The 55,198-nt window shown below is 41.9% G+C and overlaps 1 protein-coding gene across 2 annotated transcripts; it reads left to right on the top strand.

Annotated features, from left to right (window-relative positions):
• The first annotated feature begins 8,723 nt into the window (after positions 1-8,723).
• Positions 8,724-53,290, top strand: LOC127418881 (NACHT, LRR and PYD domains-containing protein 12-like). Of its 2 annotated transcripts, XM_051659760.1 has the most exons (15): positions 8,724-9,000; positions 11,265-11,306; positions 11,391-11,492; positions 12,015-12,128; positions 12,275-12,335; positions 19,690-19,891; positions 41,797-43,540; positions 43,824-43,997; positions 45,063-45,236; positions 47,239-47,409; positions 48,689-48,862; positions 49,076-49,249; positions 49,505-49,678; positions 49,772-49,836; positions 50,072-53,289. In XM_051659760.1, exons 3-14 carry the CDS (start codon positions 11,410-11,412, stop codon positions 49,791-49,793), a joined length of 3,267 nt encoding a protein of 1,088 aa, XP_051515720.1. In that variant the 5' UTR covers positions 8,724-9,000; positions 11,265-11,306; positions 11,391-11,409; the 3' UTR covers positions 49,794-49,836; positions 50,072-53,289. The 2 variants fall into 2 exon arrangements, with proteins under 2 accessions (XP_051515720.1, XP_051515721.1); XM_051659761.1 differs by lacking the exon at positions 48,689-48,862 and having other exon boundaries at positions 50,072-53,290.
• The last annotated feature ends 1,908 nt before the right edge of the window (positions 53,291-55,198 follow it).

Genomic DNA, 55,198 nt, shown 5'->3' with positions numbered 1-55,198 from the left:
TTGGTTCGCCGTTCAGTGAACTTGCTGCTAATTTGATTATGGATGGTAATTCTTAAACGCCCTAGCTGATTTTAAGAGTCCATCTTAGGTATCATCCCTGGAGTCGCGAGTTTGAATCCAGGGCGTGCTGAGTGACTCCAGCCAGGTCTCCTAAGCAACCAAATTGGCCCGGTTGCTAGGGAGGGTAGAGCCACATGGAGTAACCTCCTTGTGGTCGCGATTAGGGGTTCTCGCTCTCAATGTGGTGCGTGGTAAGTTGTGTGTGGATCGCGGAGAGTAGCATGAGCCTCTTGTGCTGTGAATCTCCGCGCCACCATGAGGACTTACTAAGTAGTGGGAATTGGGCATTCCATATTGGGAGTAAAAAAAAATAAAAAACAGTCCATCTTAGGGAGCGAGTAGGGTGCTCCGAACAAGTTGACTGGTGCATGCATTAAAATCTACTTGGTGTGAAATGAGGCTTATAGATTATATATTTAGAAATAAGGCTTGCATTATAAAACCTCCATGCCTCTGATGCAGAAAAGCGGCACCCCCGTGACAGAAAATAGAAAGCGTTCGTAATGTGTCTGATGAACTTGAGCATGAACAGCAGGTAAAAGTCAAAGTGCGAACTGTCAATTAATGCTCGTTGGGCTCGCTACATTTGAATCCAGAATTGCAGCCTGCCTTTTTGATTTTGTACCCTGATGTAATTAACATTAAGCCTTACTTCTTTTATTTATCATCACAAAAAAAACATTCGGGCTATTAACAAAAGATCCGAGGCTTCAGCCCTATCAGCCAGGGTCTAGCTACGCCGCTGTCAGATATACAGCAAATTTATACCACCAACCGAGTTTCAGCTCCTGAGGCTTCCTAAGCAGCGCATTCCTGAGGCGGGCATTATGCAAATGTGTTACATAGTGACATAACTAAGTAATGGCTGGACTGCAAACCAGGCATTTCAGGCAGTTCAGAAGCAGTGTTGTCTGTGGGAGAGAGTAACTCCCTTTGGCATGAACTTTGTGCTTTGTAACTTTCCAGACCTTTTACATGCACAAACAGCTATATTACACACTAAAGGAAAGGTAAAATCCCAAAAAGCATAATAGGGCCTCTTTAAATATGATTGTAAATTGTGTATAATAATAAATAATTAAACAATAATTGTATTTAGAACCTCTGTGAGCAAGCCGAAGGCGACTGTGGCAAGGAACACAAAACTCCATAAGATGTTGGTTAATGGAGAAAAATAACCTTGGAAGAAAACCAGGCTCACTGTGGGTGCCAGTTCCCCTCTGGCTAACATGAATATAATGCCAATATTAGTTATTTATGTGCAGTGCAAGTCATGGATTAAAATTATTAAACTAAGTAAGTGTTAAGGGCCAGTGTTTAAACAAAATTTTATATGAACTGTAAAATTAATTACTAATGTGTATAAAGTTCAACATCAATATACAACAATAAAGAAGTCAACTTTAGCAGTGTTGCTAGTTTAAAAAAAAAAAAAGGTTTTTCATTTTGGATGAGGGGATGAGTTTTCTGATATTTACGATGACGTTGATGACACACATTGCATGCTGGTAATTTGCTAGAGTTTCCCAGTCATGGTGGGAATGTTGCTCCAACCGAGAGTCACATATGGAATTGATGAAGAGTTGATAAATACATGCAACACCAGCCAACAAGCAAACACACGCACGCACGCACACACACACACACACTTACCATGTTTTTATACCATTGTGGGGACTCTCCATAGACTTCCATGCATTTTATGGATTTTATACAGATCTAACGATAATTTCTATCCCCTAACCATAACCCTACCCCTAAACCTAACCCTCACAGAATCTTTTTTTTTTTTTTTTTTTTTGCATTTTTACATTTTCAAAAAAACATAATTTAGAATGTTTAATAAGCCATTTCCCTCGTGGGGACCGCTGGCTGGTCCCCACAAGATAGGTTTTCTCTGGTTTTACTATCCTTGTGGGGACATTTGGTCCCCACAATGTAGTATAAACATGGTTACACATACACACACACACACACAAATGACAATGTACATGTCAGCATGCACTGATGCATGCATATCTATGTAGACACACTTTTAAACATAAATAAATGTATACACACATGTATTAGTAGTGTGTCTGATGACAACATGTTTATATGGGCAGTAAATAATTGCTCAGATGACAGCGATAGCTGGTGATCTGTCACCTCTTGAAACTAGTTTTCCCTTCTGTCTGCACTCAGGAGTTGGCAACAAGTTTTTTTCTGAACAACTGCATATATTTATTTCTCTCATTAAAAAGGAAAAGGAAAAATGCTTCCCACAAATTCCTAGTTTCTCATGCTACACACCCATTTTAGGTGTCAGCCACAGACATCTGCTTTATTCAGCATAATTATTTTGTTTGGGATTTTAACAAGCTTAAATAATGTTTCGGTATGCTGGCAGAGAGACAAGAAGCAAAGCTATCAGAGGTTAGACAGCTTTTAAATTGTTGATGGTATTTACACACATGTTTGAGCACTCAAAGAGAAGGTCAGTTTACAAAGAATAATAAAACATCTCATGAACACAAGGTGAGCACTGTTCCTGCAAGCTTCAAGAAAATTGTCACTTTAACTATTATTCACTCACAGGGTGCATCTCACCTCTCTCCCTAGCTCCCTATTTCATGAATCATTTTATCGTGAACACGAATTCAGGCTGTTCATTCACTGAACACTGGGACACTTCCGACTTAATGACCTGCGACACGATTACGAGGTTGCAGATTTAAGCGCAGCTGGTTTTAAATATACAGCATCACTGTATAAATGACACCATCGTGCATTTTCGTTGTAAATATTAAAACATACAGTGTTATTTTGAAAAATAAATTGCATAAATGAAGAAAAGTATTAAAAAAATATTTTTTCTAACAGCTCAATATTTAAAAGATTGTTTACCTTTCATGAACATTATGGTTAAAAGATAATTCTTTTTTAAAGAAAGAATAAGGCTTTAACATCATATTATCACACCTGTGCTTATCCTCAAATGACAGAAAAGATTTCAGAAGACCTGACGACATTTCCGTTAAGGGTACATCGAGAGCAACGATTCTTCTTGGTTTTTACAATGCATTCTTTGAATTTTTTGGGAGCGAACTTAGAATAATTTTGCGAATAGGACAGCAATAGAAATGGTCGACTCACTGGCCAGTGCCCTGACTACTGAACATGGGAGCAGACTGAGATGCACCCTTGGAGGGATTTGAACAAACCCCAAATCCTAAGTATTAAACTTACTTTAAAGGGAAAGTTCACTCAAAAACGTACACCCTAGCAACCACTTTAAAGCCCTGGCATACTCAAAGAGAAGTTCTTCTTTGTTCTTCGATCAAAGCCAAAAAGAAGTTTGAAACAGCTGAGCAATGACATACTGTTTGTAAACGTTCAGACACCTGCCAAACCACTGGGGGAGGCATTTAGAGGAGCATTTAAATATGTGGACGCTCAAGACTACACGTAAAACATCAACTAATATGACATTAAAATGTGTTATCAATGACTTCATGCCTCATTCTATGAGTAGAATTCACACAAGGTCAGTAAAAGAAGCTGTTTTAACCACTCGATGATTGATTGAAAGTAATTGTGATAAGGAGGAGGGCGGGGCTGGGCCGTGACTACACACGCCCGGCCCCCAATTAGGCTAATCAGCCGAGGAGAGGGATAAAGGCAGCCGGATGAGAGAGACAGAGAGAGCCACACGCAGCTGCCGCGTGTGTATTTGTGTCTTTATGTTTATGCATTAAAGTAATATTTAATTGATGAAAACTAAAACATAAAGACACAAACACGCACACATGGCAGCTACGGGAAGCAGCATATCAAACAACAAAGTGAATGGGCACTTGAGAGCATTTGAGTAGATTTTGTTACTTTTGTAACTAATTTAAAAAAAAAAAAAAAAAAAAAAGCGCATGAACATTCATACAGATGTAGGTAAATTTGCACCAGCTCGCTAATAACTCAACATGCCAGTGTTCATGTTGACTGATCTTAACCTACTGAACGAGAATTTGCTGTTGACCTCAGAGTAGGTGGAGCTTCAGGTCACACCTTCCGATGGTATGGACCAATGGCAGTAAGAAGGTGTTCAGAAGCCAGTAAGAAGTTTTCCTAAAAGTTTGCCCTGGCGAGCTGATACGAACCACCGAAATGATTAATTTCGAGATAAGTAACGAGTTTGATTACTCCATTAATTCCAGTGAAGACAAATCATAATGCAACTCAATACAATAGCATTGTGTGCTTTCAACTTTGTGGTAACATTTTGGGGAGCCCTTTTCCCCTGTGCACAAAGTGAGGTCCATAAAGATATCATTCAGTGAGGCTGGTGTGGATGAACTTGACTGGCATGCACAAAGCCCAGACTTTAACTCCAATGAACATCTATGTTGGTTGCATTCGGTGTTCAAACTCATCCCAAAGTTGTTCAATGGGCATTCTTCACTTGGTGCACAGGGGCATTGTCATGCTGGAACAGAAAAGGACCTCACCAAACTGTTGCATTAAATTGAATGAACACAATTCTACAAAATGTCACTATATGCTTTCGCTTTCGAGATTTGTCATCACAGAAATGAATGACTAGAATAGCCAAACCTATTAATCAGAAGCAGTGAAGAAGTGTCTACATACTAGGAGTGTAAGTTTATAGTCTTACCTTTCAATAACGCTGTGATTTCTGTGAATCACATACCATTTGACATATTCTTCCACAACTGTACGTTTTTCCTCAATGCTCTTCACATGTCGAAAGCACTCAGCAGTTTGAAGCATGGTGCTGTTCTGCATTATTAGTTCTTGTAGTGACTCCAAAGTAACTGCAGACTGAATCTGAACAAATAATCACAAGAAATTAGTCAGTTTACACGGTTTTGTTCCTTGCTATACAAGTTTTCCATCCTGAAAATGAACTAATTAAACGAATTCATTCAAAACTTAACATGGCTTTGTCAAGCACTTTGTACTGACAATAATTCTGAAATGCTGGGGTAATTTATATCCGAGTAACCTTTCCACAAATCACCTCAAGGATGTCTATTATCCTACCTCCAGTAGAACTTTCCCTACACCCTCATCTGTGATATCGTGTAAAGTGCCACTGAAACGGGGCTGGCCAACAATGTGGTTTACCAGGTCTTTTGAAAGAAAATGGGGCCCTGGTCCTCCATGCACTATTGACACAGCAATAATTTTCCCTGCCAAGAAATATTCATCCTCCCTGAGAGCTGTCACAATGACAGTGACACTGCATATATAACCCAAATTCAGAAAAAGTTGGGACAGTATGAAAAATGCTAATAAAAACAAAAAAAGAGTGATTTGTAAATTATATTCACCCTTTGCTATATTGAAAGCACTACAACTGCACATTATATGATGTTTTACCCTGTGAATTTCATTTTTTTTTTTTTTACTTAGTTATTTCAAATCAGATGATTGCAACATGCTCCAAAAAAGTTGGGACAGTCAAGTGTTTACCACAGTGAAACATCACCATTTCTTCTAATAACACTTAAGCATTTGAGCACTGAAGACACAAGTTTGTTAAGTTTAGAAAGTAGAAGTTTTCCCCATTCATCCATTATGTAGGTCTTTAGCTGCACAATTGTATGGGGTATTCATTGCCGGATGGTGTGCTTAATAATGCACCACACGATCTCAACTGGAGATGGTCAGGACTGCAATCTAGCACCCGCACACTCTGCTTACACAACCATGCACTTGAAATCCGGGCAGTATTGAAGTTGTCCTGCTGGAAAATGCCGGGACATCCCTGGAAAAGACGGTGCTGGTTGGCAGTATATGTTGCTACAAAATTTGTACATATCTGTATGCATTAATGGTGTCCTCACAGATGTGCGAGTTACCCATGCCATGAGCACAGACACACCCCTGGCCCATATAGACACTGGCTTTAGGACCTGATGCTGCTAACAGCTTGGATGGCCCTTTTCCTCTTTGGCCCGGAGAACACAACAGCTGTGTTTTTCAAAAACTATTTGAAATGTGGACTCATCTGACCAAAAAATACAGGTCCACTGTTCTACTTTCCATCTAAGATGAGACCGAGCCCAGAGAAGTTGGGAGCGCTTCTGGACAGTGTTGATGTATGGCTTCTGCTTTACATAGCAAAGTCTTAACTTGCATCTGTGGATGCAGCGGCGAATGGTGTTGACTAACAAAGGTTTACTAAAGTAATACCAAGCTCATGTTCATGATATCCATTACAGATGAATGATGTTTTTTAAGACAGTGATGTCTGAGGGATCAGAGATCTCATGCATTCAGAAGTGGTTTTCATCTTGGCCTTTACGCATCGAGATTTAACCAGATTCCTTGAATCTTTTAAATATATTGAGCACTGTAGAGGGTGAAATGCCCAAAATCCTTCCAATTTGTCTTTGGGGAACATTGTTCTCAAAGTGCTGGATTATTTGCTGAAGCATCTGTTGGCAAATTGACAAGTCTCGAATGATCCTTTCTCTTGAAGAACTAGGCTGTTTTTGGAGGCTCCTTATATACTATAACACGATTGCCTCACCTGTTTAGCATCTCCTGTTTCACATCGCCTTGTTATTTCAACTCATCAAATTGTTATTAGTCTTAAATTGCCCCTGTCTCAACCTTTTTGGAATGTGTTGCAATCATCTGATTTGAAATTACTGTACTTTAAAAAAATAAAACATCATATTCATATATCATATAATATTTAGTTGTGGTGCTTTCAATAAAGCAAATGGTGAATATAATTTACAAATCACTCCTTTCTGTTTTTATTAGCATTTTTCATTCTGTCCCAACTTTTTTGGAATTGGGGTTGTATTTGTTACACTGACATTAAAATTCTGCCTAAACAATTACAAACATTTAACATGGAATGCATACCAGATGAATTGTACACCAGGTAGCAGCTCTCCAGGTCATCAGCAGAGTGAGAAGTTACCGTGCTGGTCCACCAGTATCAATACCCTCTTCCAATGTGCCAGCATCGTCAGTGAACTTCACTAACATGTCTTTGTATTCTGAGTATGAGACACGTTTAAATCCTCTGATAGCTACATCCCATACATTGGATCTGGTTATGTTGAACCTGCTTACACTTTTTCTATCAATAGCAAGGGCCAGATTTGAAATGATCTCAGGAGCTGTTAAACTGCTTTGTTCCGTAAGAAAAAAAAACTAAAACAAAAAACAAAGCAAGTTGGCAACAGTGACTAACCAGATTGGACACATTTAAATTTGTTTCTCATGATCTTAAAAAATGTTTGATTTACATGCTTATGCTTCAGTGCATGAAATACATTTAGGAAAAAAAATATTAAGCATGCCTACATATGAATTTCTTTATTAACATTATTTTTTAAAACATTTTTTTAAAGGGATGAGTTGGCTTAAAAAGTGATGCAGCCAACAAGGGCACGGCATACATGGAAACTTCTTCAGTACTGTATATAATGTATCGCAGGTGGAAAACTTATGAAGTTGGTTGAGAGAATGAAAGATTGCAAAGCTGTTATCAAGGCAAAGAGTGGCTACTTTGAAGAATTTAAAGTGTAATATAGTTTTGACTTGTAAAAAAAATAAAAAATAAAAAATAAAAAAAAAAGGTCCCTACATAATTCTCATAGTTTTGAATCTTTTACTACAAAGGTTTATTGACTTTTATTTTTCTAAAGGTAAATAATAGTAATAATTATAAATGAGTAGGTGTGTCCAATTTTTTGAATGCAGGTTTTGGGTGGTCAAGACACTGTGCTATAGCTGAAAACTCATCCTCTTCTAGAATCGCAGGTGCATACAGGTCTACATATTCTCTAAAAAGTAGGATACAAATACTGTTGACAAATACACACTCCCAACAAATAAAGAACATATTAACCAAACAAACCTGTAACAAATGTTCTCTGTTGAAACTGCCTGATATACCTGGATTGTCATCCTCTGAATCTGAGAGTACTATCTATAAACAGAATTCAGTCTTGATCAACTGTATTTTATTTTTTATTTTTTTAGAAAGGTCTATCAACAGTCATTTTTTGAAGCAGCAATGACGAATCCTTAACATAGATTTTAGACTAATAACAATTTGACGAGTTGAAATAAGGCAGTGTGAAACAGCAGATGTGAAACAGGTGAGGCAATCGTACCATAGTTTATAAGGAGCCTCCATCAACAGCCTAGCCCACCGTAAAAGTTGAATCTAATCTCATCTAAACATGGAGCTTCTGAAGCTCATCAGAGCCCCCTGCAGGCCTGAGTGAGGATAGCCTATGGCTGTGTCTCGTTTTTAAACAAGTCTCGTTTAAACGGAAACGGAACGTAACATGGTTGCTATGACAGCACGCCACTCTTTAACAAGCGCGAGCGCTTTGAGTGAGAAGGGAACAAAGTCTCTTTAGAAGGGAATGTATGAGGTACATTTTAGGACAGTTATAATGATGTAAAGCGAAAAGAAAATAGATTTTACAGTTGTACTTTTAGTCTAATACTTTATTTTAATTATATATTAATATAATTATACATATTATATACTCTGCACCCATCTACTGAGGTACTTCAACTTGGGAATTAATATTCCTTGCGTTTGAACATCATATTTACGGCAAAATTGGCGTCATTTTATTTTATTTTTATTTATTTTTTAGACATTTCCGTTGAAGCAAAGAATTGTGGGTTGTGAGTGCCCACGAAGGATACACCTCATGCATCCTCCGAATTCCCGTGAAAGAAGGTCACATTCGAAGTGTCCTACTCGATTTTCTGAAACTAGAAATCCTTGATGACGTATGCAGCCGACAAATGCGACCTTCGGAGGAAGAATCCATCCAAACGAGACACAGCCTGCATTAAATCAAAAGTGAAACAAAAAATGGGAACACTAAGGCATATTGGAACCACATTCGCAAGATAACAACGCCGTAAGGGTCCAAAATCACAAAATTTAAGGTACAGTGAAACATCTGACATCTATAGCTTGACTGTCCAATGTTGATTACTTGTCACCAGCAGCACAAATTATTTAATGGATGAAGGGTTTAGACTTACTGTTGGTTTTTGGTCGCCTTGTCTGACGTGGCACTAGATCACTGATTTGTTTCGTTCTAATTTTACTTTTTTCCCTGTAGATACATGACATTAACTACGTTTCCATCCAAGGATTTTTTGCGGAAAAAGTTTTAGCGCATCAAAATAAGCTGATGGAAACGCAAATTATCACTAAAATTTCACAAGTGTCGACATAATATTTTCCCGTTTAACTCTAGCGCATAAACTCTATGTCGTTACTTCAAATGTCGTGAAAAACTGGTTTGGAAACACTTTTTGTTGAGAAAATGAGCATTAACGCAAAAATGTAGTGTCACATAACCCCAATCGTTAGCCTGTGTTAGTCATGACGACAGTATACATCCTTGAAAGCCAATTTATTGTACGTGATTATGGATTGATCTTAACGGCATATAGATCCGATGCTGCAAACATGACACTTCCAGGAGTGCCAACACAAATATCTCGTATCATGCACATCGACAAGTGCACGGAGAACAAATGAATGGCCACTGTTTGTGATTAATTTAATTGCGGTAGCCATCTGTTTATTTAATAAAGTTGCTTTTCCACACCATTCAAAATAATAGATGGCAGTTATGGAATTAGCCCACAATACAAAAAAACATATAATTTCTGTGCACAAAGATGTTTTAAATTAAAAGCAAATACACAATACATTGAGACAAGCTTCAGTGTGCTTTTTTGGAACACTAACATAACCCAATTCTATAAAATTATTGCTTAGCTTACTTTTGAAAAATGCTGGCAAAATTCCCTGTATTAAATTAAATAAATTACCAAACGAATAAAGCATTAAATTAAAAAAAAAAAAAAATTCAAACAAAAATAATAATATTGTTAGGCCTATATAATTGCATTTTCTTTACACAAACTTAAATTAGCCTTTCCCTGTTCTGTAGATGAAAAGAGTCAGCTGAATGACATTCTTTGAAAGTTCTACCCTTTTTTTCAAGACTATAAACTATCAGAACTATTTGTCCAATGCTGAGTTCAATTTCAGAAAACTAGATTTTGAACATTTTAAAACCTTTAAATATTTTAAATCAAACCCTCTTTACCTCGGATCACATTTACTGAGCTTCTTCAGAAAATTTAAATTGCATTATGATGCTAAAATAAATTTGATTTTAGATGACAATCAAGATCAGTTGGTCATTAAAAGTTGATGGAAAAATATACGGGACATAATACAGTTGTTATGGCAATGATTTAGATTAGATGATTGTTCAGAATAGCCTATTGGATATCAGGAATGTATCATATATGTAAACACTGATATTACATCTCATCACTTTTTCTTTAATAGTTGTGCACACAGCACATACACATCGATGGATGGTCCTTATACTAAGACCGAAAGTTCCCCAACTAGTTGGTGCAGGTTGACAGCTTGAACAGGGCCATGACGATTCACTTTCGGGTCAGAACCGGTGACAGCCTGCGATAGGCGCAACATCAGGACCAATATTACAGTCCTATCAGAAGGGCAACTGCTCCCTTTTGATTGCAATTCCTCGTCTTCTGATTGCTTTTATTTGTAAAATTAAAATGACAGTATGCTGGCTAATTTCAATGAATTGTCTCAATAATCTTCCCATTTTACTAAAACTTCGGAGGAAAAACATTAGGGACATCTGGGAGGCAAATTAGTGAAACACACATTTCTGTATGAAAACGGCTTAAGGGCAGATTTCTGTTGCGATAAACCAAAACTTATGTGACAAAGTGTTTTTTTAGGCATGACGTCATCACGCACACCAATTTTATCAATAAAAGGCCATTTGAATGGAAACAGGCCGAAGACGGCAAATTTTGCAATTTTTTTTTACGCATTTTCACTCTGTCAAAAAAAAAAAATAGTGTGAAAAGTGGATGGAAACTAGGCTATTGTCACATTATATACGGATGTTTTTAAAAATGGACACAAATTTATTTATTTTTTTTATCCCAGCTGCACGTCACACTGTAAATTCCCTACGCCCTTCGACAGAATTCAGGTTTCTCTAGCCTAACAACTACATATATATATATATATATATATATATATATATATATATATATATATATATATATATATATTTCACATTTTACATACATTTTAGGACTACAGACTTATTTCCAGTATCATTCCTTGTATTCAGAAGCCTCTCATATGAAGAAAGTGAGACAGTGGAAGACTTGAGGTAAGAATTTTGTCCCTAGAATAAAGCTTAAATGTTTTAATTGGTATGAAACTGTCAATGAATACCAATGTATTTGTGTTGCAGTCCAGCTCAAAAGGAAAAAATGGATTCACCTGAACCCAGCTGTGTTTCCTTGAAGACTGACCAATCCATGGAAATTCCACTGAATTTCAAAGGCTCTTTTAGGTGAGACCTGTCACATGATTTATTAGTTCCACTCAAGGATGTACTGTTTTGAGTATTGTTTTTTTTGTCTCCATTATTATTATTATTGCAGTAATTTAATCTAATATTGACATTAATGAAAAACGTCCTGGGAGTGTATTCCAGGAAAGTAAAAGCACATATTTAAATTATTTTTTTATACTTTCTATGTCATTTCTAGTAGTTGACAGGATAAGCAAGTATTCTTTCAGTTAAATTCGCTGTAGGATGCGAGGCAGTGAAATAATTTAATAGTACTTCTTGAAAGCACACTAAAGCATTATAAAAGGGCAATAATTAAATATACTTTAAGGTAATATTCTTACATTTATATTAAAAGAAGTGTTGTTTTAAGTGTGCTTAAGTATGTTACAAATGAATTAATGTGCATTAATATACAGTATTCTTTGAGTTTCCTTCAAATTAAATGTTATTACCTGAAAATATACTTTTTGAAAGTTTTCAGATTCATTCATCATTGTGTTAAAATCCGTATGTTTCCAGTTCAGTTCAGGAGAGCTCAGGATCACCACAACATAGCTGTGTTTCTGTGAAGAGTGACCAGTTAGTGGGCCAACCCATTGATTTTAAAGATGGACACTTTTCTTCTAAGCAAAGGTGATGACAGGCTCATGGTTTAGGAGATTATATCAAATATATCAAATATATAATCTGTAATGAAAAGTAATGTAAGTATAAGTGTTTGTATTTAAGTGTAAATCTTAGACTAAATATTTATTCACAACATTTCTTTTAATTTACAGCAATGACAAACAGACTGAATCAAAGTCCTCCAACAGAGAGCAACTTGAGACTGTTTTCAAGGTTTGTGAGGGTATTCAAATGTTTCCAAGTGTGCATAGTTGGCATTAAAGCTGAGGCTGCAGTGGGCCTACCATCTGTGTATCTCAGCGGAAATCAAGATTCATCAGACCAGGCAATGTTTTTCCAGTCTTTAACTGTCCAGTTTTTTTTTTTTTTAATCCAACAAAACATATATACAAGAGCAAAACACACACACACACACACACACACACACATACATACATACATATATAGAATCAACATTTAAACCCCACAACCACCCCTCCCAATCCCTTAACCCTGCCCTGAACCCCAACAAACATCGCTGTGGTCACATATGAGTATATACACATGATTACAGACACACACAAAAAAAAGGTAAAATAAAAATAGTAATTACATGTCCAGCAACATCAGGTATCTGCCCCATTTCTCCATAAATCAATTTCCCCAGTCTTCTAAAAGACTCTTCTTCAAAGGCCGCCACCCTCCCCATCTCTGAGCACCACTCCTGAAATGAGGGCGCTCCAGCCGACCTCCAACCCCTTAAAAGAATCTGTCTGGCAATCATGATGCTAGTTAGGACCCAACTCTTTATGTGTCTATTCTCAACGTTGATGACCGCCCCATTCTGGGGCAAAATGAAAGCCGAGTGTCCAATACATCACACACAAGACTCTCATCCTTCAACCAAAACTCCTGGAGCTTAACATACCCCCAAAAGACATGGGTTATGTCCCCATCCTCTGATTGGCATCGCCAGCAGGTGGGTGTGTCTTTAAGACCAAGCCTATACAATCTAGAGGGGGTCCAATAAAATCGATGTAAAATCTTGAATTGCATAAGGTGCACCCTTGTATCTCTAGATGCAGACTTGATGTTTTTTAGAATCCTAGCCCACTCTCCCTCCTCCAATACCAAGTTTAAATCTTTATCCCATAATCTCTTGAGAGAAGTTGAAGCTCCGTACCCCAGACACTGATGCCTCATGACCTTTTCCAAAAGCAGTAATCACCACTCCCTGAGTATCTGCTGCTTTAGTGGGGGTGTGTGCTACTCCCAAAAATAGTACAGAGCAGGTGGCGGAGCTGTAGATACCTATAGAACTGAGATCTGGGAATCCCAAAATGTTGAACCAAATTTTCAAAGGATCTCAACACTCCACTTTCATATAGGTCACCGAGTGTATTAACCTCCTTCACAATCCACTCTGTCAAGCAGAAAGGGGACTCATTAATACATAATTTGGGGTTAAGCCATAAGCTCGAGGCAACATTTAAATAAATGTCAGAATTAAACGCTCTGGACACTTTTGTCCATACCGAGTGTAAATGCGAGATAACGGGGTGTAATTTAACTTCTTCGATTAGTTTGATAGAAAGGCTTTGCAATGGCGAAATAGGGGCAAGAACTTCCTGTTCAATACAAAACCAGGGAGGGGCTCTCTCAGGTGAAAGTGACCAATGAGCCAAATGTCTGAGACTGAACGCATAATAATAAAACAAATCTTGGGTAGGCTTAGCCCACCTTTATCAATCGGCCTATGCAGTTTACTGAAATGTAATCTGGGACGTTTCCCATTCCAAATGAAGGAATTCATATGCTATTAAATTGCTTGAAATAAGAGAGGGGGACAAAGGAGTGACTGTAGCAGGTAGTTGAATTTTGGAATACAATTAATTTTAATAAAATTAACCTTCCATAAAATCAATAAATGTAATGAAGCCCACCTGCCCACATCGCTCGAAAACCTTTTTATTAAAGGGACAAAATTAACTCTTAACTAAATCACACAGATTAGCTGGGAATAAAATGCCCAAATACTTGATGCCCTGTTTTGGCCACTGAAAGGCGCCCGGCTGAAAAGCTGTAATCTGGCAGGACACAGTCAGAGCCATAAGCTTCGGATTTAGACCAATTAACTCTGTATCCCGAGAATTTAGAAAAGGAATGAATAATTCTGTGGAGGCCAGGCATAGATCTAGAATGGTCAGAGACGAATAATAAAATATCATCTGTGTAAAGCAGAAGCTTATGCACCACATCTCCCCTGGAAAATCATCCTCCTTTCTTATCGCGGCTGCTGATGGTTCCAGGGCAAGACAGAACAATAATGGGGAAAGAGGGCAACCCTGCCGGGTGCCCCTATCCAGAGTAAAATAATCTGAAATTAATCCATTTGTTTGTACCGCCGCTACCGGGTGTCTATAAAGTAACTTAATCCATCCAATAAAAGTATTCCCGAACCCATATATTTCCAAAATCTTAAAAAGATAATCCCATTCTACCATATCAAATGCCTTTATCATGTTTCACTGCCCACATAATATTGATGAAACGACTAATGTTATCAGAAGAGCTGCAGCCCCGAATAAACCCCATCTGATCTTGTATGTGTAAGAGATGTCATAACTTTAATTAATCGGTTAGCCAGAATTTTTGACAATATTTTTACGTCTAGCTGGATCAGGGAAATTGGACGGTAACTCTTACACTCACTTGGATCTTTGTCCTTTTTAAGAATCAGACTGATCCGGGCTTGTGTCATGGTTGGCGGAAGCTTTCCATTCTTTAATGATTCCATATAAACGTCTAACAAAAGTGGAGCCAATTCTGTAGCATAAGATCTAAAAAATTCAGTGGCAAAACCATTTGGCCCCGGAGCCTTAATTACCTCGCCGAGCTCCACCAGGGTTATCTCAGAATCAAGAGATTTTTTTTTGCTCAGTCGTCAGTTTAGGGAGTTCTAATGGTTCAACAAAGTTTCTAATATCTTCATCGGTAGACGAAGATAGAATTCTTTAAAAGCACTATTAATATCAATGGCTGAGGTAAATATTTCACCACCAGCAGATTTCACTGAGGGAATGGTAGAAAAAGACTCTCTCTGCTTTATATATCTAGCCAAAAGCTTCACTGCTTTGTCCCCCGCCCTGAATAACCAAAACTCCACCTTCCGCAACAAAATAATATTATATCTGTATTTCAATCGGGTCAACAGATGACATTCGGTGCTTCAGCTGTGCCTCTGCACTTTTAATATTCCCTTCCAACTCCACGACTTCTCGTGCTCTGGATTTTTTGATGAATGAGGCATACTGTATGATCCGACCCAAGTGCCCAAGCCATGCCCACAGAGGATACTGAGGACCAGTTGGTCTCCATATAAACATTGATTTCAGCCTTTAGCATTTGTTGGAAATCAGGATTTTGCAAAAGGGATACATTAAAGTGCCAACTATATAATTTATTTTTCTCCATATGAGGCAACACCTCTAAACTCACCAGGGCGTGATCTGAGACTAAGATGTTTCCAATTGAGCAATCAACAACAGATGAAGTGAGGGACTTATATATATATATATATATGTATATATATATATATAAAAATCTAATCTAGAATAAATCTTATGGACTGATGAAAAACCTTTATGGTCCCTACCAGATGGGTTTAAAAGCCACCAAATATCTGTAAGACCAAGATTTTTACACATCCTGTGAAGCGTCAGTGTTGCTCTAGGGGGCTTACGCACTTTTGCTTCACTATGATCAAGGACTGAGTCCATCAAAAGATTAAAGTCTCCTCCCAATATTATATCATGAGGGGTGCCAGCGGCTTGCAACATCCCTTCAAGATCTATAAAAAAGCCCAGATTATCAGCGTTAGGTGCGTAAATATTAGCCAAAATCAACCTTTGCCCCTGAATTTCTGCTAAAACAATAATGACTTCCTAATTTATCTTTAATCCGTTTGAGACATTTGAATTGTAGATGTTTACTTATCAATTTAATGACTCCCCTGCTCTTACTTGAGCCAGCACTTAAGAAAACATGTCCACCCCATATCTTCCCAAATTTATCAGCTTCCTGCGGGGAAAGATGCGTTTCTTGAAGAAACACTATGTCATATTTGCTTTAAGAAAAGAAATAACCTTCCTTCTTTTTATGGGGTGCCCCAACCCATTCACATTCCACGTGGAGAGAGACAATCCACTCATATTAACAATGGACATTTTGACATATGAGAAAAATAGATTGTGTGTCAAAAATATAATTATAAAGACCACATTCCAACGTTAGTGCAACAGTCAAACCCTGAACTTCCCCCGAAAAAAAGAAAAACGTGCGTATTAACCCTGTGCACGACAGTGCCAATTGCCGTCCATCCCTCTAAACTCAAACAGTCCATGTACACCTACGAGAGCCACCGCGACAAATTTGCCATCGGATTGCTCAAGTCCGGTGCATCTGTACAAATTTTGTGAGACAGAATTACATAACAGAAGAAAATCCATAATACAAACTCCAGCCAATAGGCAGAATAAACACAAAGAATGTAAAGATTCCTTCGCATAACTGCCCGAAGGTGCGATCCTTCACAAAACAAACTCCAGCCTGTAGCGGAACCAGCACAAAAAAATAAATAAAATCTGTTCAGTTTCCTCAGACAGTCAAATGAATGTTCAGTGAGCCGGCTGTTCATGTGTGCAGCAGATGACCTAATCCTTTCAATGTCCTGCAAAAAATACTCCACAAAACAAACTCCAGCCAATAGGAGGCATAGAAATAGGGCACGTGCAGATTCATCCACAACCGTCCTGAAGGAGTGTTATTCCACAAAACAAACTCCAGCCGCTAGGCGGAACCAGCACAAAAATAAACAAAAAGGTGCCCAGTTTCCTCAGACAGTCAAGTGTATGTTCAGTGAGTCGGTCCACTTGGCAGCAACATGAAAATCACCAAAATGCTTACTCACTCCATTGTCTCTATGAAGGACAATGCTTACTGTGGGCATGTAAATATTTTGTGGCCATCCTTAGTATCTATTCTCAATTTGGCCGGAAACATCAGTACAGAAGCGACCTTCCACTGATGTAAGAGTTTCGTGCATTCCTTGAATCTATCACATTTCTCTCTTTGAGAGCAAAGTCTGGAAACAAGAAAATGTTGGGGTACTTCCAAGAAAGCCTTCCTTTACTCCTCGCCTCGTGTAACACAAGATCTTTATCGGATGATCTCAGAAATTTGGCCAGAATTGATCGGGGCCTGTCTCCCTTCACGGATCTCCGAACCGGGACCATGTGAACTCGCTCGATTTCCAGCTTATGGCCTGTTATGTCAAGTAAACTCGGAAAGAGCTCGTCTAGGAATTTTACCATATCTCGGCCTTCTTTATGCTCAGGAATTCCAACAATTCGGACATTGTTTCGCCGATTACGATTCTCAAGGTCTTCCAACTTTTCCCAAACGCATTCCAAATCTACTTTGGTCGCTAGTGGATTAGCAGCTAATTCCCTCTCTGATGACTTCAGATAATCGATCCGTTTCTCGACATCCCCGATTCTTGTAGGTAACTCAGAGAATTTTGACTCCATCGCAGTGATCGATCGACGTATTACAGCAAGATCCTCCCAGTCTGCCACGACTTTCACCAGCATTACAGACATGCTGGACAGTTGACGTTGAATTTCTCCCACCGCACCGTCCAAACCGAGTCCCTGGTCTGCAGCCCTGTCTGGGGTATCAGCTTGAGCACATTAGTGTTTTTTAATGTCTCCAGAGCACGAGGATTTTGAATTCTTTGACATGTTGATTTCATACAACAGTTATGTAGCAGGGTGTATCAAATCTCACTGGTTTAAGACACAAAAAGAATTAAAAACTAGCAAAGTGCGCAGAGCTCGCTGTTCACATGTTCGACCCCCACATGGCACCACGCGACTCCAACTGTCCAGTTTTGGTGAGCCTGTGCTCACTGCAGCCTCAGCTTTCTGTTCTTGGCTGACATAAGTGGAACCTGGCGTGGTCTTCTGCTGTTGTAGCCCATCCGCCTCAAGGTTCGAAATGTTGTGCATGCTGAGATGCTATTTTGATCACTACAATTGTACAGAGGTATTATCTGAGTTACTGTAGACTTACTGTCAGCTCGAACCAGTCTGGCCATTCTCTGTTGACCTCTCTCATCAACAAGGCATTTCTGTCCACAAAACTGCCGCTCGCTGGATGTTTTTTTTTTTTCCCGCACCATTCTCTTTACACTCTAGATAGACTTTTGTGCGTGAAATCCCAGGAGATCAGCAGTTACAGAAATACTCAAACCAGCCCTTCTGGCACCAGCAATCACGCCACATTCGAAATCACGGATCGCATTTTTTCCCCATTGTGATGGTTGATTGTTGACATTAACTGAAGCTCCTGACCCATATATGCATTTTATGCATTACACTGCTGAAACACGATTGGTTGATTAGATAATCGCATGAATATGTAGATGTACAGGTGTACCTAATAAAGTGGTCTCTGAGTGTATATCCTCCTGAGGATGACTGCTGTGTGCATTTTCCTTTTTGATTTATAACTAGTAGCACCTAATAAACAAGCAAAATAAATAAATAAATTCTAGAGCAAACAGTTTTCCTAAAAATGTATCTCCACATATGTGGACAGTGGGACTAAGTTGTGAAATTGTAAATAATATCAAGCTATAGAATGTCAAACTTTTCTCATCAAATTGTTTATTATGTGTCCAGGAATGTTGGTTATTAATGTTTTTTACACATTACAGTCATTACTGCTGATTTTCTATAAAAGTTGAATAAATCATTCTTATTCAAAGTTATAGCCAGCATCATCCAATCACTGCCAACCATGTTAAAATAAAATTTTGCATTATAAAATTCTTAATCTGTGTACTGATTATCATTGTCCCATGTCTGCCAAACATGTTGAGTGGTCCAAACATCATCTGCAGCCTGAAACTCATCTTTTGTTTGGATTTTAGGAGTGAATGCACTTAGTTGCATAGAAAGCTATAGGATGTCCCCTTGCTCCCTAGTTAGTGAATTACTTAACGTCCTAGTATGTTGTCTGTCTGCACTGGTCTCAGAAAAGTTTGAAAAGCACCTTATTTTCATCCTAACTCGATATAAAGCCTCTGAAAGCAAAGATTTTCAGCTTTTGGATGAATACATTTATTCTCAATGTGAAAATGCATTTTAAATATATAGGATTGCATTTACTAATGTTAATTAATAGAACCGTATTGTACAGAGATAACAAAATAAAATATAACAAAATGTATATTAAAATGAAGCTAAATGACCCACAGATGTTTTAATGTTGAAAATTATTCAAAATAACTAACATGTTTTAATTTTGATGGCATAATGTCCCAAAATGCACATATGTGGACATCATGTTTATTAGCGGCATATATAACAAAACTAGAGATGCTATTCTTTACATCCAAACAGGTTTCGATCAAAAAACGTAGAGGTTTCTTACCAAATGCACTTTTGTTATATCATTAAGTAACAGGTTGGTTAACAGAGACAAACTTAATTTTATTGCTTCATATATTTTGATAAATAATCAGGAGCTTGAGCACAGAATCATCTCTCTGATGAAGAAGGAGCTAAAGAAGTTCAAAAGGTTACTAAGCCCAGATTCCCCAGCATGTTCTGAGAGAGAGGAGGAGGATGATGGTCATAGCACAGTCAGAGAGGAGGTTTTGAAGATCACACTGCATGTCCTGAGGAAGATGAACCAGACAGACCTCGCTAACATACTTCTCAACGGTAAGCGTTATATGATTATTACATCCCTTTAAATAGAAAATAACCTACTAATTAGCAGGGCTGCACTAAGAAGTTCTTGGGCCCAGTGCTTCACTGGGGCACAATTTGGGCAACTAGTTCTGTTGACAGCAATCTGGTTACCTCCTTCCTTCCTGGACCTGTAAGAACCAAGGGCTGCGTTAACCAAAAATTCTCAGTCATTTACAGATTTTTTTTTTCAAACATTGACTGATAATTTCAAATGCTGTCCGTCATTTTGACATATAAAAAATAAATAAATAAGAAAAACATTTACCTAGTGCATCAGCTTTGACTTCATTGTCTCTCTCACACACGCGCCCGCTGTGTGTGTGTGTTCCCTGTTTATTGCCTGGTATTAAGATGTGTATTAACAGGTGCCATCACCATTAACACCTTGTAATATGTGTCTCTTTTGACAAATTGTGTTCTGATTTCGAGGAGAGGCTCTCTGAATTAAAGACTGCATACATCAGCCATCATGTTAGTGTGTTACTGCATGATTAGTGTGATAATTTATTAAAATAAAGTGCTAAAAAATATAATAAAATGAAAGCGCGAATAAAACAGCACATTGTTTCTGCCAGTTACTTGCATTAAATCTAAGCACAGACATTTAGGGCAGAATTGTCAGTTATTTTAGTGGAGTACCTGCATTAGTGTTTCAGAGATGTGTGCTTCTCTTCTGACACTTTATGGTGATATCAGGCACACTGAAAGAAATCTGTGAACTTGTGCATGTAGGCACATTTTCAAATTTTCTGATCGGACGTTTATTTCCTTTTTAAGCTGCACATAACTGGCAAAGTTTAAAAATCGGGTCGCGGTTGACTGACATGTCAGACTTTCACCCTAGTACTTGTTTTTTTCACCAGACTTGCACATGGGGAGTCAAAAAATATATAATTTCAGCCTATCCACTGTCATGTTCTGCCATTATAATGGATTCTACGCCCCTGAAGGTAATAGGCTACTTATAAAATTAAAACAAGTATGACAGATAAAAAGAGACCATGATGGAAATTTTACAACTCAAGCCGTGAGTGTGAAGGATAAAGATTTTTTTATTGCTTAACCTCTGGGGAGGACACTTGGTCTACCAAGAAGTGCCACACTCTGCATTTAAATGACAAAAAAAATAAAAACAAATAATATAATAATTGTGATTGACAGCCCTATTTTTTCTGCTCCACCAAGGCATTTGTTGCATTAGTGAAATGTGGGTTTGATGACACACTATTGTGATACTTAAAGCTTGAAAGGTCATTGTCAGTTTATTTATAAAGCACAATTAAAAACAACAACAGCTGACCAATGTGCTGTACAACAACTACAATTACAATATAAAAAATATAAAAACGTATGCAGTATAAAAATAGCTATTCAAAACAAAATACATTAAACATCACAGTATATCTAGGATTGATAAGCTTGAGAAAAGAGATTAGTTTTAAACTTTAATTTGAAATTGTGTACTGTTGAGGCAGCAGCATTCTAAACCATTTGCAACAGAGCAAGAGATGATTGGCTTATTCCTATGTAGAGAGAATTACAGTAGTTCCCTATCTGTCACTCACTCGACGTTGTGTTGATGTAGTGACACTAGTGGACACAACGTCTCGTTCCCTCCATCAGGGAACGGAGGTTACAACAGTAACCAAGGCGTTCCTTATCTGTCACTCACTCAACATTGTGTCGATGTAGTGACACTAGGGGTTGCTCTTGGGAGCCCCACACACCTCTGATCTTTGAGAAAAGGCCAATGGGAATTGGCGAGTGGAATTTGCATGCCACTCCCCCGGACATACAAGTATAAAAGGAGCTGGCTCGCAACCACTCATTCAGATTTTTTCTCCGGAGCCGAGTGGTGTTGAGCAGCGAGTTCCACTGCCGTTCTATTCACCTCACGTCGAGAAGCGTATGCTGTTGGATATACGGCGCATTTCAGTGGCTTTCTCCCACTCTGCACGATTGATGCAGAGTTGCACAGCTGAAAGAGTATATATTCTTGCAGAAAAGAGTATATTTCTTTCTAAAAGAGTGCGCACTGATGGAGAGCGTCTTTTTAAAGATGTCTTTTCGTCTGTGTGTAGTTCCTGGATACGGTCGCTATCTCTCCGCCTCTGACGGCCACGAGTGCTGTCTCACATGTCTGGGCCATAGTCACATTGAGGCAGCGTTCGTGGATGGTTCGTGTCCTCGCTGCGAGAACATGACCATGGCAACGTTGCGGCTTTCCTTCTTCCGGGGGAAAGCCACTCCAGCCGCTCCCCGCCCTGGGCCTTCTAACTACGGGTACGAAGCCGGGTTGGTTAGTGCTGGGGGCGATTTGGGGACCTCAATGGGAGTGGTTCTGCTGGGTAATCCCCCACAGACCTCCCATTCCCCAGTATGCTCATTTGCCCCGGTCGAGTTCTGGGATGAGACTCGGCTCAGGGCGAGTTTAATGTCTCTTTCGGAGCTCGTGAACAGGATGAGCTCTCGATCGCAGCATCGGAGAGTGGGTTGGCGCAGTCGGACTCTGAGGACTCGACTGGGCTTCCACCTTCGGGTGTGGCCGCACAGTCAGAGGCTGACACGGAGCTGACCGCCACGCTTGCCCGGGCTGCCGCGAGCGTCGGGCTGGAGTGGAACCCTCCACCTTGCCCTGAGCCCTCGCGGCTTGATGATTGGTTCCTGGGTTTGGAGCGCCGCTCACGGCCGTGCCCTGCCCCGGTCTCATTCTTCCCGGAGGTGCACGAAGAACTCACAAAGTCATGGCAGGCACCTTTTACTGCCCGGACCCGACTTCTGGGTTCGTCCGCTCTCACTACCTGTGACGGTTGGGCGGCCAGGGGGTATACGGAGATTCCGCAGGTGGATAAGGCGGTTGCGGTGCACTTGTGCTGCCACCTGGCGGAATCGCCCGAGACTCCCGTCCAGGGCCTGTATGTCTACATCGTCTCTGGTGGCCAAAGCTTACAGTGCCGCTGGACAGGCCGCCTCCGCCCTGCATGCCATGGCCCTCCTGCAAGTACACCAGGCCAAGGCATTGAAAGAGCTGCATGTGGGTAGTCCTGAAGTGATGCAGGAGCTGCGCTCGGCGACCGATCTCGCCCTTCGGGCGATGAAGGTCACGTTGCAGGCACTCAGGCAGGCGATGTCCACCTTGGTGGTCCAGGAGCATCACCTATGGCTGAATCTGGTTGAGATGAAGTACGCCGACAAGGTCCGCTTCCTCGATGCTCTCAGATCAGCCTATTCGGCGACACCATTGTGGACTTTGCCCAGCAGTTCTCAGCGGTGAAGAAGCAGATGGAGGCGATTCAACACATCCTGCCCCGGCGTGGTTCAATGTCCCGCACCCCGTCTGCTCGTCTCCGACGGCGTCCCCCTGCGGCTGCAACTCGGGCGGCTCCACCGCAGCCGGAGCCAACCACTCGAACCCGGCATAGAGCCCCCTGCAGGAAGCTGACACACCCCCATCTCATGGTCCGGCGCTAAGAGCCCCAGGAAGGCACCCAAGCGCCCCTGAGATGGACGACTCAGGGAAGAAGAGGCCTGCTGGAACCCCGGAGCTGGTATCCAGACCACTTCGTCCCCTGGTGGAGAGCTGGGAGGAGAATCCGGTGTTCCCTTTTGTTTTGTTTTCGCCGCATGCCCAAGGGGCTGCGGTACCCACATTTAAAAAAAAAAAAAGAGCAGTTTCCTCACTCCCTGGGTCACACACCCAGTGTTTACGGCCGTCGTTATCACTACAGTCGGACACCGAACCCTCGCGGCCAGGGCGCTATGAACGCGGCCACCCGCCTGCGCGCAACCGGCCGCGGCACACACACACCCACGGCCAGGTGGTCATGACCAGGTGCGAGGGCGCTCAGCCTCCTCCCCGTCACTGACCAGTCCTATGGTGGGTAAACGGAGGGAGGTAAGTGCTTTGATGTTTCCCTCAGCACAGCCACGAGCTCGGGATGCGAGGTCTCGACGTGGCGGTTCCTGCTTCTCCCCGCTGCGAGGCCCCACCCGCAGGTACGTCAAACGCAATCGGCGCCCGCCCACACCTCTCAAGACCTGTTTTGTGCGCACAGGGACCTGGTGCTCAGGCACCTCAACCGGGTGGGGCTTTGGGTCAACTGGGAAAAGAGCAAGCTCTCTTTTCCGAGCATCTCTTTTCTCGGGATGGAGTTGACTCGATCTCCATGATAGCGCGCCTCTCGGATGAGCGTGCACAGTTGGTGCTGAGCTGCCTGAAGTCGTTCAGGCGGAGAACAGCGGTCCCACTGAAACACTTTCAGAGGCTTCTGGGGCATATAGCATCTTCGGCAGCGGTCACGCGATCGGGTTGATGCATATGAGACTGCTCCAGCACTGGCTTCAGACTTGAGTCCCGAGATGGGCATGGCGCCGTGGCACGCATCGCGTGGCCATCACACTGGTCTGCTGCCGCACGTTCAGCCCTTGGACAGACCTTGCATTTCTGCAGGCAGGGGTCCCCTTATAGCAAGTGTCCAGGCGTGTCGTGGTTACGTCAGACGCCTCCAAGTTAGGCTGGGGCGCCGTGTGCAACGGGCATGCAGCTGCTGGCTCCTGGACAGGGCCGTGACTCTGTTGGCATATCAACTGATCGAGTTGCTTCGGCCATTGATCCAGGGCAAGCACATGTTGGTCCGGACAGACAACATGGCAACGGTAGCATATATAAACCGCCAAGGTGGCTTATGCTCACGTCGCATGTCGCAACTCGCCCGCCGTTTCCTCCTCTGGAGTCAGGGCCACTCACATCCCGGGCAACCTCAACCATACAGTGGACGCGCTGTCTTGGCAGGTGACACTCAGGGGAGAGTGGAGACTCCACCCCCAGGTGGTCCAGCTGATTTGGAGTCGATTCAGCGAAGCACAGGTAGACCTGTTTGCTTCCCGGGAATCCTCCCACTGCCCGCTCTGGTATTCTCTGACCAAGGCTCCTCTCGGTTCAGATGCGCTGGCGCACAGCTGGACCGAGGCTCCTCTCGGTTCAGATGCGCTGGTGCACAGCTGGCCCCGGGGGCTGCACAAGTATGCGTTTCCCCCCAGTGAGCTTGCTTGCATGGTCAGGGAGGACGAGGAACAGGTCATCCTCGTGGCACAATACTGGCCCACCCAGACTTGGTTCTCGGAACTCACACTCCTCATGACAGCCCCTCCCTGGTGAGTTCCACTGAGGGAGGACCTCCTCTCTCAGGAACGGGGTACCATCTGGCACCCACGCCCAGACCTCTAGAATCTCCAAGTTTGGCCCCTGGACAGGACGTGGAAGATCTAAGTGGCCTACCACGGCGGTGGTAGACATGATCACTCAGGCCAGGGCTCCCTCTACGAGCGAGTTTGACCTTACTATCCCAGCTAAAACTGCAGGTGCCCCTGTCTGCCTCATTATCCTCAAGGGACAGATGATACTGAGTTCACAGGCATTCTTCCAACCCTTGCCATACTTCTGGGAACTCAGCCTGACCATCTGTGGCACACCTCTGCTTGAGCTCAACCACCACTCAGCTTACTTGCTTGTCCAGAATCTAATGAACATACCAATTGTTGTGACGGCAAATTACTTTGAGCTGACAGTGCCCATGATTGGAGAGCTGCCTCCATCCTTGATGAGGGGGGAGAGCCTCAAACCCCTCCTTCTCACATTCCCAACAAAATGATCACTGTGAAGAAATCTGCAGTATTGCCTTGGGAACAGAAATGGTCATGGTTGTGTACGCCCTTGCTGCTCATACTGGTGACATGATTTCAACTGGTGACGAAGCCGGTTCCCCACCAGAGGAACCTTATTTGGGATTCGAGGATGAAATGGAACAACAACTCACTAAGGCAGATGCCTTAACGACAGAGGGTCAAAGACAAGAACAGCGGAAGTTGTTTCACGACTTCCAACAGATCTTCTCAAGGGATTCCAACGACTGTTGAATCACCGAACTCCATACTGTTCATATCCCTACTGACCCAAATGCACCACCCACATTCGTACACCAGTACAGAATTCCTTTAGCCGCCTACGAGTCAGTCCAAGAGATACTTGACACGTTGCTTAGGAAATGCATCATTCGGGAGTGTAACTCCACATACAACTCACCACTATGGCCGGTGTTGAAGCCAAATGGTAAGTGGCGCTTGACAATTGACTATCGACAACTGAACAAACCGGTCCCTCTTTCACAATGGCCCATGATCCATCTGGATCAGGAACTTGCGAAAGTGAAAAAAGCCTGTTTCTTTTTGACTGTTGACGTGTCCAATGGGTTTTGGACAATGAAAGTTGACCCAGTGGTCAATACAAGCTGGCTTTCTCTTTTGGCAATCGACAGTTCACTTTGAACCGATGACCATTCGGATATTCAAACTCCCCAGCTGAGTTTTATATCTTCTTGCACAAAGCCATGAGTGATGCTGCTTCCCTCGGCAACCTGATCTATGTGGATGATATCCTCATGCGAAGTCAGACATTTGAAGCACACCTGACCAAAATACGATACGTGCTCAGCCAGCTTTCCAGTGCAGGAGCCATGCTGGCCCTCTCCAAGGATCAGTGGTGCCGCACCAAGGTTGAGTACGTGGGCTAATTGGTCGGTGCCAATGGCGTTGAACTTCAAGCAGGGAGAGTTCAAGCCATCCAAATATCAAAGCCCCAACCGACATGTCGGGACTCAGGAGCTTCTTGGGCATCTGCAACTACTCCAGACAGTTCATCGAGGACTATGCAGAGATAGCCAGGCCCCTTACCGAGCTCCTCCGTAAAGACAAGTTCTTTGAATAGGGAGACCCTCAAGAGCAGGCTTTCAGAGAACTGAAAGCAAAGCTCTGTTCAGCCCCTTGTCTAGCCTACCCAGACAAGGATAAGGAGTTTCACTTAGAGGCGAACTGCCTCAGCGCCGCCCTGGCACAGAGGTATGATAAAGAGAGTCATTGCCTACGCAAGCCAACTTCTGAGCAGTGTTGAGCTGAAGTTCTCCGACTGTGAGAGAGCCCTCCTAGCCACAGTCTGGGCTGTGGAACACTTCCGCAGCTACATCGGGGGTCAGAAGGTAATCATTGAAACTTGCCACCAGCCTGTCTCCTTCCTCAATAGCCAGCAGCTAAAAGAAGGACGAGTGTCCAACAGTCGCATCACGTTGTGGATGATGGCACTGCAAGGCTACAACATAGAAGTCAGGTAGGCTCAGAACCACAAGATGGCTTTGGGTCAGGGCCTGGCCGAGTGCCAACATTGTGACTGCGAAGGACAGACAGGTTCCTCACCCCTCCTCATTACCACTCCTTCTCTTCCCTCCAATCATCATTACTATGATGAAACTGTCTGTCAAGACCTCCTGAAGGTTTATGTGGACGGCTGGTCTTTTCACCATGAGAGCCAGACCTGAGCTGGGCTTATGTCGTTTATGTGCCAGACAGTTACCAACTTGGTGCAAAGACTAGCCAGTACGCGGAGATTGCCACAGAACTCATTGTGTTGCAACAAGCCGTTAGGTCGGCTATTGTGCAGTTGGTAGTCTGCTTCGGCTCCAACTACACCCACCACAGCTTCGTCTCACACTTCCCCACATGGAAAGAAAATGGCATGAAGAACGCCAGAGGTAAAGAGGTCAAACACTGAACTCTTCCTGGCTTGTGACCAACTTGTGATTGACAGAGGGATGGCTGTGTATTGGAAGAAGGTCAAAGGTCATTCACAAATTTTTTGGCCATGACAAAGAGGGCAACGATGAAGCTGATCACTTAGCTAAGCGAGGTGCAGTAGAGGGCCCACTATGGGAATTCAAGGAGGAGTGGCTCCCAAAACCACTATCTTGCTTGGTGAATGCCGTCACCTGTAGACAGGCAAGAGAGAACCGGGAAAATCCCTAAAACTGCCTGTAGACTATGAACCTGGGTCGACAACCGGCCGACACAGACTTGAGTGCCATGCAGGAACGGGACCTGGTGATCCAGGCAATCCGGCAGCGGTTGATGGAACCTCAGACACAATGGGCCCTACCGTCCTCTTTACAGGACTCAAAAGAACTAAAAGCTCTCTGTCAGGTACAACAACACCTGAAACTTGAGAAAGGCCTGTTGGTCTATGTTCCCGATGGTCCAGGTCCACCCCAGTGGGTCGTTCCGACCGGCCATAGGGGGGTGATGCTGCTATATGCCCACGATTCTCCCATTGGAGGTCACAGGAGCTACAAAACTACCTACCACACCCTCTGACAGGTTGCATACTGGCCATTTATGCTTAAAGACACTAATGCATATGTAAAGGGATGTCTGATCTGTTGTCAGTTCCATCCTTCCCGGCCACTGAATTGAGCTCCACTGCAGGTCAAGGGAATCACGTTTCCTTGGTCCAATCTGCAGATGGATTGGATCGGACCAGTACCCAAATCGGCGCAAGGTAACAAGTACCTCCTCACTGTCACCTGTGCTTTCACAAAGTGGGTGGAGTGTTTACCAGCACCCAATGACACGGCTGAAACCACTGCCCTCGTGCTGATGAATGATGTGTTCAGCCGTTGGGGACTACCTCTCTCGATCAACTCAGAGGCACTCATTTCACGGCGGCTGTGATGAAAACAATGTGGGAAATGTTGGGTGTGGAAGCCAAATTCCACATTGCATACCACCCCCAGTCATCAGGTCAGGTTGAGCGAACCAACCATACCATTGTCAGCATGCTCAAGAAGTATGTCAACAGCAATGGCAAAGATTGGGATGTGAAATTCCCCTTGGTACTGATGGCCATCAGGTCTACTCCACACCGCACCATGGGGATCACACCCTTTGAAACGATGACTGGGAGAGAAATGACTCTCCCACTGCATCTGCTGTACCGTCTGGAAGATGTCAGTGTTGCAACCGCATATTCTGCGCATCAGTATGTGACCGATTTACGCAAACACCTCCAAACTACGGTTAACAGCCTGAGTGGTGGAAAGATCCCATCCTATCTAGTTCCCCTAAACATGGTTGAACAAATCCTTAGATCTGCCACTACCACCGTTGTGCAAACTTCTCAGATACATCTGGCATACAGCCTTGGCAGTGCAATCCCCATCCATGTAAATCCTCAGAACCTAGAGATAGGATTTATCCTTAACTTACCCATTATAGAGAAACAGAACATTTACCGACTAAAATCCATATTAAGTGTTGGGTTTTGGAAGAATAATGTACATGTACATATCAAAACACCGCCTGTGCTCACCTACCATGATGATAACCCCTCTCTCTACCTTATTCCCAATCTGAACATGTGTACGAACACCAAGGACATACATTGGGTTTGCCCCAGTAACCCCTTTATCAGAGATATAACTGACCACCTGTGCGGTCTGAGGGCTGACACCCAAGAGCAAAAATGCCAGGCTAGTATGTCTGTTAAAGACAAAGGAACAGAATCTAGGGTAGAAAGAGCTGGTAGTCGATAGCTTGTCAGTACCCCTGCCACCAAGATCCTAATGTCATACATACGTCATGACACAAACACTAAATTAACAATCCCAAACCAAACGGTGTTCTTGAAGGACCCACAAGGGGCCACTGTACATATAGCCAACATTGTTCTCCACCATCTCAGTCAGAGAGACACGATACAGAGATTGAGATGATGGACACATTCAGAGACCACAACCTCACTATTGACGACACCCTTCAATGGCAGCTTCTAGCCGAAGGGACCAAAGTAGTAAAGTTCAGTCTCAAATCGACTGGGCTCACGACTACATTTCTCAATCGTATAGGAAAATGATTGGCTTATCAAGAACACCCCATCAGTTTGACTGCCCTTGGGCTCCTCCTTATAGGTTGGATCATAACGGCAGGTATCGCATACGCCATGCACGGCATCCTAATGCTACACACTAGACTGGATGCCATGACACTCATTCCACAGCATTTCAAGCACTTGTCTACCCCTCTACCACTAACTGCTCTGAACTCTGCCCAGGAACAGCTTTACTAACTGTAACAATCTTTCCCATTTTCCTTTTCATAATCATTGAAAACTCAGGGATAACAAAGGGTTGTTGCAATGATTGATGTGTTTACCGATGTGAAGTGCTATGTTTTGATAGAAGTTATGTTAGTTAGCCTAGTTAGAATTCATCTGCCCAGATGTTACCTACTATGACTGCCCAGGCGTCAAAAGCTTTTATGAACTGTTAATGCTTCCAGGAACTAAGCTCATGCTAACCCAGGACACAAGGACTGTACAACTTTCGAGTTGTTTCCAGTAGGGCTGAAATGATTAGTCGACGTTATCGGTAATGTCAACAATAAAAAATTGTCGACAAAAATTTTCGTTGTCGAATAGTCCTTTGATCTTAACGTAACATAAGATCATATGAAACTAATGATTTCACACAAGAGCAGCACTGCAGCTCGCGCCTGACTGAGGAGAGGAAGAAAACACATTTCACAGTCCAGACGCACTCTAAACTTTCCAAACAGCTTCAGGTGATGTAGATCGCAAAGTATGAGGGAGTTATAATGCAAAAATACAAAAGTCAATACAGACAATCTTTAATGCAGTTCTATTTAATGCGTTATAGCTTTATTAAAGTTAAAATAATAAGGAAACTGGCATTTCTCTGTGCATTTCATATCGTGAAGAAAATTGGCAAAACGCAGCTTTATTAATAAGAGAGTGGTTTTTTTTTGTGAGTTGAAGATGGATTGAAGTGAACAGAAAGGTGAGAGAGGGTAGTCTTTGCCCCATTATACACTGCAACAAAAATATTTTTATTTGTTTTTGTTTTGGCTTGTTTTCCAATATAAATATCTAAAACTCCTTTAAAACAATGTACATTTACTTTAGCAGCTATACTGCAGAAGAATTTTTATTTTTTTTATCTGAGAATGTTGAATATAATATTAAAAATACAAATATTTTAAAATATCTAAAAATCCTTAAAAAAAATGCATTCACCTGAGAAGCAGCATATAAGATATTTAGACTTGCTTTTAGAGAATAGATCTTGAGTATAAGTGTATTTTGTCTTTACTGCACTCGCAGAAGTATAACCAAGTGAAAAAATACACTTATATACAAAATACACTTATATTTAATAAGATTCTCTTAAAGGAAGTCTAAATATCTTATATGTTACTTTTCAAGTAAATGTATCTTATTTTAAGGATTTTTAAACAATTTTAAATGGAAAAAAAGACAAATACACTTCATAACAATAGGATTTTTTTTGTAGTGAAATTTTTACTGAATTAAACATAATAAAAAGTATTTTTTTCCCTTTAATTCAGTGAATGTCATTTAGAGGTATTTTTAAAAGATGATTTGTCCTCTCTATTGTTAGTAAGCACGTTTAATACAACCTTTTATGTCGGGGCACAAGCTGAATAGTCGGTTTAGAGCTAATGATTAATCATTGCAATAATCGCCTGAATAGTCGAATAATCATCCAAATAATCGTTAGATTAGTCGATTATCAAAATAATCGTTAGTTGCAGCCCTAGTTTCCAGGGACCTGGGAACTATTCAACTTTTGGGTTGTTCTCATGGACGTGGCAGGAACCCCAACCTTAAGACCGGGGGAGGGGTGGGGGGGTGTAGGGCCTTGGCCCCCTCAAAATGGCAGTGGAGACCACATGGCCCTTTTTTCTATAATCAAAGGAGAGACATTGAACTCAATTTCCCAGGATCCTTCACAATTTCACAACTGGATGTGAAGTCCCGCCCATGGACCCAGTCTCAAACGCCATTGGTCGAAAGTGGCCTATGACCGATGACGTCATCTTGTCAATAAAACCAGCGGACAGATGTAGTTCGGCCTCTCTGTGCTAAGCTCCGGCTGGCTGTTAAGGGACATCTGTATTGTGCATGTACTGAAGGAGTTTTCCCCCCATTTTGGACTAAGAACAAAGAGACCACATTTTTCTAACCTCACCATTTGGCCACGGTAGAGTAAGATTAACTTAGCTTTGTTCAAGTCTTCTAGTGAACTTATATTAATCGGTTCAGTTTCACTGCAATACAACAGTGAATTTATTTTGAAAAATGGAAAGGCGACCAGTTTCCCTTCTCCCTCTTTTTCTGTCAACGTTGAATACCTCCTGATTTCTTCTCCACTGCTGGATCCGAAGAATAAAGCAGAGACGCGTCTTTTCGCTGACAAGCGTAAGACAAGGGACCATCCAGACTGTTTCTCCTGACCGCTCAATGCCACAGGAATTCTAATGGACAACCCTACTGAAATTACACAGGATTTCCCAAGTAAGGCTTGATATCTGGGCAGATTTAGTTTAGAAACTGTGATTTTCTTGCGCAACTAAATCTTATGTTTGATTCTAAATGCTGATATTTTGAGTATATTTTGTATGTTGATCTCTGTTTGCTGTTTTGAGTTGGGAGATTTTCATTTTTGGGTTACGTTTGTTTTGTTGAGTGACCTGAACTAGTAATTCAGTCCTGCTGTTATGAGCAGTTACCCTCAATTAGATTGCATGCACCTTTTTGCTTTCTCTCTCTCCCTCTCTCTCACTCATTCTCTCTCTCTGTCACTGAAATTCACTGAGCGGCGCCGCAGTTTATGTCCGACTCGGGCTGAGGTACCAGATTCTCCCGCCTGTTTCGTCAGTTCCTTTGTGTGTCCGCTCATTTCCACCCTCACGTGGTATCAGCTCCACCGCTCTGGAACTGATCCAGCCATCTTTCCTTTTCCCCTTTTCTTACACACTCAAATGACCTAGTCCTCCATTTTGGATTGAGTCCTTGTAAAAGATGAGGTGAGGAGCAGTTTTTCCTTCTTCTGGTGAGGCTTTATTTTCCCCTCTTGGCGACACCAATTTACAGTTTACCTTCACACACTAAACTGACACTAACACACACACTTTCATAAATAAACCTTCACTACTAGAAAAATCTTTGCTCTGGCTCGGCTCTGTCGTATCCAGTCTCTCTCACTCGACTGAGTGTTGTGTCGCTCTATTTATGCCGCTCTCCCCGTGCTCACTGAAATTAGAGACAGGTGTTAGACATAATTTAGCTCAGGTGTAAGCGCCCTTACCGCTTTCTCTCTCCGGAGAGATGCTTGACCATGCCCCCGCTGCCACATATCCCCACCGCCCGACTCAGGCCGGGGCGACATCCGGTCTGCCTACCACTCCCCCCCCATTCCTGGAAAGGAAGTCGGCGACAGCCATCTGCGCCCCCGGTCTGTGGACCACCTTGAACTTAAATGGCTGAAGAGCCAGATACCAACGGGTGATCCGGGCGTTAGTATCTTTCATGCGGTGGAGCCACTGGAGTGGGGCGTGATCCGAGCAGAGGGTGAAGGCCCGCCCCAGCAGGTAGTATCGGAGAGTGAGGACCGCCCACTTGATGGCGAGACACTCCTTTTCCACGGTGCTGTACTTAGTTTCCCTTAACGAGAGCTTACGGCTAATGTACAGCACCGGGCGCTCCTCCCCCTCCACCACCTGCGAGAGTACGGCCCCCAGCCCCCTGTCTGAAGCATCTGTCTGTAAAACAAAAGGGAGAGAGAAGTCAGGTGAATGTAACAGCGGCCCCCCGCAAAGTGCGGCTTTAACTTGCGTGAACGCCCGTTGACACTGCTCCGTCCACTGGACCGGATCTGGAGCTCCCTTTTAGTGAGATCAGTCAGCGGGCTGGTGACGTCCGAATAATTAGGCACAAACCTTCTATAATAGCCAGCCAGCCCCAGGAACTGTCTCACCCCCTTTTTGGTCTTGGGTCTCGGGCAGGTCGCAATCGCCGCTGTCTTGTCAATTTGGGGACGCACCTGCCCGTGGCCCAAGTGGAACCCCAGATACCGTACCTCCACCCGTCCAATCGTGCACTTCTTCGGGTTCGCTGTGAGTCCCGCTCGGCGCAGCGATCTCAGAACCGCCCTCAGATGTTGCATATGCCGCTGCCAATCATTGCTATAAATAATGATGCCATCTAAATAGGCAGCGGCGTAAGCTGAATGCGGCCTGAGGAATCGGTCCATGAGACGCTGAAATGTAGCCGGGGCCCCAAACAAACCGAACGGAAGTGTCACAAATTGGTGTAATCCAAACGGTGTGGAGAAGGCTGTTTTCTCACGGGAAATTGGTGTCAAGGGGATCTGCCAATAACCCTTCGTCAAATCCAATGTCGAATAAAAACGAGCAGTGCCCAACCGATCGAGCAACTCATCAACGCAAGGCATTGGATACGCATCAAATTTAGACACCGCGTTGACTTTCCTGTAATCCACACAGAACCGCACAGACCCGTCGCTCTTAGGCACTAGAACAACTGGGCTGGACCAATCGCTGTGGGATTCTTCTATTACCCCCATATCAACCATCGCATCCAATTCTTCCCGAACAATTTTCTTTTTGTGTTCGGGTAGTCAATAGGGGCGGCTACGTACCACCACCCCCGGCTCGGTCTCGATGTGGTGATGGATGAGGTTTGTACGTCCCGGTAGAGGGGAGAACACATCTGCAAACTCCTGTTGCAACTTAGCAACCTCCGCGAGTTGGCTCGGTGAGAGGTGGTCTCCGCAAGTGACCGGGATGAACTGTTTATGTTTTGAACTCACCTCTGGTCCGAGCTCCGCCTTCTCGGGAACCATCGTAGCCAACGTCACGGGGACCGCCTCCCTCCACAATTTTAGGAGATTGAGGTGGTATATTTGACGTGCGTCCCCTCTATTGGTTCGTTTGACCTCATAATCGAGATCTCCCACTCGTCGTGTGACCTCAAAGGGTCCTTGCCACTTGGCGAGTAATTTAGAGCTCGATGTGGGAAGCAATACAAGCACTTTATCTCCCGGTGCAAATTTCCTTAGCTGAGTTCCCCTGTCATACAGTCGGCGCTGTCGTTCTTGAGCTTGGAGCAAATTCTTGTGTTAGTTGCCCCAAGGTGTGGAGTTTTGCTCTAAGATCAAGAACGTACTGAATTTCATTTTTACTGTTTGAAGGTCCTTCCTCCCAGGCCTCTCGCATTACATCAAGCATGCCGTGTGGGCGTCGCCCATACAGCAGCTCGAATGGGGAGAAGCCAGTGGAGGCTTGCGGGACCTCTCGTACTGCAAATAACAGGGGGTCGAGCCATTCATCCCAATTTCTAGAATCATCGTGCACGAACTTACGAATCATGTTTTTGAGGGTTTTATTAAATCGTTCCACCAGGCCATCCGTTTGAGGATGGTATACACTGGTGCGAATCGATTTAATATTTAATAACTCGTACAGTTCGCGTAGTGTTCGTGACATAAATGTTGTGCTTTGATCGGTGAGGATTTCTTTCAGAATCCCCACCCGGGAGATTATTTTGAAGAGTGCCTCCGCAACACTGCGTGCTGAGATGTTGCGAAGAGGCACGGCTTCCGGATATCGCGTTGCATAGTCCACTAGGACCAATACAAAGCGATGTCCGCGTGCTGACCGTTCTAATGGCCCGACGAGGTCCATTCCAATTCTCTCAAAGGGGACCTCGATCAGAGGGAGAGGGCGCAATGGCGCTTTTGGGGTGGCCGGTGGGTTAACTAGCTGGCATTCGTGGCATGCTGCACACCACCTGCGGACATCGCCGCCAATGCCCGGCCAATAGAAACGGGCTATTAGATGGTTCAGTGTTTTCCTTTCTCCTAGATGACCTGCCATGGGATTATAATGAGCCGCCTGGAATACCATTTCCCGACGGCTCCTTGGAATCAAAAGTTGGGTTGTATCCTCTTTGGTCCGAGTGTCCTGTGTCACTCGATACAACCGCTCATTTATAATTGCAAAATAGGGCTATGAAAGTTCGATGTCAGGCTGGAGTCGTTGACCATCGATGACTCTCACTTGGTCAAAGGCGTGTTTGAGGGTTTCGTCTCGCGACTGCTCCAAAGGGAAATCCCCGTCAGGGAATTCCCTGAGAAGGGGAGGGGCTGCAGCCTCTCCCTCCTCTCGTCATCATGACGTGGAGCTGTCGAGGATGGCCCCGGCTCCGCCTCCCCTGCCAGAGCATCGCACATCACACATCTCCATATTTTCACACAGGACCCATCCGCGCAAATTCCCTTTAATAAAACTCTAAAATCAGGCCAATCAGTCCCCAAAATCAGCGGATGGGTGAGGCGGGAACTAACCGCAGCCTCCACTCTATGCTTTTTCCCCCGAAATTTAATTGTCCGGGTCACCACCAGATACTTGTGAATATCCCCGTGTACACACTTCACCTTCACCGTTTTGGTTGTGACCAATGCCTCGGGTTGAACCAGGCATTGGTGGATAGTGGTTTGATTACACCCGGTATCCACCAACGCTTGGTGAGTACCCCCCTTGACACTTACCGGTATCTGGTACGCTCCGGCCCAGTCGGGGGCAGCCTGTGGGAGGTCAGAGACCCGCACCACCATCCCCAGCTCCATCAGAGGGCACTGATCTCGGAAGTGGCTCGGGTCTCCGCACCTCCAGCAGGCTGGCCCAGGCGCTACGCCCGCACTTGCGTCGGCGGGCGCCCCCCCCTGAGGGGGAGAGCGGCGGGGCATTGGAGTAGGGGAAGGTGTCGCCTCCCACACCCGGGGAACTGGTCTCAAGGGCTGAGTTCCTCCTCGTCTGCGTGGGGCAGGAACGGGACCTGGAGAGAGAGCAGACGAGAGAGAGAGAGGGGAGGGGGAAGAAACAGAGGGAGGAGAGAAAACGTAGGAGGGATCTTCCGCCCTCGGGATCGCCGCCATGTGGTCCTCCGCAAGTTGGATGGCTTCCTCCAACGACGCCGGGCAGTGGCACTGGACCCACTCCGCCGTCCCTTTTGGCAGTCGAACTATAAACTGTTCCAATACCACCTGGTCGATAATTCCCTGGACGTCGCGATCCCCCGCTAGCAGCCATCTTCGGCAGGCGTCATGGAGCCACTGGGCAAAAGCAAACGGGCGGTCGGAGCTTTCCAACTTCAAGCTCCGGAAGAGTTGACGACTTTCCTCCGGAGTGCGACCAACCCGTTGCAAGATGGCTCTTTTTAGATCTCCGTAGGCCAGGAGGCTCGACGCTGGCAGTTGTTGAGCCACGAGCTGGGCTTCCCCGGACAATAGTGGGATCAATCGGGCTGCCCATTGGCCGAGCGGCCAGCCCCAGATCTCGGCGGTCCGCTCAAACAAATCCAGGAAGGCCTCTGGGTCGTCCGACGCCCCCATTTTCTGTAAAGCTGGCGGGAGTAACGGCGTGGGTGTGTCCGGGGTCGCGGCTGAGGATCGCTCCGGATCGCCTGCCGGTCCTCGGCTTGAGCATGCATGAGCTCGACAAACCGGCGGTCTTGATCTTGTCGGAGCTCAAGCAGCGTTTGTTGGTGGTTCTGATGTAGGCTGGCGAGGGCTTGGAGGATCTCCACCAACTGGGAGGACTCTACGGGACGACCTCCATCCATCTTCGACCCAAACTTCAATCCTGGCACCAGTTTCGGCACCAGTGTAAAAGATGAGGCGAGGAGCAGTTTTTCCTTCTTCTGGTGAGGCTTTATTTTCCCCTCTTGGCGACACCAATTTACAGTTTACCTTCACACACTAAACTGACACTAACACACACCGCTTTCATAAATAAACTTTCTCTACTAGAAAAATCTTTGCTCTGGCTCGGCTCTGTCGTATCCAGTCTCTCTCAATCGACTGAGTGTTGTGTCGCTCTATTTATGCCGCTCTCCCCGTGCTCACTGAAATTAGAGACAGGTATTAGACATAATTTAGCTCAGGTGTAAGCGCCCTTACCGCTTTCTCTCTCCGGAGAGATGCTTGACCACGCCCCCGCTGCCACAGTCCTCCATTTTGGATTGAATCCTCCATTTTAAATCTAGTCATTTTGGTTCCTTTGTTACCGCACCTAGATACACACACACACACACACACACTAGCATATAGCTCCACTGTTAGTTTAAGATTTCCTTGTTATGCTTTGGTTATATTCAGATATTATTGGCTGTGTTCATTACTGCTTGATTATAATAAATCAGTACTCCTGGTTGTTTTTGCTTGAATATTGTGTTGATGCCAGCCTCTGCCATGTCAAGAACTCCCATGTTACCTCAGCGTACTGTTATTTTATTGGTGTTAGAAACTAACTGTAATTAGAATACTATTAGATTTGTATGGCAATAATTTAACTAGTTTCTCCCCTTTTGATTATTTTGATAAATAATTAAAATACTCAACCTTCAGGGTAGACTTGCTATCATTTTTCTCTTGTTAAAGAGTGGTGCCCCGAGGATAGAATTTAATGAGTTAAATTCTGTTATTTGATTTAAATATTAATTAATAATTCATATATTAATTATTAATTGTTTCTGATAGTAAAATTGATCTAAACAACCTGTAGCACCTACATTCTGTTCAGCTTGGCTTTGTCGCCCCACACATTCACCAAATGTGTAGAAGCAGCTTTAGAGACGCTGCATTGCCAGGGTATGAGAATTCTGGCATACATAGACGACTGGCTTATAGCAGTGGAGAGCAGACAACAGGCTTTGTCACACAAAAGTGCCTTGGTTCAATACATACAGGCTCTGGGATTTTCTACAAAACACAAAAAGAGTGTTCTATTTCCCTGTCAACTGATAATGTTTCTGGGCATGGAGCTTGACTCCAATTGTGGAAGAGCTTTTCTGTCACAACAGTGGGTAGCTGCATTTCACAACTGTCTTTCTTAGTTTCAGCTGGGCATCAAACTGTGCTTTCGCATATTTTGCGCTTGCTCAGACTGATGCCCTCTATGACACCGGTACTCAAACTGGGCATTCTGTTGATGCGGGATTTACAGCATTGGATTGTGTCCAGTCGTCTGTGTACATCCTGTCACACTCACAGAATGGTGGAAGTGACGTCATGCCTGAATGCTCTGATTCCATGGAGGGAATGCCTCTTGCTCACGCAAGGGACTCCCCTCTGCAGGATTCATTCTCGCCTAACACTGATGTCAGACGTGTCATTTTTGGGTTGGGGAGCCCTGTGCAACAGAGTTTCAATGAGAGGGGTGTGGTTGGCCACACAGGCAACTCTCCACATAAACTATCTGGAGTTACTGGCTGTTTTTCTAGCTTTCTAGAATTTTCTCTCCGTACTGAGAGGCGATAATGTTCTAATACGAACGGACATCAACGGTTGTGTTATATTTAAACGGACAAGGAGGGACGTGGCCCCTCAGTCTGTTACAACTGTCTCGGATGCTTTTGATGTGATGCGACAGACATCTGCTATCTCTCAGAGTGACACATGTGCCGGGTCACCTAAACGTAGGGGCAGACCTCTCCATGGGAGGACTCCAAGTCAGGTAATGGCACATTCATCCAGAGGTGATTTCTCAGACCTGGGATTGGTTTGGCAAGAGCCTTCCCATTGAAAGGGATAATTTAATTGCAACAGGTTTACCACCCAATGTTGATGCTACAATTCAGAGTGCTTGACCTCTCTATGAGAAGTCTTTATTCCTTTAAATGGTGTGCCTTTGAATTATGGTGTCGTCAGAGGAACGGTTTTCCCTATTAGTGTCAATCTTACAAGAATTGTTTGATCAGGGCTGCTCTTTTTCTACTCTGAAAGTTTATTTAGCAGCAATTTCAGCATGTCACGAGGAAGTTAATGGCACTTTGCCTGGTGCGCACCCCTTATCTATTAGATTTTTGAAGGATGCACGGCGCCTCAGACCAGCAAGTAAATCTGTTGTTTCCCCCTTGGGATCTGTCCTTAGAGTTAAACGCACTTTGTGATCCACTGTTCGAGCCGTTAGAGTCTTTGTATTTAAACATTATCCTACAAGACTGCACTTCTTCTCACTTTGATGACTGCTAAGCGGGCCATTTGATTTTCATGCTCTATCAGTGCACTTGTCCTGCACTCAGTTTGTGCCAGGTTATTACAAAGTGAATTTGCACCCCAGTGTGGTGTATATTCCGAAAGTCATGCCTACATCTTACAGATCCATGTCTTTTGAGTTGACTGCCTTTTCATCCCTTCATTTTTTCTCTGATGAGCTGCGGCAATCGCATACTTTCTGTCCTGTGCCACTTTGGACACAAAGTATGCCATTTTGTTTATGCGATCAGCTGTTTGTTTGCTTTGCCAACCTGGCTCGCAGTAGATCGTTGTCTAAACATTGTTTTTCTCACTGGATCGTGGAAGCTATTTCCTTGGCATACACCCCAAGGGAGTGCGTGTGCACTCAGCTCGTGGCATAACCACTTCCTGGGCACTGTTCAAAGGGGTCTCGTGGAGGATTTTTGTGCTTCGGCCAGTTGTGCTTAACCACACACTTTTGTACGCCATTATCGTTTGGACATCATGGCAGCCTTGGTGGCTCATTTGTCCTTTTCGGCTGGGATTTGAGTACTTAAACATATTGTCTTGTATTGGAGGATTTTTTTCACCCTGGTGAGTCAACCAAACTTTTCTTATTTATCCCGTTCTGTGTTTTCTGGCTTCATGGTGCATGAATATAGGTCCTACACTTAATGTGTTGTACCGAGTGGACCAACTGAATGGGAACGTAAAGTTATGCATAAAACTACTGTCCCAAAAGGAGGGAAACGAGATACAACACATTGCAGCCCCACTTCGCTGTAGCTATGGTGAAGAGCCTATTTGAACGACAGGTATGAAGCAGGCAACATAATTTATATACTTGCCAAGTATGCAGGGTTACCCAGCATTGCCGTGCATAAATTGCCTTTCAGGCGTGAATAGAGGTGTCTTCAGTGTGTGTACTCGAAGGTGCGATTTCCTATACTTAATGTGTTGTACCTCGTTTTCTTCCTTTTGGGAACATTAGTTATAAGCATAACTTTACATTTTGTTAATCAGTTGTCTGGTTTGTGTGCAGCTGTGTTGTGTCCTCTCTCTTTTTTTTTTTTTTTTTAATCACTGGTGGTCTGGTTGCACCAACACCGTAGCGGTTTCTCACTTGAACACCCCATCTCGTGAGAAGGGTCTGTATTAACTGCTTCTCTTGTGCACTCTCATGAACATGCACAAAATAGCAACAGTCTGTGAAGATTTTCACTAAGTTATAAATTGAATTTTTTTCTGCACCAAACCATTTTGCATGTCTTCTGGACAAGTGAGTTCAATAAAGTTTTTTTTCCTGCATTTAAATTGTTGCAGCAGCCACTTATGCAGAATTTCATGAAGCAGAATCAAATTTAATAGACTTTAAAAGGGATCTAATAGACTTCATTTTTATTACAACTATGTTAAAGTTTCTGAATGTGTTTAGTCTTTTATTATTTACAATAAATGCTTTTATACTACTACTACTACTAATATTCATACTAGCTACTTTGACCAAATCACAGTATTGAGGAGCCATCCATTGTCTTACCTGGGGTTATTTATTATTACACATATTATTACAAATGGAAGAAGTATGATAAACATAAAGGACTTCAAATTCTAGATGGGACTTTGTCAGACTGGGTGGGTGCTTGACTGTGCGTGCTGCCAAACTTGTTGCCACCTCACCAAAATGGCAGTTGATCTCCTTAGGAAGGGCGCCTCATCAAAAGAGCCAAAGCTGTCTGCACGTGCCTGATGCCTATTCACCATAAACTGCTATTGTTTGACATCTCTGAGCACATTGTTTTTTCAAAAATCTTCCTTTTGTGTAAAGAAAAAGAAAGAAAGTGATAGGGGTTTATTAAACATAGGGATGCGTAAATAATGACTGAATTTTCATTTTTGGGTGAACTATTCCTTTAACACAATATCACACTGTTCCATTGGTGCTTGGTCTTAGCCAATCAGTGCATATGGTTTTGGCTTCAGCCCAGGCTGCTCTTATACCTGGGCCAGGGACAAAAGTCCCAGTGGTCTCCCCTTATTGGCGGCCCTACTAATAAGTATTTAAACTGATTTTGGCAGTTTTCAATATGTTTTCCCTTTCCTGATACTATCCACTATGTTCCATTGTCATAACAGAACAGGCTCCAGTATATCAGAAAAAACACAAATCTAGACTTGCAATGCAGTTTCAAAAAATGAATGAGGGAATATCGAATAAAGAAAGCTCAACACTTCATGAGATCTACACAGAGCTATACATCACAGAAGGATGGAGTGCAGAGGTCAATACTGAACATGAGGTGAGACAGATTGAGACAGCATCAAGGCGACCAGAGACACAGGAAACACCAATCAAATGCAATGAAATCTTTAAAGCCTTATCTGGACAAAACAAACCCATCAGAACTGTACTGTCTAAAGGAGTTGCTGGAATTGGAAAAACAGTCTCTGTGCAGAAGTTCATCCTTGATTGGGCCGAAAAAAAAGCCAACCAGGATGTTTACTTCATGTTTCCACTTCCTTTCAGAGAGCTCAATTTGATGGAGAAAAATCTTAGTCTGATGGCGCTTCTGAATCACTTTTTTGTAGAACTGAAAGAACTGAGAATGAAAGACTTCAATGACTACAAAGTCATATTTATCTTTGATGGTTTGGATGAGTGTCGACTTTCTTTAGATTTTCAAGACAATCGAAGCTTGTGTGATGTAACAGAATCAGCTTCGATAGACGTGCTTTTGACCAACCTTATAAAGGGGAATCTGCTTCCGTCTGCTCTCCTCTGGATCACCTCTCGACCAGCAGCAGCCAGTCAGATTCCTCCTGAGTATGTTGACCATGTAACAGAGATAAGAGGGTTCAATGACCCTCAAAAGGATGAGTATTTCAGGAAAAGAATAAAAGATCAGAAACTGGCCAAAAGAATCATCACACACGTCAAATCATCAAGAAGCCTGTACATCATGTGTCACATACCAGTCTTCTGTTGGATTACAGCTACTATTCTAGAAAGAATGTTGAGTGAAGCAGAGAGTGCAGAGATCCCCAAGACTCTCACTCAAATGTTTACATACTTCCTGATCTTTCAGATGAAACAAAGGAGCCAGAAATACCATGGAAATAGTGAAATCGATCCTCACCAGACCAGAGAGATTGTGCTTTCCCTGGGAAAGCTGGCCTATCAACATCTGGAAAAAGGGAACATTATCTTCTATGAGGAGGATCTGAGAGAGTGTAGCATTGATGTTACAGAAGCATCGGTGTACTCAGGAGTATGTACCCAAATCTTCAGAGAGGAGTTTGGACTGTACCTGGGGAAGGTGTACAGCTTTGTGCATTTGAGCATTCAGGAATTTCTTGCTGCTGTGTACAGGTTTCTATTATTTGATCAAGACAAAGAAAACCAGTCAAACATAACAGATTTTCTGAAGAGTGAAGTTGACAAGGCTTTACAGAGTGAGAATGGACACCTGGACCTTTTCCTGCGATTCCTTCTGGGTCTCTCACTGGAGTCCAATCAGATTCTCTTTCAAGGTCTACTGACACAGACAGGAAGCACCTCTCACAGTGATCAGGAAATAATTGAGTACATAAAGCTGAAGATCAGGGAGAATCCCTCTCCAGAAAAATCCATTAATCTGTTCTACTGCCTGAATGAACTGAATGATCATTCTCTAGTGAAGGAAGTCCAGAAATACCTAAGCATAACAAGTGCCAGTAAAACATCTGACATCAGACTGTCTCCATCCCATTGGTCAGCTCTGGCATTTGTGTTGCTGAACTCTAAAGAGGATCTGGATGAGTTTAAACTAAGTAAATATGATCCATCTGAAACATGTCTTCTGAGGCTGCTGCCAGTGGTCAAAGCATCTCAAAGAGCTATGTATGTATTTTCATTTTAATATTGATTACTTATGTGTGTAATTCTGGGGTAATACTTCAGGAAGCAGTTTCTTGAAGATAATTCTTCATTTATTCTGTATTGTTCAAAAGTAATAAAAAAATCATGATATATAAATAATGATAATTAAGTGTAAAAAGACAGGTAAAGAGCCACAGAGAGTTTTAGAGAATAAGTAAACAAATAGTACAGTTTGTGTAGTATGTATGATTTTAGATTTGTGTGATTTTTGAACTGTCCTGACACTCCATTGCTTCTCTTCTAGTCTGAGTGACTGTAATCTCAAAGATAAAAGCTGTGCAGCACTGGCCTCAGTTATCAGCTCAAAGTCCTCAAGGCTGAGAGAGCTAGACCTGAGTTATAATAACCTGCAGGATTCAGGAGTAAAGCTGCTCTCTGATGGACTGAAGAATCAACATTGTAAAGTGGAGACATTGCAGTAGGTTATCTCACATGTTGTTTATAAATCAAATGCTTATATTGCATAATTTATTTCCAGTATAATCATCTATATTTCACAAACTGTACTCAAAAGAAAAACAGTCTCTTTAAAACACACATATATACACACACACACACACACACACAGTGTTTTGGAAACCTGTTTGAAAGCATTTTTTTTTGCAGTTCTGATTGGTGATGCTAGTGGCATGCATCAGCAGTGCACCCTTTAATAAATCCCAATGTAGACAATGTATTTATAGTTTCCATTTAACACACTATTGTGTTTGCACCCAAACCCTTAAGAAGTTTTTGAAATGGTCTTTTGAATTTGAGAGGCTACCACAATGGTAAAAGAAAATCATGCCCAATCACCCACCATAGATTATCAGGCCTCCTGTTTACTGTTTGGGAGGCAATGCTGTCTTCCAGACGAATTAGAAAGCACCTTCTAGGTTAGAGTAACTTTCTGCTTAGCCTAGTGTGGAAGTAAAAAAAAATAGGTAATTAAAAGAGCTTTTGCTGGGTTCTTTCATACCAGGTTTTAGGGTGTAATAGGAAAGGAACTGATCTGTTATCAAGGATGAGCTTGGTGTTTGATCCAATAGAGCCTCAAGCCCCACTGGAGGACAAGTCAGTTCCAGAGCTGCTATATCATAAAATTTCACTGTGAATGGACATCTGCCCCGTGTCCTTCCTGCATATGCTCAGATTTACCAGTTATTAGGCACCTGACAGGCACCTTTACCTCTATCCAGTTTCCCAAGTGGTTCTTTTGGCCAAGCTGAAGTGTAGCCTTCAGTTCCTGCCTAAAACCCTACAGGTACAAAAAGACGCAATGGGAGAAAAGTGCCTCAATTCGTTCCTGGGAGGGTACTCAGCCTTACAGGCTCCATTTGGTTAGGATTAGGGTGGGGGTGGAGTTAACTGTGGCCCCTTTATACAATTGGCTGCTAGGGGACAGATGCCATGGCAACCTCAATTTCCTCCATTAGCCCCTGCTGGAAACTTAAATTGGTGAAAGTATTCATTGTAGTTTTATTTAAGTTTTCTCCTTTTTTAGGTTGTCCAACTGCAGTATTACAAATAAAGGCTGCACAGATCTGGCTTTGGCTCTAAGCTTAAACCCCTCACACCTAAGAGATCTGAACCTAAGTGACAATAAACCAGGAGACTCTGGAGTGAAGCTGCTCTCGGATCTACTGAAGGATCCCCGTTGTAAACTGGAGAAACTAGGGTAAGTCGAACACTGTTGTGATTTCATAAACAGTGAAATTTTAAATAGTAATCTGACATTAAACATCCTAACATTACATCTAATCATTCAGCAATTGTGGGTGTAGTTTGAAGCTGATGAAACAATCTTATAGAATGTGTAAAGGTGTTTAGGAATAATGGAGTTTAAATAGTACTTTGACATTAAACATCCTAACATTACATCTTAATCATTCAGCAGTTGTGGGTGTAGTCTTAAGCTGATGTCTTATAGCAGGGGTTGGCAACCTTTTTGACATGGAGTGCCATTTTTTATTTCCCTGGTCAATGGCTGTGCCGACAAAACCCCCAACCCACCAGCTTAATGGGAGACTAAACACTATTAAAGTGTGGGTTTATGTTTTCTCTTTTAATCATTTAATGTACAATGGGAAAGTTTAGAATAATGTACAGATTTTGCTGTTTCGGATGGAAATTGGTACTTTAATTCACCAAAGTGGCATTCAACTGATCACAAAGTATAGTCAGGATATTACTGATGTAAAAAACAGCACCATCACTATTTGAAAAAAGTCATTTTTGATCAAATCTAGACAGGCCCCATTTCCAGCAACCATCACTCCAACACTTTATCCTTGAGTAACCTTGCTAAATTGCTAATTTGGTACTAGAAAATCACTTGCCATTATATCAAACACAGTTGAAAGCTATTTGGTTCGTTAAATGAAGCTTAACATTGTCTGTGTTTGTTTTTGAGTCGCCACAGTATGCAATAGACTGGCATGTCTTAAGGTCAATATTAGGTCAAAAATGGCAAAAAAGAAACAGCTTTCTCTAGAAACTCATCAGTCAATCATTTTTTTGAGGAATGAAGGCTGTTCAGTGCTTGAAATTGTCTTCAAAGACAAAGGACAACTAGCTCTAACAAGGACAGAAAGAGATGTGGGAGGCCCAGATGTACAACTAAAGAAGAGGATAAGTACATCAGAGTCTCGAGTTTGAGAAATAGATGCCTCACATGTCCTCAGCTGACAGCTTCATTGAATTCTACCCGCTCAACACCAGTTTCATGTACAACAGTAAAGAGAAGACTCGGGTTCAGGCCTTATGGGAAGAATTGCAAAGAAAAAGACACTTTTGAAACAGAGAAACAAAAAGAAAGGGTTAGAGTGAGCAAAGAAACACAGACATTGGACAACAGATAATTGGAATAGAGTGTTATGGATCTTAACCCCATTGAGCATTTGTGGGATCAGCTAGACTGTAAGGTGCGTGAGAAGTGCCCACATCTATGGCAAGTGCTACAGAAAGCATGGGGTGAAATGTCACCTGAGTATCTGGACAAACTGACAGCTAGAATGCCAAGGATCTGCAAAGCTGTCATTGCTGCACGTGGAGGATTTTATGATGAGAACTCTTTGAAGTAGTTAAATTTTTTTTTTTTAAATTGTAATAGTAATTATTCACCTTGTTAATGTCCTGACTATACATTGTAATCAGTTGAATGCCACTTTGGTGAATAAAAGTACCAATTTCTCCCATAAGAGAATCTGTACATTATTCCAAACTTTTGGCCCCCAGTGTAATTTTGAGTGTGACCATGGTTTAAGGAGGGTGTACCTGCATGCTTGGTTGGAAACCTCTAGGATTAATAGTGGTGTTTTCCTTATTATATCACGTGTTGTTCTGAAAGCAAAAAGAAACAAATAGTCTACTCTCTCTCACCGTTGCTGGTGTGCCAGTGATTGTGACAGTGTACCCATGTGCCATAGGTTGCCGACCCCTGTCTTATAGAATGTTTAAGTGTATTTGGGAATAATGGAGTTTAGGAAGTGTTACTGCTAGATGACACTGCTTGCATGCATCAAGAAGAAGGGCCAACTCAGATTGAGGTAGGCCTGGAGAAGAGGCCTCACAACATTGTATGCTGCATAAGATGCTGGTGTTTCTGAGAATACAATTCAGAGTAAAGCATGGCACAGATATTTACAGAGTAAAATAAGAGTTTGCCCTACCATATCTAGGTTGTCCAACTGTGGTATCCCAGAGGAAGTTTGTACTGCTCTGGCATCTGCTCTGGGGACAAACCCCTCACACCTGAGAGAACTGAATCTGAACTGGAATAATACAGGAGATTCAGTAAAGGAGCTCTCTGCTCTACTGGAGGATACACACTGTAAATTGGAGAAACTACAGTAAGTATAATTATCACACAGATTTTATCACTTTTATACAATATATTATTATTGTCTAGTGTAAAAAGTTTTAGGCAAATTGAGGTTTAGAATTCACATGCAGTTTAAGAAAAGTATTGCTTTTTGAACTTGGTTCATATTAGTGAATTTTTACCAGCCTTGTATGTTGTTGTGTTTTGTCATGTTTAGATAAATTAATAAGTTAATGATCGATAAGTCTGACAACTGGCAGGGGCCCAGCGAAACGTTAAGCCCTGGGGCCCCGGAACACCTTAATGTCCCGGGGTGAGACATGAGTCCTTTTGGGTTGGTTATAGACAAGACACACCTCTGCCCTCTGCATTGTCTGTAGAGTCTTAATTTGCATTAGCTGGAGCATTGCAGTAATCATACTGAATTAAATACTTATTTTGTATTACAGTTACAAAACAAGTGCTTGATCACAAATGTCAATTCTGCAGTAAGAAAGATCACTTCCAAAGATTGGCCTAATGATAGTAAAATAGGACACAGCGTCGTGAAACTGTATTGAGTAATTTTTCAGAGCAATGTAGTGGCTTATTTATTGGACACATATCTGTGTATTAATGCCTCATAGATGTATCCGTCCATGTGTCTCTCTTAAGGTCAGATAATGGGATAAATTTCATTTCAGCAAAAAAGAATTGGCAGAGGCTATTAAGAGAGGATTTAAAGAGTCTTAATTCAAAATATTGTTCAGTGGACCTGTTCATCAGTGGGTTCCCAATATGGAGGTTTTGGGAATGCATCAGTTGTTTAGTAAAGAAGATTCTTTGCTCAGTACTTCACCAGCAAAACCAGATGATATGTCATTCTATACAGAAAAAGAGCACATTGTGACTCATGCTACTAGAAGTGCTGGAAACCTTTCTAGATAAAAGAGGTCTGTTACATTTGATGAAGTTAAACCAAAAGCAGTGTTTTGGTACAGCCCCTTAGCAATTCTCCTCCTGGTAAATTTTCCTCCTGGTAAGTGCTACAGGCTCATATGGACTGGTGATTAAGACCAAGTTACAATTGTGATCAAGTATTGATGTTCTTTGACCCACAGATGATTGTTTTCTTTACCATGAGGATATTTTACTGTACTGATGGTATTTCCATCTCCTTTCAGAAATTGTACAGTTATTGTCCCTTCATTGACTTTTTTGGAAAGTCATTACAATACTGTTCAAACACATGTGATTTGTTCGTTTATTTTCACTCTTGAACACTTAATATTTACCATGGCTGAAGGAGTATTTTTTTGTCTCTGCAGGTTGTCTTGCTGCAGAATTAAAGAGGAAGGTTGTGCTGCTCTGGCTTCAGCTCTGAGATCAAACCCCTCACACCTGAGAGAACTCAATCTGAGTGGGAATAAACTAGGAGATTCAGGAGTGAAGCTGCTTTCTGATCTACTGAAGGATCCACAGTGCAAACTGGAGAAACTACAGTTAGAATCATTAACTTATTGATAAGCAGATTCTTATATAATACAGTTGTTTTAGATCACCCTTTTACATAATTTAAATTCAAAATATTTACAAATGACAGATAATCCATAACACCAATCACAACACTTGTTGATTCTGAATATATCATTCAGACCAATCAGACATGCCTCTGTTGAATTGAAAATATTAGTTTTTCTCCTTTTTTTCTGAAGGCTGTATAATTGTAGAATTAAAGAGGAAGGTTGTGCTGCTCTGGCTTCAGCTCTGAGATCAAACCCCTCACACCTGATAGAACTTAATCTGAGTGAGAATAAACCAGGAGATTCAGGAGCTAAACTGCTTTCTGATCTACTGGAGGATCAACTATGTAAAATTGAAAGCCTCAGGTGAGTAAGTAATTCATTTACTAAACATAGTTCTAACAGTGAGGTTTGACAGTACTGAATAGTTAGTCAGAAGTGATGGATTGTACATTGTTTGCCCAACATGTTCACACTAACGATTTGTCAGTAGTGGCAGAAATTTGACAAAGGTTTGCTGCTAATTAATCACAAGTTAACTACTAATAAACAGATAGATGTCTAGCAATAGATGTCCGTCCTGAACTGTAACAGTGGGGTATTTTATTATTTTCTCTGCAGGCTGTCTAACTGCAATATTGGAGAGGAAGGTTGTGCTGCTCTGGCTTCAGCTCTGAGATCAAACCCCTCACACCTGAGACAGCTGAATCTGAACTGGAATAAACCAGGAAACTCAGCTGTGAAGCTGCTTTCTGATCTATTAGAGGATCCACAGTGTAAATTGGAGAAATTAGAGTAAGTTTGTAATTACAAGTCAGTTAAGTTTTAACGGTAGCTTTGGAAGCATTAATGATCAAGCAAGAATATTTTCTCTTTTCTTTCCAACAGCATGAACACACCCTACAAGTGATATGCTATGAGTATCAGACACAGAGGGCCATTCAGAAGACATTGTAAGCTCAAAATTGTTTGTAAATGCTTAAGATGTGCAAAATCTCTCCTCAGTGTAATGTTAAAAAATATGGATGTGTTTTGTGTAGCATTCATTTAATGGCTAAAAGTGAAAGGGGAATTAGAGGAGTTGCTCTGCCTTGTGTGCTTGTTACTTCAATGGACATTTCTTTTCTCTGTTTTCTCTCTCTCTCTCTCTCTCTCTCTCTCTCTCTCTCTCTCTCTCTCTCTCTCTAGGTGCCTGTGTGATTGATTTCCCTTCCCCAGTTTAGGAGCTCCTCCCCCTTATTATCACCTGTCTCCTGTGATTGGCTGAACAACACAGATACCTGGATTTGGAGGGAGTTAAAAGGGAGAACAAAGAAGCTGCAAAAGAGCTGTTGTCTGAGGTGTTGTTTGGGTATTAGTTGTAGGATCTCATGGGCCATTTCATGGAATCGTTAATTTCCACGCTCAGAGGCCCCTGGAAATTCCTCAGAAGCCATAAACTAAGAAACTGACAAAATGGCTCCTTAAAGTCTGGCATGACCCAGCTAAATGAGATAAGGCCATCTGTGCAACTTAGTCATTTTGAGAAACAAGGGCAGATCTGTCCGAACAAACACTTGGAAAACCCCCACCACAACACATTCCAAGAGAGAGTTAAAGAACCGTCGCCCTCGAAACCCATGAAATAACCAATTTGACACACTTGAAATGAGACATTTCCTGGGGAACGCCTGACCGTCATATGCTAAAACTCACCCAAGACAAAAAGAGCTTGATGACTTGAAGAAAGCAGGCTTTCTTTGAAAGGATTCCTTGGTATTATCTTTAGCAGAATAAACTAATGCTCATAACTTCAAATGTACAAATGAATTTTTCAAGTGTGTACAAGTGTATCTCAGGACATCTCATCTTAATCTAGGAACTTTGACACAAACGCAAAATTTACTGTAATGTAATTTTATCCTGCATCTAATCTGCCAAAGTGCCTAGAACGTTCAATTCAAGGTTTAACCTGATCATAATCCTGACAATTATGTTTTTCATAATGTGTAATGTATTATTCTTGTTTAAAACTAACAAACTAATTAGTAGGAAGTTCATGCATTATAACTAAATGATAATTGAAATTTAATAAGAAAGTATGTCATGTTTAATATGGAAATGTTTGCCTGTTTATGTAGAAAATGTTGATGTTAACAGATGTCATGTCTCTTAAACTGATTTCAAGATATAAAATGTATGTTTAAAACATGTACTATTTTTAAGAATCCTTTACACAAAGGATTGTAAAGCAAATTTGAAAAGGACAGATAAGCTGACCATGTGACTCTGGAAAGCCGCCTCTGATTGGCTTAGAGCATCTTTGTGCTGCGGCCAGTCTACACTCAAGACTCTGGTACCAAAGAAGTCTCTTCGGTCTTCTCTCTTCTTCGGCTTTCTTCTCCACTTCTTCACTTCCTCTGCAGCTCCTCATTCCTCCATGCTCTTGCCCTCGTGGCGTGCAGCCTCCGTGCCATGTAGAGTCCAAGGAAGCTCGGGACACGAAGTCCCGAGGAAGCCTCTCACTCTCTGCTCTATGGTTCACACACGTATTGGGAGTCCCGAGTCTTCCTTGCAGAAAAATCATTTATTCATCGACGCAACGGACATCCACGATCTGGGAGGCGGTCCAAGATGGCGGCTTGTTAAGACAACTTTTTGTAGCTCTGCTGACTGATAACTTTTTTTTTTTTTTTTTTTTTGCACTTTTTTAATAAACTTTTTGTTCATTCACTTAAGATACAGCTGCTGCAGAAAAATGCCGAAAAGCGTAAAGAAAGGGCGAAGAATTTGACGGACGTGTGTATGGAAATGCATGACTACTAATTATCTGCTGGTGCTCCAGATTTCTGTCCAGTTCTTCTCCCTGACACCCCAATTAAAGCTGCTCCTAAGAAAGGGAAGATTGAATCCTTGGATGACGTGGTCGCGATGTTATCGTCCGTTTCATTGTTGATTAATGAGCGTTCTTATTCTCTGGAAAAGTTGGTGAATGCCAATGCGATGAAAATAGAGGGTCTGAAAAAAATGGTCGACTTTGTCTCCGCTGAAGTGAAGGACATGAAAGTGAAGGTTGAACAACTTGGTTCCAGGCTACAAATTGAGGAACAACGAATAGAGAACTGTGAAACTTGCCTTTCTGATTTGGAGAGGTATTCCAGATGCTAGAATCTTTGCCTTCGGGGGGTACCTGAGAAAGAGAAGGAGAGCATCAGGGATGAAGTCATCCACATTTGTGAACGTACATATCCCAAAGGAAAGGACAGATTCTTCTTTACCACTGATGTTGTTCAGAGGCTGGGAAGAAAACAGGATCAAGTTGGTAGCAAATCCAACCCACGTGTTGTTATTATACAGTTCATCTCCCGCATTGTCAGAGATGCAGTATGGAAGGCAGGGAAATCTTCTGCTTTTCTGAAGGAGAATGGGATGCAGTTTGCAGAAGACCTTATCCCACTAGACCAAGAAAGACGAAAGAAGTTATGGTCTAAGGTGGAGGAAGCCCATGCTGTAGGAAAGTCGCCCATGCTTATATTAATGGAGTCGAAATTCATCTGCACACGTCTGTTGAAAGATGAAAAAAAAGGTCTACAGACAAAGTTCATGTCTATGGATAAAGTCTCGTATAACGGAAAAAAAAATTATGTTTAGGGATACAGTCCCAATGTGCGAACAAAGTTCCCGTCTAAGGACAGTTCTCATCTATGGATAAAGTTCCTGTGCGTGGACAAAATTCCTGTTTGTGGACAAAGTTCCCATCTATAGACAAATGCTCCAGCTGATGGATTAAGTTCCTGTCTATGATTAAAGTCTTCTGTGCGGGCAATGTTCTTGTCTATTGATATAGTTCTAGTCAACGGAAATACTCATACATGTAAAAATTGGTATGACATTTAATACTTTATTTGCCAGTATGGTTAAGGTTGTGCTGCTCTGCTTAGGTATAGTTGTCATTTATTGGCGGTTATCTATTAATATTTGGTCAGTTGAGCTACCATTTTCAGGTTTACACTACTTTTTGTACTTTTCTTGAACTTGTTATAACATTCTCGTTCTTTTTTTTCCCTCTATTTCATTATATCTGTTTCTGTTAACTCTCTAAATGCTAGGGGAATTAGAGATTCTGTAAAGCATAAAGCTCTTTTTCTTTTTGGGAAAACATATAACAGATTTCTTTATTTTTAATTTTTTTCAAGAGTTGCAATCAACTACGAATGATTAAAGTTTTTGGAAATCACAATGGGGAGTTGATGCTTGGTTTTCTCATGGGTCAGAACGTTCAGCAGGTGTTTTAGTGCTTAAGAATAAATTTGCTGGTAATGTCTTACATTGTTACTGTGACCCCCATGGTCATCTTATATTCATGGTTATTTCAATCAGTAATATCTTTATCTTTCTGATGAATATTGATGAATACAATACTTTATGTGAAAATCAAGCTTTGTTTGATTTAATTGAAGAAAAGATTGTTTTTGGCTGGCTAAATACGCCTCTGCTATCATTTGTATTGGAGGAGATTTTAATATTGCTCCAGATAATATGCTTGATCGTATACCACCTAAAAATGCCACACCTATTAACTCTCTATTGAAAACATTTATGGAGAAATTTGACATAATAGACATTTGGAGACAAAAATGTCCAAACAGTAGAATTTACACCTGGAGTAATAATGATTTTTCCAGACAGTCAAGAATTGACCTTTGTCTTATATCTAAAAATGTAGATGTAGAGGATATTTCTGGTAATATTTTTCCAACCCTTCTTACTGACCGTAAAGCTACTTATCTTAGTTTACACATTTCTTCTTACTATAGCATCCCAAAACCATCCTAATGGAAACTTATCAACTCTCTATTGAATTTTGAGGCTGTTAAGACCGAGATTACTTATTTGATTAATACATTTAAGAAGGCTAACAGAGAAAAATGATATTGTACTAATTAGGAACTTTTCAAATTTAAAGCTTCAAAGTATTTTAGTAATTTTGTCAGTCGCCTTGCAAGCAGTCGGAAAGAACAAGAAAACAAAATCATACTTGGAATCACTTCACTTCTTAACTAAGAGTCAAATAACTTTACAGATGAAGATAAATTAAATGTCATTGATTTACAAATTAAGTTAGATAACATATAAAAGAAAGGCTGAAGGCACCTTTGTGAGATCAAGGAAAAGATGGCTAGAGGAAGGAGAACAGAATTCTTCCTATTTTTTATTTTTATTTTTTAGATAAGAAAAGGTTCAAGCTACATTAAATACCATCCAACAAATAAATATTAATGGGAACATCACAAATGACCCAAAAGAGATTTCGAAATATTGTTCCACTTTTTACAGTAATTTATATACATCTCATTTGAATAAAAATGCATGTATTGATTTTTTTAATTCGTTAAGAGAGGTTAGGAAGATAACTTAGAAAAAGTCATGTGTGATCAGCCCATTCATTTAGAAGAAATAATTGATTCCATTCACAATTTAAAAAATAAGTTCCCTGGAACTGATGGCCTAACGGTTTAATTCTATAAGTTATTTGTTGATCAACTAGCCCCTTTCCTCCAAGTTTTTATGAGTATATCAGATACAAGCCTCCCATCATCTATGACTTAAGGATTAATTACCTTGATTCCCAAGTCTAAAAAAGATCTACTTTTTAGAGATAATTGGCACCCTATAAGTCTTTTGAATAATGATTATAAATTGATTGCTTCTATTTTTGCTAAAAGAATAAAAACTGTTCTAGATTATATTATTGATTAAACCCAATCAGGCTTTATGAAAAATAGACATATTTCCAACAACATAAGATTAGTCTTTGATATATTAGATTACTCTCATTTAATTAATGCAAATAGTTGTATTTTATTTTTGGATTTCCACAAATCTTTCAACACTATTGAACATGGGTTTCTTTTGTCCTCTCTAAAAGTTTTTCGATTTGGTGACTTCTTCTGTACAGCAATTCAAACGTTATATAATAATGCAAACTCCTCAATCAAACTTAAACACGGAACCATTTCTAGATTTGATTTAAAAAGAAGAATTAAACAGGGCTGTCCTATCTCCCCCTATCTTTTTCTACTTGCATCTCAATTATTATCAGTACATATCAAAATGAGTAATCTTAAAGGTATTTCGATTGCGGACAAAGAAATCATTATTAGCCAGCTAGCTGATGATACAACTCTTTTCTTAAATGATAGGAATCAAATTCCAGTTGCAATTAATATTATAGTGGATCTGGTCTATATCTTAATATTAATAAATGTGAGCTTATGGCTGTCAAAGACAGTGATTTACCTAGTATTTATAATATCCCAGTCAGAGACAATGTCA

This window comes from Myxocyprinus asiaticus, chromosome 28 (genome assembly GCF_019703515.2).
Source record: "Myxocyprinus asiaticus isolate MX2 ecotype Aquarium Trade chromosome 28, UBuf_Myxa_2, whole genome shotgun sequence".
Taxonomy (NCBI): Eukaryota; Metazoa; Chordata; class Actinopteri; order Cypriniformes; family Catostomidae; genus Myxocyprinus; species Myxocyprinus asiaticus.
This window is presented reverse-complemented; position numbering and strand designations above follow the sequence as displayed.

Bases quoted from the DNA above. Each gene is read 5' to 3' on its own strand.
- LOC127418881 (XM_051659760.1), top strand. From the start codon at position 11,410: ATGGATTCACCTGAACCCAGCTGTGTTTCCTTGAAGACTGACCAATCC. The intron at 19,892-41,796 runs GTAAGCGTTATA...TTGTCATAACAG, and splicing joins CGCTAACATACTTCTCAACG to AACAGGCTCCAGTATATCAG. The intron at 43,998-45,062 runs GTAGGTTATCTC...CTCCTTTTTTAG, and splicing joins TGTAAAGTGGAGACATTGCA to GTTGTCCAACTGCAGTATTA.